The sequence below is a fragment of the Epinephelus lanceolatus genome, chromosome 13 (assembly GCF_041903045.1).
Source record: "Epinephelus lanceolatus isolate andai-2023 chromosome 13, ASM4190304v1, whole genome shotgun sequence".
In the NCBI taxonomy this organism is placed as follows: Eukaryota; Metazoa; Chordata; class Actinopteri; order Perciformes; family Serranidae; genus Epinephelus; species Epinephelus lanceolatus.
Window position 1 is genome coordinate 21,906,302 of NC_135746.1, and position 59,855 is coordinate 21,966,156.

General features: G+C 40.9%; 2 protein-coding genes across 2 annotated transcripts in view; both read left to right on the forward strand.

Annotated features, from left to right (window-relative positions):
- The first annotated feature begins 7,542 nt into the window (after nt 1-7,542).
- Nucleotides 7,543-46,206, forward strand: tagapb (T cell activation RhoGTPase activating protein b). Its single transcript, XM_078173882.1, has 14 exons — nt 7,543-7,689; nt 19,650-19,735; nt 32,736-32,906; nt 36,360-36,524; nt 39,214-39,255; nt 39,686-39,770; nt 39,898-39,951; nt 40,353-40,416; nt 40,703-40,854; nt 41,215-41,376; nt 42,519-42,628; nt 42,979-43,165; nt 43,451-43,532; nt 44,226-46,206. Exons 1-14 carry the CDS (start codon nt 7,615-7,617, stop codon nt 45,383-45,385), a joined length of 2,595 nt encoding a protein of 864 aa, XP_078030008.1. The 5' UTR covers nt 7,543-7,614; the 3' UTR covers nt 45,386-46,206.
- A 10,122-nt stretch (nt 46,207-56,328) lies between these two features.
- Nucleotides 56,329-59,855, forward strand: part of rsph3 (radial spoke head 3) — a 7,506-nt gene continuing 3,979 nt past the window's right edge. Inside the window, exons 1-5 of the mRNA XM_033649098.2 lie at nt 56,329-56,585; nt 57,289-57,370; nt 57,452-57,593; nt 57,715-57,860; nt 59,129-59,332. Of these exons, the coding sequence (XP_033504989.1) occupies nt 56,476-56,585; nt 57,289-57,370; nt 57,452-57,593; nt 57,715-57,860; nt 59,129-59,332 (684 nt within the window). The 5' untranslated portion in view covers nt 56,329-56,475. The remainder of the gene's footprint in view (nt 56,586-57,288; nt 57,371-57,451; nt 57,594-57,714; nt 57,861-59,128; nt 59,333-59,855) is intronic.

Genomic DNA, 59,855 nt, shown 5'->3' on the forward strand with positions numbered 1-59,855 from the left:
GACGGGAGAGCTTAATCAGAACTGGACTGTGTCAGACTTAAACATCTATCTGAATGGTGACAACTGTTGTGTATTCTTGATGATTTACTTTGTTTCTTTCTATTTTTTAATAACAATAGGTTAAAGGATGACATGTAATGTGTCAGTCGTAGTGATGAACCGTGGTCATCTCACCTCTCAACACATTCTCACTCCGACCTCGTCACATATCTACGTTCTTGGTCATGGACTTTCCATGTCCAGATACGAGGTGCAAGGTACCCTGGGTGTGTTGGTTGTTGATGTTCTGGGACACTGTGTCAAGTTCTGCCTGTTACATGCATTGTCTTCTTTCAAAATACACTTCTGTTTTCACAGGAAATTTGACGTTTACATACCGTCTCTTTCAAAAAACGCACTACGTCAGTACAACACTTCAAATTGACGTTTTTTGTTTGGCTTTATAATCTTATGGAAAGCGAACACCACCCTCCCAGGTGAAGATTGTTGTTTGTCGGACCCATCCACCACAGCTCCCTCCCGCCCCACTCGAACTTTCCCCACCTTGACCTTCCTCCTTGTCCTGTCACGTGTCCCCCTGCGCCGAAAAAAGCTGTCCTTTAACGTCGGCATGGTACGCGGCCGGTTGCTGTTATAGTGTAACAGTGTCTGGCGGCGTCAGGGGGGAAACGCAATGGGACAAGGAAGAAAGTTAAGGTGGCGAAAGTCCAAGTGGGGCAGTGGGTGACTGATATTCGCGTCCCACAAGATTGTAATGCCAAACCCTGTTCAGCGTTGTACCAACGTTGTGCATTTATTTTGAAAGAGACTGTATGTAAATGTTAAATTTCCTGTGAAACCTAAGTGTACTTTGAAAGACAACAATGCATGTAACAGGCAGAACTTGACACAGTGTCCTAGGATGCCAACAACCAACACACCCAGGGTACTTTTCACGTCGTATGTGGACATGGAAATGTTAATATGTGACGAGGTGGGAGTGAGAATGTGTTGAAATATAAGGTTGACCATGTCAACGTTAAAGGACGTCTTTTTTCATTGGTGTCTGACGCCGGGTTTCGACGACTTTGGAGAGACAGGGTTGCACCTCTCTATGGAGCTTTTTAGCTTGCAAAAGGGATAGTTTGGATTTTCTAAAGCGTTGTTGTATGAGGTACTTATCAATAGTTCATCTATTACATACAGTAGGCTCACTTCCAGTTTGGAGAAGTGACAAGAGACGGCACAGAACCTAAACAGCATACTGCTGTAGAGAGGGCAGCAAGAAGAAGAAAGTATTTTAGCACCATAAAAACTGTTCCACCTCAAATAAACAGTTTAATTGTACACTGTTTTTTCACAGCTTTACTGTGAGACAGTCCATTCTGACAGGGAGGCCATTCACAGTTTCAGTTCCCCATCTATGCTCTCGTCAAAACCACAAAGACTCCATTGAGATAAACAACAATTCTGGCTTGCTAAACAAAGGAAGTGTTGGTCCATCACAGCTTCAGTCAGTTAGTCAGTAAGTTTGTGTTATTGTGTAACTTTGGTGAATCTGAACTAACTCTTTGAAACACCAAAGTCACACAATAACACAACTAACTAACTGATCGAGGCAGCGGTAGACCAGCAGCTCCTGTATTCAGCAACATTAAATCACTGTTTTTCTCAATGGAGTCTGGCTTTGAAGAGAGAGATATAGCAGCTTCAGTTTCCCGTTTGTGGTGCAAAAGCTCAGAAAAATCGTTAAAGTAAAAAAATCAGGACTTTTTGGTGACGTAATATTGGCGCTGTCACAGCTCAAGTTTCTATGGTTCCGTTTTTTATTTCATTCATTCATGTTGTTTCCTGTTTTACTTTGAAACTCACATCTCTCGTTTCAGATCACTTCACTTCCTGGCCCTGTGTGTTTTCCCTCGCTTCTGATGACCTCACCTGTGTCTGATTGTCTGTCCCGCCCTGATCAGCCTCACCCATGTCTCGTTATCCTTCCCCTCACCACAGTATTTAGTGTGCGTCTGGTTTTCTCTCAGTGCCTGTTTAGCTCCTTGTGTGTCTCGTGTTCCAGCCTTTTGTTTCCCAGTGTCCTTTTTTGTTTTTTGGATTTATCCTGTTGATTGACTCTGCCTCTGCAGTACTGAAGATGCTCCTCTGCTAACGTGCTGTTCCTGCTCCGCCTCCTTCATACAAACTGATTTAACACCGATCAGGTGTCCAGAAACACATGAAACTGAATGATAATGTCACTCTGTGGCCGCTCGATGTGAGCAGCTGTTTGCTAACACATTTGCTATGATAATTTTATGAGGCAATAATATGTCAATGTTGCCCATCAATTACCGCAGGTTTACATGAAGCTAATAAAACGTGATCACCTTCATCAGCAGCTTATTCTAAAACTGCAGAGTGTGAAATGCTTTCTGTCAGACACGAATCTATTTACAGACCTGTTCATCCATGCTTCAAATAACACGTGTGCAGCAGACCTCCAAATCAAACAGACTTGACAAAGAGTGACATTTCAATTCCAGGGGACCAAAGCACCAGATTGAAGTCCTGGTAATAGATACACTGCGTCAGACTGCTGCTGTGATGGGTCTTCAGAGATGAGCAGAGAGTAGTTTAGCCGGCTTTGTGTATGTGTTACAGATCAGCAACAAGGCTTAATTATATTTCTTCGTATGAACCGCGCCACAGGGTTTCATTAGGAGCTTTACCATGGTGACGCAAACAGCAACAAAAGAACATCAACAAGCTATCAAAGGCAGCGCTGTGCTTTGTTAGTGTGTTCAAACATTCATCTTTGGAAGGAAAAAAATGCGTTGGGGCACGAGACAGCAAAGAGGCCTATCAGTCAGAGTTTTCACTGCCGGTCAAAACACAAACACGCACTCACCTCTCCAAAACAGAAAGCTGTTTCAAAAGTAGATCTATCAAAGAAAATATAAGTGAAATCATAAATTGCTGTGGGGACAATAATTGAGTAAAAGTAGCCAAGATCAAACCAGTCATGAAAACAGGCGACCTACTCAGCACTGGCTCCACGCTGAGCTTTTGACAACTGGATGGAAACCATTAATTTTTCTAAACAAGACTAAATGGAGTCCTCCAGGATCGGGGCCAACTCAAATCACTCACAACACAACAGAGGCAAAAGTGCTGTTTGTTTGTTTTAATGTTCCCCTGCTGACAAGTTACTACTGGAGATTACATGCTGTGTCCAAATAGTCGCAGGTCAGGTGAAATAAAGACCCTGTCTGTCTCGCTGTCTGTCTGTCTGTCTGACTGTCTGACACTGAAACACTGAAAGAAGCTGAAACTCTCTGAGCTGCAGAGTCTGTGATGTAATCACACGATCCATTGTGGACTTAACTAGCCCATACCCATTGGTAGCTTTGTCACCTTCTACCTATGCCAGTCCTCAATGCCTATGTGCAGTTTCACATAGATTGACCATGTCAGTGAGTAGAAAAACATGGAACAGACAGAATGACTGACTGACAGAATGACACACTGACAGTTTCCGTGATTATGTACAGCATACCATACCATGACTTAGTCATACCAAAAATTAGAAAAAAAAACAACCATTGGGCCACAGGGGGCGCCACAGCGATCGGTCGCATTTTAGCCATTTTTAAGCATTTTTCTGTTGTTATAGCGCCACCCAGTTGCCAATTAGAGTTAAATTTCTCCACTCACCTTGAGGCATCCTGTTCTACATATCTACCAAGTTTAGTAAAAATCGATGTAGTGTTTAGGCCTAGATGAGACATTAGCTCTCTAGCGCCCCCATTTTGTTTGGTGATGCTGATGATTATGTCATATAATTTCTACATTTCGTTCTTGTTATTAATTGTCTCAAAACCCCCTTTATCTTTCGATACCTATTGGGTGTCACAGTTCACAGTGACTCAGCATCAGTCACGCCCACTTCATCAAGGCAACTCAGTTCACCTGTTCCTGATTACTCACAGCCAGCACTTATCCCCCAGCCTCATAGACACTCTTTATCAGATTGTTTTTCTCCACTCACGCAAGACCCTCTAGTGCTTGATTCCCGACTGTTTTTGCATCATTGGTTCCTGTTTGCCTGTGGCTGCTTGGCATCACCATCCGACGATTACACCACAATGTGAGTATTCCCATCTGCTTACCTGTGGTTCTTCCGTGGTCCGCCTCATCCACAACTGTGTGTGCGTTCTGTGAGTACTTAACTACTGGCTTCTTGATCCTCTGACTGACCTCGACCTACCTTCTGCCTGCCCCCTACTAATTTGTCTGCTTGGACTGGGTACTTACCTGGTTCTAGATCTTCTGCCTCCACAACTACATCCTCTGTCTGCTCCTACATGGTACAATTGCCTGTTATTGAGTGTGTGTTTTGGGCAAACAACACCACAGACACACAACTATACTGTGTGCTATTTGCCTACCCTGCACCGCACCTGCTGAGTTGCAACAATAAACATTACTACCAACTGTTCCTGTTCTCCTGTGTGTTGTAGTTGGGTCCTAACACAACCCATTACATTGAGGTTCCCAATGCTCCTGGTTAGGAACATTGAATTAGACCATTAGCAGTGTAAATCCATTCAGTTTATGCACCTTATTAATAATTTCCCAAGCAATTACATTCTTTCAGCCTCCAGATACCATCTGCCACACAACGTCTGTTCAAATGAAACTGCAGCAGCTGATTATATAACTTCATATCTGTTTCACCACTTGTATTGTTTCTGTTTTACTGCAGCTGTGTACTTTTGCTGAATTATATTGTCTGATTCTCCCTAATTGGATCAATGTCACCTTTTATTCAAGCTGATAATCCATTTTATAAAACGGTTTTCATTTATATGAATCCATGCTGTATATTCTCTTGTTAACATTAACAGTGGCAGATGTTGTTATTGCATTTGTACTTTTTCCTTGTTGCTGGGGTGGGCAGGTTTCTTACATACACCTTCCTGTTGCAGCTCTTCCCTCTCTGTCCTATAAGCCCCTCCCACCAGATGACCATGGGCATATGCACGTGCTTCATACAGTAACCCAGTGTTTCCTGTACATTGATTGATTTAATCTTATTCCATTGGAGAGCTGGCACAGCTCCTTCACTCAGCCCCTCCTTGCCCTGCTCTCTCCCTCTCTCTGTTTATCAGGCCACAAATGAGACAACAATTAGCTTGCGAGCCACCCAATGGTCCCTCCGCCGCACTTTCTGCTAATGTAGACTGCTTCACCAGGAGGACAGCAGGCAGCAACTCCAAGATGAACCATCCAACAGTGGCTGTAACGCCTCAAATTCAGCCAGCACAGTGTCACAGTGGGCTGGTGGCCAGCAGCACATCAGGTCTAACCTGTGTAACTGCAGCAACAGAAAGTTTGCTGAACCGGTGGGAAGTATGAGCGATCCAGGATGAGAGCCCCAGGCACTTAACTTTGCGCTGATTCATTTTGAGTTGCTGGAGCTGTGACTGAAGGTCTGTGCCTGTAAAGCCCTGGCTCTAACTGATGCTAGCTACATTACTACATTGCCCTGTACACTTACGGCTGTACACCTAACCACTCCGGCAACACTCTCATTAAGTTTGCTAATGACACACCACTATGGTTGGCCTCATAACTGCAGGAGATGAGTCTGCATACAGGACGAGATGCAGAGGCTGTCAGTGTGGTGCTCTAGGAACAACCTTTCAATCAACACCCATAAAACAAAGGAGATGGTCATCGATTTCAGGAGGCGCAGAGTGGAACAGGTCGTACTCTGCATCAACAGGGACCCAGTGGAGAGGGCCTCCACCTTCAAGTTCTTTCGGACCTACATCTCACGAGACCTGTCCTGGTCAGCAAACACTCGGACTTCTTGAGACCGTTCCGTAAGGTTGACCTGAAGAAGTAACTGCCTTTCTGGCTTTCTATCGATCTACCATCGAGGGTGTCTTGGCATACTGTATTACAGCGTGGTATGCCAGCTGCAAGGCAGTAGAAAGGAAGGCACTGCATAGGCTGATCTCCACAGCAGAGAAAATCATCAGCTACTCTCTGCCCTCCCTGGAGGACATCTCCCACTCCCAGTGCCTCTGCAGAGTGAGGAAAATCATAAAGGACCCCTCCCACCCTGGTCACTCACTGTTCACCTCACTGTTCACTTTCCCTGGGCCATCAGAACTTTAAACTCCCATACCTCACAAACTGTCCTTTTTCTCATTTCTCCTGTTAGCAGAAGGCTAAACTATTAGCAACACTTTCTGTCCACCTCTGAAGCACTTTGCTGATATTGACACGTTATATTTTCATTTTCATTCATTATATTTTTATACTCTTGCCGACTCCTGGTGTGATGAGTCCGTCTTCCTTTTTGGGTTGCTTTGCAGTGTAGGTAGTTGACGCCAAAGCTGGAATACCAAATTTCTTTGCAGGATTCTCTCTGCCATTTAATCAGGCTTTCACCGAAGAGACGTGCACATGTATCTGCATTTGTAGAACATCCAATAGAAACACCGTCTCTTTGAAAGGACCTGTGACTGGCCACTGTCTCCCATCGCCAACTGCATTATTTAAAGAACCAAGAGGAGGTGCAGAAGTCTCGTTGTCTCTCACTTGAACTGCCACCCTAAACATAAAATCCAAACATATTTTGAAATACGCTTTAAATCAGGTTATTCCTCCTCTGTGTCCTGCATGTGTTTTTGTTGTGGGAAGTGGATCAGGAGGTGTGTCTCTGACCCGGCTCTGATTGGTTCAAACACTCAGAGCCGCTTTGTTATTGCACTGTGCCACTTTACTTTTAGACAAACTGTGGCTCTCTGGTTCTGTCTGATGATGCTACATTTAGACAATAAGATTATTTCTGCTTTAAAGACACGTTAAACTAAAATTACATTCTGCTGTTCACTAGTATGGCATCAAGCTAGCTTAATGTTAATACCAATGGATTCCTCTCTTTAAAGTTCATCACAAGTGTTCACATAAGAAATGCATGTCAAACACTTCTACCTTGAAATATGTGCTGTGTTTTATTGTTGAACTCTCTCCTGCTTGTTGCTGTCAGTCAAGCACTTAAATTTCATCTCTATATTAGCCTTGGCTAAACAAGAGTGTCACTGTAAAAACTCTGGAAGTACATCTCTCTATGTGTGCAGCTATTCATGTCTGTGCAGAGGGGGGATGGGAGGAATCTGTGAGCCCCTGTTTTTCAGAGACACTGGCAGTCACGGCATCTCACCCTTGTTAGCCTGGAAATGGGGACGAGGCAGAAGGCCCTGATGGGACACACGGTGATCTCATTATGGAAGGAAGCTGCCCCACTGGAGCGGAACGGGACAGACTGGTACGGAGAGATGGAGGGAGGGATGGGTACAGTTCTTTTGGGGGGTGGCTCGGATCAGAGTGGCACTGTGGGTACAGGTCAGGCACAAAAACCCCCTCTCCTATTTTGTGTGCTAGCCAGGCCTCCATTGTTGTACCCCTCATTAGCACCACTTAGAAGAAGCTGCTCTGCAGGACAGGAGGCGTCACTCTGCAGCTGCTCCCCGGCTTGTTCGCAGCAGAACTCTCAAACTATTATTCCTCTACTACCATCTTACAGTGCAGGACAGCAGGGGGGTCGAGGTCTTGCTTGGAGACACCAGCATGGACTCTCCAGGTTATGGAGTTGCAGCAATGAGGAGAGGAAGCTATGATGATGCTGCAGGCTCTCTGCGTCCTGTGAGTATTGATCGGATATTGACTGAGGTGGAGGACTCAAGTCACATGAGCCGACTCGAGTCAGACTCATGTCGCAAATTTGCAGGCTTGAGACTTGCTTGACTAACGCTGATGAAAGACTCGACTTTTGAGGAATGACTTTGACATTCATGGCTGTAGACTTGAGACAGATGAATTGAAAGAACTTTCCTCAATACATGTTTGTATACGCATATGTATTCATATTCATGCCCACTGAATGAGAGCTCTGTCCTTCCGCACAGCTTTATTTGGACTAATGGCATCATGATCTGATACATACGTGACCACCATATGCTCAGGCTCTCTTCTGACATATTTGTACAAGGTTTTGGGACTGCCACTGTGCGTAACAACTGTCCCAATCTGCTTTCCAAACATAAGTTTACTGTGTGTGAGTGTGTGTGTGTGTGTGTGTGTGCATAATAATCTCTTTCACAGCAGTAGGTATGTTACTTGAGTGTAGTGTCTTTCACCCTGACTGTTCAGATAGGGCTTGATGGGCTATTTAAATCCTTTACTCTTGTAAAAGTAACTGCTACCACACTGTAAAAAATACTCTGGCGTAAAAGTCCAGCAAATGTACTTGAAGTATTAAAAATAAAAGTACTGCACTGAGGTAAATATCCCCTTTTACTGTAATAGTATGGCATAGATGATATGATTAGATTTTTGTTATTACTCATGCATTAACTAACGCTATGTTCAATTCTGTGAACATGTACTTTAATTTCACATAAAAATGTTACAGGTTTTACAAACATAAACAGCTTCACCGCAGCAAACACAGGTCAAGTCATATTTATGCATTTGTGGATCCATTTTTACACGTGAAACTGGTTTGGCATATTTGTGGAGCGCTTTCTGTAAGTTCATGGGTCATGTGACATTTATGACTTCCTTCCTGTTTATTCGTGTAATTTTGAAGAATTGCAGAATCTGTAAAAAAATATCACCACTGGGCACAGCTTATGTTATTTTACCATTATGATTGTGTCTCACTACGAAGTCATCGTAATCCGACGCTTGAGGCAGTGACTTTCAGCATCAGACACTGATGGAAAAAAACAGTCCTTTAACATCGGCATGTTACACGGCCGGTCGCCGTTATAGTTTAATGGTACTTTGCAGTGTCAGGGGGAAACGTGGCAGAACAAGAACAAAATTTAAGGCGGTGACAGTCCAGGCAGATGGAAGTGGTGGATGGGTGCAACAAACACGGACTTTAATCCAGGAGAGCAGTGTTCGTGTCCTGTAAGATTATAACGACAAACCCTGTTCTTTTTTCCCCAAGCCAACCATGTGTATTAGTTGTTGGAGGAAAAATAATGTCAATTTGCGGTGTTTTGTACGTCGTGTGTTTATTTTGAACGAAGAGAATGTATGTAACAGGCACAACTTGACACAGTGTCTCAGAACGTCAACAACCAACACACCCAGGGTACCTTTCACGTCGTATGTGGATGTGGAAAGTCCATGACCAAATGTCAATATGTGATGAGGTCGGAGTGAGAATGTGTTGGTTAGTATGACTTGACTTGTGACTTGTTTGATCTGGGCAATGACTTGACTCAACTTACTTGACTTGCAGCAGGGACTCAACATGACCTGCTTGATGTTTGCCACAGTGACGTGGGACGTGCTTGAGACTTGAAGGTTAAGATTTGAGTCATGTTTGTGACTAGCCCTTTCCTCCCACCTCTGATGCTTACATAAACATATTGTTGTTCATCAGTTGCTGTGTGTATGAGGAGACGCTTGAAGGCTGTGTTACATAAGATGGCTGAAAAAGAGCTCTGTAATGATGGAGGACAAGGGCATCAAACAGTTCGCCAGCCCAAACAGTATGAAAATTCTCATGTTCTTTTTTTGAGATTACATAAAAGGAAACAGGGCAGGGGCAGATTATCAGATGGCTTGAATAGAGGTCAAGTTTTTGATGACCTTTATGGGGTGCAGACAAAAACCATAATCATTACCATACGTATGTAGCCTCTGCCTACATAGACTAGAGGATCAGTCCTTTATCCATGCTTTAGAAATACCAGTAGCAGAATTTGGGGACAAAAAGTGTGTCAGTGGAAATTCTGCTTTCCAATTTTTTGTTTCCTGGTTCTTAATTGGAGTCTGTCGTCCATGTTCCATGTGTTCTTTTTGTTTTTAACTCTTTATTTAAAGTATTTCTAGATGTTAAAAATGTGTGGGGGCACACCAGTTGAGTATTCATGAGTCCATGTGTGTCTTTTAATTGGCACAGTCATCCACGGTGAAGCTGCGTCCATGTCTTCTGAAATAAAGACAGTCCATTTCTCCCATTTTCTGAGGAATATTGCTACTCTAGACCTTAGAGAAAGAGTCCTCTTTTCCATTACAAAGATATCCTTGATTATGTCCATCCATTCTTTAAAGCTTGGAGGCTCAGATTTGTACCAGTTCTTTGTGACTGCTTTCTCACTGGTAATAAACAGTATTTTACACTGATACAAATCTATTTTATTTATCACATCTTCCCTTATTGCGCAAAATACAGGACAAAACATCAATAGGTATTTCATATCCCAATTTTTTTTTGTAATTAAACATATTTTTCTCCAAAATATTTGAATTTTTGGACACGTCCAGAAAATGTGGGAGTGATTGGCATTGATGTGTCTGCACTGTCTCCAACACTGCTGTTGTGACTGGAATAGTTTACTCTTAATGTGAGGTGTGGCGAAGAAGTGGATCAAGCTTTTCGAACCAAATTCTTTCCATCCCTTGGAGCTTATGGATAAGTGCTGTGTTTTCCACTTAAAATCAGTCTTTGATATTTCTCTAATTCTTTTCCCTGACTGTTCCCTATCTGCTTCTGTAGGCCCGATATAATCTCGAAATTACTTTTTCACTGCCCAGTTTATAGGCATCAATCATAATATTTATAGCTGCATTGGCCTCCTCAGATGTTTCTGGTTTAATCTTTTTTTCGTAGTAAACTCTTGTGTGTAAAATATCTGTAGAAATCTTTATTTTCTCATTCAGATTCCTTCTGTAGTTCTCCAAAAACTCTTGAAATGGGCATATTGCTGTAATGCCCTTGACCCACTACTGTCTGAATCCGACGTCAGTCGTGCTCCATGTGTTCAATGTTCTGTGCATTCCATGTGACCTCTGTTCAATGTCCATGTGTTCCATGTTCTGTGCATTCCATGTGACCTCTGTTCGATGTCCATGTGTTCCATGTGACCTCTGTTCAATGTCTGTGTTCCATGTGATCTGTGTTCAATGTCTATGTGTTCCATGTGATCTGTGTTCAATGTCTATGTGTTCCATGTGATCTGTGTTCAATGTCCATGTGTTCCATGTGATCTGTGTTCAATGTCAATGTGTTCAATGTGATCTGTGTTCAATGTCTATGTGTTCCATGTGATCTGTGTTCAATGTCCACGTGTTCCATGTGATCTGTGTTCAATGTCAATGTGTTCAATGTGATCTGTGTTCAATGTCCACGTGTTCCATGTGATCTGTGTTCAATGTCTATGTGTTCCATGTGATCTGTGTTCAATGTCCATGTGTTCCACGTGATCTGTGTTCAATGTCCATGTGTTCCACATGATCTGTGTTCAATGTCTATGTGTTCCATGTGATCTGTGTTCAATGTCCACGTGTTCCATGTGATCTGTGTTCAATGTCTATGTGTTCCACGTGATCTGTGTTCAATGTCCACGTGTTCCATGTGATCTGTGTTCAATGTCTATGTGTTCCATGTGATCTGTGTTCAATGTCCATGTATTCTATGTGATTTGTGTTCAATGTCCATGTGTTCCACATGATCTGTGCTCAATGTCCATGTGTTCCACGTGATCTGTGTTCAATGTCCATGTGTTCCACATGATCTGTGTTCAATGTCCATGTGTTCCACGTGATCTGTGTTCAATGTCCATGTGTTCCACGTGATCTGTGTTCAATGTCCATGTGTTCCATATGATCTGTGTTCAATGTCCATCAATCAATCATCAATCAATCAGTCAATTTTATTTATAAAGCCCAATATCACAAATCACAATTTGCCTCACAGGGCTTTACAGCATACGACATCCCTCTGTCCTTATGACCCTCACAGCAGATAAGGAAAACCTCCCCCCAAAAAAAAAAACCCTTTAACAGGGGAAAAAAACGGTAGAAACCTCAGGAAGAGCAACTGAGGAGGGATCCCTCTTCCAGGACGGACAGACGTGCAATAGATGTTGTACAGAACAGATCAACATAATAAATTAACAGTAATCCGTATGACACAATGAGACAGAGAGAGACAGAGAGAGAGAGATGCAGGACAGACGGTAATGATAATAGCTTACAACAACATTAATGAAAGTAATAATATTATAATTATGATTCCGGCTATTGTGGTACAATATGTTGAAAGTATGTGTTAATATCTGATAGTATACATATGTGACAATAATCATATGTGTATAATAACAGTAGAAGTATGACTAATGACTAATGATGGTAGCAGGAGCAGCAGGAGGCATTTGGCAGGACCACGGCAGCAGCACAACCACACACGTCACGCTATCCAGGCACCGCTGCGATATGAGTTAACCTGTGAGACAGTGGAGCACAAAGGCTCCATATGTCCATGTGTTCCATGTGATCTATGTTCAATGTACATGTGTTCCATGTGCTCTGTGTTCAATGTACATGTGTTCCATGTGCTCTGTGTTCAATGTTCCATGTATTTCATGATCTCTCTGTTTTGTGTTCCACGTGTTCTATGTTTCAATGTTCAGTGTATTCTGTGTGTTCTATGGTCAGCCCCCAAAATATCCTTTAACTTTGAAGAGCTGTTAACATTTTTCAAGTTTGAAGTTCTTGTTGTTCAGTACCTGCAGTACAACAGCATCAGCATATACACAGAAGCTCCTGGACTGGAGGGTCAGCTCAGTCCTTTGTGTCCTGCAGGCTTTGTGTGCCAGCGTAGAACTGGCTGCAGAGACAGAGGCCAGCAAGAGGTGCTTTTCAAGTGTCCCTGCTTTTGTTTGTTTTGTTTTGCTGTTTTTTTTCTCTTTGTCTTCAGTTCTGCTTAACCCACTTTCTCAGTTTGTCCAACAATTAGAGCACAAGAGCAGCCCTAACAAGATGAAATGTGTTTGTTTTCTTTCACCCAAATGAGCCAGGGTTCATGTGTGTGTGTAAGAGACGCTTCCTACTGGGAAACTGAAAAGACGTATTAAAGGTTCGGGTCGATGAAAGAAAAGGTGGGCGTTTAGCCATGCTAGCAGCCTGGCCCACACTGACATATCTCAACAACTACTGGTTAGATTGTCTTGAATTTGTGTTCAGACATTCATGTACCTCAGAGAATGAATCCTGCTGAATCTGTAAATCCCCCATTTCTTCCTGTAGCGCCACCATGAGGTTCACATTTGGGTTTTGAGGATAATGTCCCCTCCTGATTAAAAAGCCCAGTCTCACTCCAAAGTCGTTGAAATCCGGCACTTGGGCAGTGACTTGTGGCGTCAGAAACCAACAAAAAGGCGTCCTTTCACATTGGCATGATATGCGGCTGGCTGCCGTTATAGTTTCACGGCGGTGTCAGGGGGAAACGGAACAAGGACGAAAAGGGGTCGTGCGGGAGGGGTGGTGGATGGGTCCAACACTTTCAGCCAAGGTGTTTGCGTACTGTAAGATTAGCCAAACCCTGTTCTTTTTTCCTTGTTATGTAAAGCAAACCATGTGTGTTAGTTGTTGAAGGCATTGTACTGACGTAGTGCGTTTATTTTGAAAGAAACTGTATGTAAACATTAAATTTTCTATGAAAATGGAAGTGTATTTTGAAAGAAGACAATGCATGTAACAGGCAGAACTTGACACGGTGTCCCAGAATGTCAAAAACCAATGCACCCAGGGTACCGTTCACGTCATATGTGACAAGGTCGGAGTGAGAATGTGCTGGATAAACTGATAGTGATCCTCTGACTTTCCATTTAACGTCATCATCAGGTCAAAATGTTTATTTATGACCAAAACTACAGACATTCCCATCAGCCTCAGCTGTGCTTTTATTGCTAATTAGCAAATGTTAGCATGTTAACATGATCCACTAAGATAGTGAACATTCTAAACATCAGCATGCTGTTAGTGTTAGCATGCTGATGCTAACATCACAGTGGGCACTGTCAACCAGCCATACATGCTACTCCCTGAGTTAACCCTGTAAATTTCCACTAACCCCGCCTCTTAACCACACCTACCTGTAGTGTACCAGCAGTTATTCCGGGGCTGCTTCCTAATTGCCAACATCGCCTGTCTCAGACTCTCCTGCTTCGCCTGTTCCCCGGTAAACCACTCAGCTTTCTGTCCCTGACCGAGAGTTCTGCTCCCAAGTTCCTGGTTTCTGTTCGTCTGTTTTCTGAGGCTGAGTGAAGAGACTGTCAGTCAGCTCTATGTTGTGAGTTTACCTGTTCTGCTGCCCGTGATTTCCTGTGCTGTGGATTACCTTGCTGCGTGGCTGCACATTCTGCCTTTGTGTGTGCGCTGTGGCACCCCTTGTGTGTCACCCCTCCTGTTCTCACCTGTTGTCGGATCCTCTGCTCGCCCAACAACATCTCCCCACCTGCTCCTCACAGTACCACACAATTGAACTGTCTGGTGTGTGTGCATCAATTAGACGCCAGAGACTCTCCTGCTCTCTGTCTGATTGATCCTGTGCCTCAGGAGGCCTCAAGCCAAGAGGGTGACCTTTCTAGTTGTTACACTTACCTGTTCATCTTGTGTTCTGCAAGAGGTTTATTATGCTGTCACCCTTGTCTGTGGTGCTGCATAAATAAATGTAATATACTGTAGTTCATCATAATCAGGAGACAGTTATTACAAATTATGATTTTACTTTTTGTCACTGGTCAAAATTTTGTTTTTGACCACATTATCAGAAGTTTATGTATTTACCTGATAAGAACAGGCTTTCATATATTTAAAACACAATGTGTTTGGAAAATGTATCAAACCTATTGATAAATATACAGTACTGTGCAAAGGTTTTAGGCAGGTGTAAGGCAATGCTGTAATGTTTAATTGTTTATTATTATTGAAGTGAGGGATTTTGTGGGTTGACAGTCAGGTGTATGATTAACCAGTTATACCAAACAGGTGCTAATGATCATCAATTTCATAGGTAGGTTGAAACACAGTCATTAAGTGAAACAGAAACAGCTTTGTAGGAGGCTTATAACTGGGTGAGGAACAGCCAGTGTGGAGGAAAACAGTTTGATGTCACAGGTCATACACCATGACAAGACACACAGCACAGCAACAAGACACAAGGTACTTATACTGCATCAGCAAGGTATCTCCAAGGCAAAGACTTCAAAGCAGACTGGGGTTTCAAGATGTGCTGTTCAAGCTCTTTTGAAGAATCACAAAGAAACAGGCAATGTTGAGGACTGCAGACGCCAAGTAACCATAGAATAGCAGATGAAAGACACATTATGCTTACTTCCCTTTTGAAATCAGAAGATGTGCAGCAGTGCCATCAGCTCAGAGCTTACAGAAACCAGTGGGACCCAGTTAAACCCATCTACTGTCTGGAGAAGTCCGACAGAAACAAAGCCAAGCTACTCAACCATGCATAAAAACGTAGGAACTGGGGTGCAGAAAAGTGGCAGCAGGTGCTCTGGACTGATGAGTCAAAATCTGAAATATTTGCCTGTAGCAGAAGGCAGTTTGTTCACCGAAGGGCTGGAGAGCGGTGCAATAATGAGTGTCTGCAGGCGACAGTGAAGCATGGTGGAGGTTCCTTTGCAAGTTTTGGGGCTAGTGTAAATAGGTTCATTTTGTCTACTCAAATTAGATTCAGCGTAGAAAGGTTTCTTTTTTTCAGACAATGAGTTTTTAAGGAGATATAGTTACCTTTGACATGTTTCGACTGTCACTGCAGTCTTCTTCAGAAGCGTCATCTGACGTGCGTCATGACGTGTCTTTATTAGCTGGTAGTATCCCGGAGGTGTGACCAGCCTGGCAATCCGATTTGCCAGGCTGGTCACGCCCCCCCCCGCTGCCCGGTGTTCTTTGTAGGAGAGAGTCCCAGGTATGTGACAGCATGAAAGCCCCCTCATCCCGGTTGATGGTGTTCCTGGCCCGCCTCCTGATCTCTATAGCCTCCTTGATCCAACGTTTGAACTTGCTGCTTTCCGATCCAATGATTTTTGCATTGTCCCAGTCCATGATGTGATTATTTCTTTTGCAGTGATCTGATATGGCTGATTTTAGGTTCACCTGCTCTGCTTTCTCTTTTTGTGATCTTGTGAGACATCCTGTCGGTTTCTTTTTTTCAGACAATGAGTTTTTAAGGAGATGTAGTTACCTTGACATGTTTCGACTGTCACTGCAGTCTTCTTCAGAAGCGTCATCTGACGTGCGTCATGACGTGTCTTTATTAGCTGGTAGTATCCCGGAGGTGTGAGCAGCCTGGCAAATCAGATTGCCAGGCTGCTCACACCCCCATGGCTGCTCCGTGTGTGTCTGAGCAGAGTGCACGCGTGTTGTGCACCCGCCTAGAGACGCATATTACTAACTTGTTTAACAGCGAAATACTGCACCGTTGACTTTAGACCAGTTTTTGTTGGTCACTGGCGCATTTGCTTTTTACGCCATCTAACAACAGAACAAGTGGAGTAAATACGTCTATAAGCGTGTTGAGATCTTGTATTCAAACCATTACAGTCAAAGTAATTCTGTATTTGTGAGTGGACTATTCTCTCCATCAGTTTACTGAGTACTGGAAGAATAGCGATGGGTCTGCTGTTCTTCCCAGTAAGTGCTAGTCTACCATCTTTAGATAATGAAATTATTTTTGCCTTCTTTCCAAATGGTGGGATATATACCCTGCATCAAACAGCTATTTAATATGTGACATATGGGACCATAGATATAGTCAGCAGCCAGACCAAGCACCTTACTATCTAGCATGTCAGAACCCACTGAGCTGTGTTCAGGAAGGGCCTTCAGTGACCTTGTTTATAAAGAAATCATTAAAATAATTGGCTATTTATGAAGCAATCTGTTTGAAAAATAAAGTGAACTGAGGCTTTTCTGTGCAGCTCTCTGATGTATAAAACCCTATTATTACCTGAAGATATGGCTGCAGTGCGCATTCATCACTGACAGCGTTTCCACTTTCCACTGCACTCAAAAGTATGTGCCTCCTTCATGTAGCAATCTTTCAAGAGGAAATGTACATGACATATGAAGGACATTCTGATTTTAAAGATACTGCTCAATCAACTTTTCTTATTCAATGGAGTTTTTTATCAATAAGACTTGGATTGTACTGCACAAGTTGTGTTTTACGATTGTTATACATGGTTGCCTATGACTTCAATTCATTAACAATATTTGGAGTTTTTGGATTCTTTGTTCACTGTGGAGGCATGCGAGGAAAAACAAAGTTTCCTTCATGAATTCAATGTACCCCAGGGCGAGTAACTGTTATACAAATGATCACATAATGCTTCATAAAGACAGCACTGTCAGCTTTGTCAGAGCTGTGCTGACTTCTCCCCAGTGTGTTCTTGTGTCCTTCAACAAACCATTGTGTTGTTAGTTTCCTTGGTGACTGAAATCTAGCTTGCTTTGCTGCTGCTCTCATCGGTTTGACAAACAGCTCGAGGAAGGCTCTTAAATTGTGCATAAAAGAGGAGATACATGCACACAGCACTGTAGAGCTGTGGGGGGAAGGAGGTCAATGAACTCTGATCTACAGAAGACACCTGTTCTTTTCCTGTTTCCTATAATCAACATTGGTTTCTCTTAGCAAATACAGCAGTCGCTCTCTAATGATAATCAAGTGTTTATTGCTGTAACCATGACAACAAAGATCTTGTAGCCTGAAGATGTAGCACTTTTAACCAACAAAACTAACCAAGTCGTTCTTGTGCCTAAATCTAGCCCATCTTTAAACAGTGTATTTTTTCTTAACAGAGATTTGAATTTAGTCCTGTTAATGGTGGCGCCAGATTAGAAAACACCAATGAGAGTACAACGTATGTTTTCATGATCTATGTCAGTCTGGTCTAGAACTGGTCTACAATACCACCAAGGATTTATATGCCAACGAGCTCCACTCTCACAAAGGGAATACCGTGGAGACAGGCCTACAACCACTCATGAGTTGAGTTTCAATACCGCTTCTCTGGAATTACATGAAACCTGTTTCCAACACTACACTCAAAGTATTTACATGGAAACAAGTACCCTACCACAAAAGAACTATAGAGAAAATGCTTCATAACACTGTACTTGCTTCTTAAAAGTGGATGGAGCATCTGCTGTCCGCCATCCATTCCCGACTACCTGAGTCTTCTAGAGACTCCTGCTGGCAGTTTAACCCTCAGTCGAGGCTCAGGCACCGATCAGCAGAATGTCCAATCATCCTCTGCTACCAAATGTGAGGGAAATTCGGACTCCGTGTAAGCAATCAAGACTCTTTAATGCGTGCAGCATGGAGAGAAGACCCAAGTGTTCTCTGCCAACCTTCAGAATTGTACAGACTTTTATACTAAACTGAAGCTCTGACCCAGTTTGCGCCCACCAGATTCCTCAATAATTCCCATAGCTAATTGTTGCCTCTCAAGGTAATGGGGGTAAAAAACAGTCATCAGGTACCTGTGGGTGTTTTCCAGGTGCAGACTGGCCATCGGGAAGTTCTGGAATTTCTCGGTGGGCTGGTCTTGAGAAGCTATACTTCAATTTTACACTGACCTATGACATCACGTAGCTGAGTCAGGTTTAGAGCTGCAAATAGTTTAATAATTGATTAACAGTTTCAGTCCTTTCTCCAAATCAAAGATTTGATACTTGAGGGTTCCAGCTTCTTGACTATGATATTTCTGCTGGTTTTTGTTGTCTGACATTACAGCGAACTGAGCGTCTTTTGGTTTTTAGACTCTTGATTGGATAAAAGAAGATATTTGATTGCAACAACACGGACTCTAGGACTCTGTGATGTTTCACCTATACTGTAGAGACATCTGCATGAACAACAGGATTAAAAAGAACAACCTCAATCGCCTCACGGCTGCTAATTTACAGCTAGTTCGAGAGTGTAAATGACACTATGGTATTTAGTGTATGTCGTGAAAGTGTTTGAATATCATTAATAAATAAATAAAAGACCTTTCTAAAAGATACGTTTTTGCACGTCCCTTAGATGCCTTCAAAAAACATCCCGAGCAACCAATGAGACGAATGTTACAGAGCTGTTAGTGGGACAAAATACTTTCTCCAGCTCATGATTCAAGATTCATGAATTGAAAAAGCCTCAAAATGTCAGCGTGACTCAACGTATCAAGAGCCTCTGGTGTTTTCTTTTTTAAAGTGTCATTACAGTGTCATCTCCAAAGAGATTCCAGTCATCGCAGGTCTGCTCAGCAGGAACCTTCTATCATTTCAAAGGATTCAGATTAGTTTCGTGCTGTCGATCACTCTGAACTTGTTTGTATCTTGCTTTCACTCGACATTTCACTTTTGCATCCCTGCCTTAGGAGGTTAGCTTCACTTTGAGTGGAGATTTAGAAAGATTAAAATGAGCCATTCGTTTTGACTTGGGACTCAAACCAGCAGTGTGTGTTTGTTTGTAATTACCTGAATAAAGTTCTGTGCAAAAAATAAATAAATAAATAAAAAGATATGTAACTAAATGTAGATATAAACTAAGCACAAAAACTAAGGACATTTGTGTCTGGCAGATTATTTCTTTGTTGTAACAATGCTTCTTGGCAACCCACATACTCAGCTCTGCTGCTCATCCCACAAATGTATGTTCCTTACAAATGTGGCACCATTTAAAAGGGAAATAAACAGGCTTTCCAATGGTATAAGATGTATTGCCAAGAAGCATTTTTTTTTTGTCTTTTTGTGCTTAGTTTATATCATTTCACTAATACAAGTCCTCTGTCTTCTTACAGCACCTCAGACACTTGGCTCAGAGACGACGCTCTGCCCCGTCACTGGTCTTTGGGAAGGCGTTGGGGATGCCGTGGTCTCCTATCAGGTGTGTACATCATTGTTTTAAACTTTTTTCCATCCACTGAATATTTGCCGAACATACATACATACATACATACATACATACATGCTGTGCACTCCTAACAGCAGCAAGTACAATCACAGTCTTACCAGGTAATGTTGTGTAACTGGCAACTTCCTCTGACTTTTGGTGGGATTAGTTTATTGATTGAAATTATGGAGACAATTTTATAGTTGTATTCAAACTGAACCAATCATGATCCCATCAACAGTCAGGATCAAATTTTCAGTTCAACCCAGACACCAGAAAATGGAACTGGAGCCCATAAAGCTGATGGAAACACTGCAATGACTTGCTTAAAACAACTGGTCTTGTTCATTGGTCTTGAAGAGTGGGCTGTTAAAGATACAGTGCGTTAAAAATCACAGAATATTCTGGAGTGATATATGAGGTTGGTAAAACAAAGATGGCTGTAGACAATTGAACCCTTTATAATTGCTGGTTATGGAACCTCAACACTTTCTGAATACCCCCAGTGCTCCAATTATCACTGGCACCACTGTTGCCTTTCTAGCTCCTCTTTCAGCCCTTGGTATTTTCCGAGCTTCTCCTGTTCCTTCCACCTGATGTTGCTGTCTCTCGGGATCACTACATCTATCCCCACTGCCTTCTGCTGCTGTTTGTCGGTTGGTTAGCCATTACCACTTTGTCAGGCTGGATCTGGAAGTCCCACAGGATCTCAGCTTGGTCATTCTCCACCACTTTAGGAGATGTCTTCCATTCTGACCTTGTCACTTCCAGTCCGTACTCAGTGCAGATATGGTTCTATTGATCTTCTGCTAAGTGCCTGTCCTTGTGCTGCCATGATGCTTCCGTGCTGTCTTTCAGTCCAGCCTTAACCAGCCACTATGCACTATGTGTGTCTATGTATGTGTTTCTGTGTGTGTATCTGCTACATAGAATTCTATATAAAATGATAACAATTCACTTGTATTTTTTTTATTTTTTTGTGAATACTGGATAGTTTAATCTCTTCAGGCTTATTCAAAATACTAATCTAAGCAGGAAGCACCTGAAGTGCTCATAAAAATCACCTTAAAGGGGTTAATAGGTTTACTTTAAAAGAATACTTCACCCACAAAATGATCATTTGTTTATCAATTACTTCCCCTGTGTAACGTTAAACTTGTGAGGAAAACTTTTTTCTTGCATGCCTCTATGGTGAATGAAGACTCCAAAAACAGAGAAAATTCTTGATGAATAAAAGTAAAAGGTGCACTGCACAACTATACGAAAACATCTGTTTACAAATTCTCACACAACTTGAGCAACTTGTACTATTTAAACCACTTCAGAATTAACCGTCTCACATATGGACGAGTTCTGCTCAGTGGAATACACAAGCAGAATTCACTTCTTGTACACGGCAGACACGTTTTAAATAGTAAGGTTTTAGCAAAACTGGCCTGCATTTGGGAAGCACTGAGCAAACAACTGGATAAAGGAGACTATAGGAGATTATACTGCACGAGTTGTGTGAGATTTTTATTAACAGATGTTTAAACATAGTTTTTGCTGTTGTTAAACGCAGACCACCTTTTACTCCAGGAATTCAATGTAACATGCAGTGAATACTTGATATTCAAATCGTTATCTTTATTCCTTTAAAGGATCCATATTGTGAAAAGTCAGATTTCCATGTCTTTTTAAGAAAATAAAGCACGTAGTTGGTGCACACAGTTTGTATTTAGAAACTGTGCCTTTAAATGACACGTCAGGATCATTTGTGTGAATTTGTGATGTCACAAGCAAACACACAGACATTGTAAATGGGTCCTTTTGTATTTCTTAGTGGAACATTTTGCAGTGTGTGAATGACATCAGCTGACAGGAAGTAAACAGGGACACAAGCTGTTGCCTAACAATGTAACTCAAGTGAAATGGCCTCGGAAGGTAGAAAAATTAGCTTTCAGGCAGAAGGTGATTACAGGTATACTCAGGCAGACAAGAAAAATAATGTGGTTTTTCAACCTGGTCTCACTCCTAGGTCGTTGAAATCCAGTGCTTAGTCAGACCCAGAGGGGCACTCCAGGAGAGGTCAGGGAAACGCTGTTCTAATAGAAACACAAGTATGAACTTGAATATGAGTATAACATGGGCCCTTTATATACCTTTAACCTTCACAAAACTAAATGTTAACACTAATGAATTGAGCACTTGATAATATTTTGTTAAAATATTTAAAAGTATAAAAAAGGTTTTCACATACTAGTAACAAAAGAAAAGTTTCATGTGACTCATATCCAGTTTCACCGTCTCCTTCCGGCAGCTGCCGGCCTGCAGATGGCAGCACACAGGAATACACAGTCAAATCACCTCTGCTGTCGTCACAGAGGAACACTTTGACAGACCATATAAAGAAACTTATTTTCCCCTCCCCGTCACGCTCCCACCACGTGTTGAACTGAAACACGGTCATGATGTCACCTAAGTCGCCCTGCAGGCCACACGGCCCACCCGGTTCAGGCCACAAACACAGATGTCCCTGTGGGGATTTACAGAGAGGAGTTTTGAAACAGCAACATGCACATTGCTCAAACTCCTTAAACCTCACTCACAACCACTCTGAGGACTGATATAGATCTGTCTTCTATTTCAAATCATTATCTCCAGAAAACCTGATCAGTAGGTTATTGTGTTCAGTCCTCAACCATGAGAACGTTTTCAGATCCCCACGGACTGTAATTAGCCGTTAGATTGTCATTTGTGGAATTTTCAGAAGCCCAAAGGCGTGAAAGTTTCTAGTATTACACAAGACAAAAGCTGTCAAAATAACAACAAACTGAAATATATATATATATATATATATATATATATATATATATATATATATATGTATGTGTGTGTGTGTGTGTGTGTGTGTGTATGCATTTATCTTGGTACCCCATGGAAAGTCCTGACCTGTGCTGCAATTTTTACAGCATCATATTATGAGGTTCTTTGTACAACAGGGTGTTGAGGCAACTGTACTTAATTGATAAAAAAAAAATAGTAATAAAAATAAAAATTACGAAAACTGGGAGAGGGGTTAAGATTAGAAATTACAATCTTTTAAAAAATCAGATTAAAAAAATGAAATTTTTGCTATTAAAGAGGTAAATATAAGTTATTTCATACATTTTGGGGGAATTTTTTTTCCACAAATTTATGACTTTATAATGTCAAAGAATATCTGAGTTTTAATCCTGACATTTACAATTTCTTTATCTACAATGTCCCTAATTTATTGTCCTATTTTTGTTATATTGTACAGAAAGTAAAATATAAACTTCATACAAACTCCTGGGCAGTGAAAAGGTATAGTGTTTTTATTTTAACACATCAGTCAGAGAGTAACTAAGGGTCAAACTCATGCCAGAGGTCAAAATACCAGGGACAGAGCCAGACATCATAAACAATGGGGCAGTCTGGGTAGTCCGGTAGACTTTTTTCCAACTTGCAGCAACAATATCCTCTATTTTTTCAAGCTAGTTGAGATAACAGAATGCCTAAAAATCTGTACATTGTTTGGGGAAAAAACATGATTGTTTATATCTAATTTTTCTCCAGTTGTCTTCACCACTCTGAAACCATAACACAACAAATGCTGAGGATGACTAATTGTCACTCCTGCCACTTAAAAAGAGGCAAAAATTGTCAAATGTTACTATTTTTAATTTCCATAGCATACAATAGGTAGGGTAGGGATCTGATATTACAGCAGCTACGTCTCTTTATCTGTTGTCTCGATCACTGAACCTCAGTCCAGTTTTATGAAGGTACACAAAACACAAATGACTCAGTCTTTAGTTTCACTCAGTGGGGTTTATTTAGACCAATAGTATTTTCTGCACCACAAAGGCAACACCGCCTCTGGGAGAATGCTTGTGTGCTCTTGAGTTATGAAGCCATGATGGTTTTCTGTCCCAAGCTTACGATGCTCTTGTCTTAAGGCTGTTGATCACGTACTGTATGTCTAAAAACCGTTCACATGTTTTGTTCTACATTTGTGAAATAAAGTTTACTCTGAAAACCCTGAAATGAAATCTGCATTTAATATAGGACAGCGGCTACCACTGAGAACACTGAGGTCACGTCCCCTGTGTATCTGGGGTTTTTGCAGCCTGGGGAAATTAAGTTAGAATTAAACCACTTGGTTTTAATGGCTGATTTCATTACAAATGAGTAAATTGTAGGGTGACAAATACATAAAAAGTAAAATGTTAAACATTTCCCCATCAGAATTTAATGCCAAAGCTGTGTTAAGAAACAGAACTTAGATCTACATCTTTAATGTAACAACTGCATTAAAGTCCAAATGATTAAACATATTATGTGTGCTATCTGTTGTTGATGTTGTCAGGTAGAAAGAAGTGCGTAGAGGACTTGGACTAGTAACATCAGTATTTCTAAAATCCAGGCTCCAAGCCCTGATTTCAGATTTTAAATGACTAAGCACAATGATCGTAAGACCAATACTTGCTTTTCGGCTCTTGCCAACAGTCAAACTTTTTTTGGTTTAACCCTTTCAGCTCTGTAATGTCATAACACACCTACAGCGAGTCTGTTATGAGTCTGGTCAAGTCAGATTCTTTGTGTAGGCTCTTTATCACCTCCTCTTCTATGTCTGACGTTAATCTCTTTAACCTTTCATAGCTGTTATTGCAGTAGCCGCATAAAGACCACCAGAGCATCCAGTGGGCGAGTCTATCAAAGCAAATAAGAGAAATGTCAGGCACATCCCACTCTTAACACTTCCACCCATTCAGCACTCAGAAACACACACACACACACACACCACACACACTGTGCATTTCCTTGAGGCAGGGGACTTTGTGGGTGGAAGTTTCACTCTAGTGGGACTGCCACTGACGTAGACAGTACCTCAACATAGAAAAATACACAGTGAGGATAATTGGCCATATGTATTTGGTTTGATATTTTATTTAATTTATATTTTCTGAAATTTGTCTTGCATCCCGAGATGTACACTGTTTCAGAGAAATACAAAACACAACATTCAACCAAACAACAACACAAATACTATAAATATATATATTACATCAGACATTATGAATAAGTGGAGGCAGTGCAATCAGTTTAATCACTCCCTTTTACAGTCAATACTTAGTCTACACAGGACAGCAAGTCCTCTAACCCATACAACCACACAGTGTGTCGGATATTACAGTTTGAAACACAAGGATTACATTGTGAAATGGTCATTTGGTTGGGTTGAGGCAACAAAAGTAGCGTACTTAAGTTGAGAAAAGGACATGGTTTGGGTTACAAGTCAGTACATATGTCAACATCTGATGTCACGAATGTGACCTAAAATAACTCAACGCTGACCTTTGTTTCATATGAGACTGGAGCATCAATTTCCTGGGTCAAAGTCCTGTGTTTGTTTGACCCGTCCATCCACCCCTACCTCCTGATTACATGGACTTGATCTACATTAATTGTTTACATTTTGTTTGAATTCTTGCAGACAGTTAGATGAGAAGATTGATACCACTCTCCTACATTCAATAGTCAGTCCTGACAATTGAAGAGTAGCCATCTCCTGAGATGGCTACTCTTAGCTTAGTTTAGTTTAGCAGCTAGCCTGTAACAAAAAGTGTAATTTTAAAAAAGATTTATTTATTTTTAATGTGTGGCTTTATGTGGAATTATATGCCAGACACATGGACACCTAACCCTAACCATTGTCATTTTTACACTTTAGTTTTTGTTATCTTTGGACAGATTAAAGCTAGCTGTTAAGATAAGCTAACGATAACCATATACTGGATGTAACTCATATTTAATTGATAGATATGAGAGTGGTATTGAACTATTTAGCTAAGCTAACAGTACCAATCTCCTGGCTATTGAATGTAACAGTTACAGATAGGAGAGGAGTATCAACAGCCATATCTAACTAACAGACACATTCCAATTAATTAGCTACTGTTAGCTAAGCCTAGCAGTTAGCCTTGCTTTGTTTGTAACAAAAAAGTGTCATTCAAAAAAAATTTTTTATTTTTTTTATTTTTTAGTTCTGGTTCTTTATGTGGAATTATGTGGCAGACACATGGATACCTAACCCTGATCCTTGTCAGTTTTACACTTTAGTTTTTGTTCCCTTTGGACAGATTAAGGCTAGCTGAGAGCTAAGCTAACGGTAACCATCTCCTGGCTGTGACCTCATATTTAGATGGCAGATATGAGAGTGGTGTTGAAGTATTTATACCAAAATGTTAAACTATTTCTTAAATTGATAATAGTGGCTGAATTATATGGTGGTTTGTATTATTATTGCTTTAATAAGCTTTTAGAACCACTACTAATTTTAGATTTTGGTTGTTTTCTGTTGTTTGTGTTTATGCACAATGATAACCACCTGTTATGGCTTGTAGTTCTCCAGCTGTTTTATTTGCCGGTATTTTATGTGTCATCTTCAGTGGGCCAGAAGGTGACAGGGAAAGTACCTCTACTGCAACAATTTGAATTTCTGCCCTGAACTCAGAGTCAGTGGGAAGAGCATTGACCAAAATTGGTTTCATAATCATTTAGAGCAAACAACTCTTACTTCTTTGGTACACCTTGTCTTGTGGGTTAATTTGATGCACATTCTTTAAACATGACTGTATCGCAGTGATATAACCAGCTATTTTATACTGAGAGATTATTTTTATAGTTAGCAAATAATTTAGTTAGGCAGTGAACGGATGTGGAATATGTGAGAAGAGAAGTATTATAAATCTGTTTTTCAGTTGTGTGAAAGTTAGCCTTTATAAATACAGATATACGGAATGAAAGTTTGCATCCAAGAAGACTGAGTCTCGTTTCAGATAAACAAATATCACTGAGATAATAGTTGTGTATTCCTCTAAGATGCCTGTAATGAAATCATATCAGGTTATCCACATGCTATTGATCTGTTAGGGTGGGTGATGCATTCACACACAGATCTGACATTTTTCTCTATATTAAAACACCATGCTGTGCTCTCTGTGGTATTTAGGGAAAGATCACAGTGTTGGAGGCTATTGATTAGAGTCAGTGATATATTCATTTTACAAAACAAGTGTTGTGTCTCTTTGAGTTAATCTTCAGCCATCGAATAACAACAGTAGCAACTTCTGCCTTTTGGGCTGTTTGGTGGTTTCCAGTATTGCATCTGCAGGAGGTTGAAACAAACAGGAGGTGTCAGTTGCAGAGATGCAGACTTTTTTTTTCCTTTTTTACTTTTAAAACCTTTTTTACTCTTAAAACACATAAACATCCCATTGCTGTAGGTGTGCTTTGGTATGTATTTGCCTGTGAGCTGTGTTCCCTAAATTATTGAAACTGAATTTTTTAGAGGCCATATAAGATATAACTCAGTATTTCACAGGAAAATATGACAACAGAAAAGTCTTATTTGTGTGAGGCATAATATTTTGTTATTCAATTCTGCCTTGTTATAATGGGTCAGGACTATAGACTGTAAAAATAATAGACGTAGCTTCCGTGATGTTACACTGTATTTGGGCAAGAGGTTGGCACAGTGGAGGAGCAAGGGGTGGATCTGAATGACAAGCTGAGGACACTATGGGCAGACAGCCTGTTACTTAAAAAGGCCTGCCCTTTATTGACCCTTTGCTAAGTCATAATGTAGCACTGGTCCAGTTCAGACCAGGGTCTGGCAACAACACAGTTGTGCTCCATTGACTCTAGGAATCAGTGCTTCTCACTGGAATCACTATTTCATTTTTCCACTGATATGATAATATTTCTTCAGGGAGTGCAGTTAGTTATGGTGTGAGCTACATGCTAACTCCAACAGCTCAGTGATGTTGGACCACTGAAAGGGCTTAGCGAAAGGTCAATTATGTGTAACTTTATGCCTTAATAAAATGTAAACGGGTGAGTTATATAACCCCCCCCCCCCCCCCTACATTTATCATGAAGGGAAACCAAGCGGCAACCTCCAGGGATAACGAGTGAAGCCAATGCGTAAGTGCCAAAAACTGCATTTCGTTGAACGGCCACTTGAGGCAGGCTCCAAAAGCGAGCCTGGTACAAAAAAAGGTTTTGGTCTCTATAGCTAATTTCTCCTTTCATGACAACTGTACAGGGGGTGAATTTTTTTTAATAACTTATCCGTTTAAATTTTATTAAGGCTTAAAGTTGTGCATAATTAAGGGTGTGGTCACTTTGAGTGACAGGTGACGCCATCACGGGTGGCTAACTAGCCGCTGGCTGTCTGCTAGGCGTCATCTCAGCTAATTTGCAAGTCATTGAACCTGACCTCTCAGCCGTGTTTGTGCCTTTTGGATATTTTGTTTCGTGAGGGAGCTGGCACCAAGTGGGAGCATGAGCGGGAGCAGCCAAAACCACAGGGCTAGCCAAAGTAGCGTAGCTTGTTAGCCTAGCTTGTTAGCCTTAGCTAACTTAGCAGCTTCAAGCGAGGTGGGCGTGTTTAAGCAACCAGGCTTCGTTTGGCCCACCTCTTTGCCCATTTTTGATTGGTCAGGAGTTGGGCGTAGTCAGGCACTGCCAAGATGGCGACCGCCAGATCCTCCTACTTTGAGCTTCAAACCCACTCCTCAGAAACCAATGGGTGACGTTGCGGTGACTACATCCATATTTTTATACAGTCTATGGGGGAAACATTAGCTATAGAGACCGAAACCATTTTTATACCAGGCTGTATTTCTACTGTAACGTTGAACGTTTTAACGTGGGTGTCTATGGGGATTGACTGGCTTTTGCAGCCAGACTCTTGTGGCTATGAGGGGGACTGCGGTTTTTGTTACTTTTGTGTTGGCTTCATTTTTCAGCCCTGGAGGTTGCTGCCTGGTCAGGACCCCTCGGATTTATGTTGCCCCTAACCCTAGGTTTGAAACCACTGATCTAGACCAGTTAGTCTTTATCTGGGGTCTGAAACCCTTCAAAGTGGCCTTGAAACAAAATGGTTTCAGGGTGTGATACATAGGGAAGGACAGGGGAAAAACAACAATGTTCTACGACACAAATATGAGGTACTATTTCTAATCTTTGTGAAATATGAATCATCTGTTTGGGTGTTGAACATTCATTCAGTGAGACAGTCTGTGTTTTTGGGTTGAGAACTTGTAAATTATAGACTCCTGACAAGTGATGAGGGGCTGAGAGATGACACTGCTTTTAAATGGTTATAAGGCAAAATGGATCTAAGTCTTTAATCTAGACAGCTCCATTGACTCTAATGTGAAAATGTGGCAGTCATGATACTTTTGCTTTGAATTTAAATGGGTTAATCTTCTTCCATCTTTTGTAACATTGAAATTAAGAACAAAATGTCCAACATGATTACTTTATGGCTGGTGCAAGGCAGTTTCATGAATACCAATTCAGTTCTTAAACATCTGCTTTCATAAGGCTTTCAGGCAAAACTTACGCAATGTGTTGCATATGTATTGCACATTTCAAAGAAGATCTCAAGAAATAGTTGACATTCATATTAATGTGAAAAACAGCTGTTGTGGTTAACTGTGAAACTACAGACGTCATTTTTCGCAGCTGGGACAGGCATAATTTTCAGTCTCAAAAGATGAAGTTCAGCTTGAATTTCTCTCTGATGTCAAGAGTTAGTTGAGAAGATCACCAATCTCATGTCTGTAGGATAAATATCAAGCTGCAGCCAAGAGAGGGTTAACGTACTTTAGTGTAGTAGCAATGTTTTGTCCACAGGTAGCAAAAACAAGTACAGAAACAACAAAGGTTAGGGTTATTGCTTGTCTGGCACATAACCCCTTTAAAACTAGTTGTTTTCTGTTGTTTGTGTTTATGCACAATGATAACCACCTGTTATGGCTTGTAGTTCTCCAGCTGTTTTATTTGCTGGTATTTTATGTGTCATCTTCAGTGGGCCAGAAAGTGACAGGGAAAGTACCTCTGCTGCAACAATTTGAATTTCTGCCCTGAACTGCCCTGTCATTGGTTGTACTGAATGTGCATACTAAGGCAGTACAAGAGGAGGTGCACATTAATAATCCTCCAGGACTGTAACATGCTCATGTTTAACCCAAACAATGTGTCATGTAACTGCAGTTGGTTCAGATCGAGGTCGGAACACATTCTCACCACAAACGAACCGCAGCAGAGTTCGTTTGTAACCAGACTGAGACCACCTCTTCAAGAAGGTCTCGGTCTGGTTGTTTTGGTGTGCACCTGAGTGTGATTGCTGTGTTCACACCTGCCCAAACAAACCGCACTCAGGGGGCAAACCATCTTGAGTTTGAGTGAACTGAACCAAACAGGGCAGGTGTGAAAGCACCCTTAGTTTGCATAACAAATGAAAATAGAAAGAAATAGCTAGCCTGTGTCTGTACAAACATAACAAAAAGTACATCTAACGCTGCGTTCCATTTACCTCCGAAGTGCGGGCTTTGAATGACATCACTCTCAAGTTGATCCCATCCAGTACAACAAGCTGGAAAATCAAAATGTTGTTAGTGTAGTTGAGCGTCCTGGATTTACCCAATGAAATAATTCATAAAACAATGCAGGATTGAAGATGGTGTAACAGTTCCAACAGCAACTGCTGCATGAGCCACCCCAAAACTTTCTCTGCCCTACGGCAACTCGGGAGGGACACAAAATAGAACAGTCTTTTACATACCCCCCCCCCCAACAAAAAACACATACATGTTTGTGTACATACTCTGTACACATACAGAACCAACATGCTCAGTGAAGAAAGAATGAGAAAAAAAAACATGGCGTTAACATGGATTAACTCCTACTCAATCTCAGCTAAGAGCAAAGAACAGCGCAGAAGTACAATGTAACAGCAACATAAGACCACATTCCAATGGGAATTACACACAAACAGCAAAATCAAAGTATTTCAGAGCAGTGCAATATAAAACCCCACAGATGAACCTGTACATGCAAAGTACCCAACAGCCCAGACTGAAACCCAGAATGGTTATTAACTAACAGCACCCAGGAGTGGGGGAGGATCACTCTTACGGGAAACAAGTGTGTGAAAATAACATTCAAATTTAAAAATACTACGGTCCTTGGTTCCCTTGTATGACTTTCAGAGATAAAATATGCCTGAGCACGCCCAGCAAATCTACCCTGAGCCAAGCTGTATACCACAACAGAACAGTAGCATCATTAACATTCATAATACACAATAAGATATAGGTGTTGAGCCCCTGAGTATCACAACAAGGCTAAAACACAGAGAAGTCAAAACATGACATAATCATGAAAGTGCGAAGAGGGAGGAGGAGAGGTAGGAACAGTCAAGTAGCAGCAGAGTGTAACCCGGGCTTGTTCCAGTGCGTCCAGAGGGGATGTGATGTGTCAGTGCAGCTTCCCCACCCGAAGCCACCAATGTAGCTGAGTGTCCTGGGTTCACCTAACTGAATGATATTAATTATGAAGATTGGCTTTAATTCTAGAAATGCGTCCTGTTTTACTGTCAGTGCTAAGAAAAAACTTGTGGAAGCTACTTTTCTGTCTGTTTTTGATTCCGGTGACATATTGTACATGCATGCAACCTCCTCCATTTTACTTAGCCTTGATTCAGTATACCATGCATCTCTACATTTTATTACAGATGCAAAGTCGCTTACTCATCACTGCATAATTTATGATTAGTGGCTTGGACGTCACTAACCACTCACAGACAACAGCACTGGTAGAATTTTATCTATAAAGTTGCCTATTGGGCAAACTTCCGGCCTACCTCTGCTCCCATCTTTGTGTCAGCTCTGGTAGTTACCAGCTACGTTCCTCTAAGTGGCTGATTAATGTACCTGGGTTTTTAACAGATCTGGGGAACATTTCCTACTCTGCAGCTTGGACATGTAACAACCTTCAAAAAGATTTAAAATTAGAAACACTTACATCCACTGATGAATTTAAGGGCATCATAAAGAATGTGGTGATGGAGACATGTGCTTGCTTTTCTTGAGAGGCCACTATGTTTGAATAGTTGCTGTTTTATTGTTGCTTTTTGTACTGTTGTGACTGGCTGCAACCTTGGCCAGGTCTGTCTTATACAAGAATTGTACAATCTCAGTGGGACTCCCTGGTTAAATAAACGTTGAATAAGTAGAATAAGCATTGAATAGCCCATCACATAACTACACATCATGCTATTTTGCGCACACACATACTGTAGCAACATGTCAACACATAGACAAAGTTAAAAAGAAGTTACACAGTACCATACGACCATTTTAATGAGACACAAATAAGACAGAAGTGCTAAACAGTGTGTCACTACTGCTTTCACTACTGTTGATGCACAGAGCAGCCATATTGGATTCTAAGGTCGAGGTCAGTGAGGGAACTCCGACTTCAGGGGGCTTTCCAGTTAAAATTTTCAATTACGAACTCAGAAATGACAACTTCCAGGTGCAGGTGGAATGAACCATGAAGATCACTAGTTAATATGTTATGTTGGTTTGTTGAATTGGTGTCAAATAAAAGTGTAAAAATGACAAGTTTGAGGAACAAGAGTCAGGCTAGCTGTTTTCTGCTGCTTTCAGTCTTTATGCAAACCTTAGCAAAGAGTCTCTTGGCTTCAATTTCATATTTACAGTACAGACATGAGTGGTATCAATCTTCTTATTTGACTCTCGGCAAGAAAGCAAACAGTTTTTTCCCCAAAATGTTGAAAGAGTCCTTAAAATCATTGTGTTTAATACTTCTTTGGTCTACTTCTGTTAACACCAATTCTTGTATGATGGTGGTTTCCCATCAAATGCAGACTTCTAGGATGTTTTCTTTCTTGTTTGCTTTACATTAAAAGCCATTTACACCAAAATGTATGTTGGAATTATACCCACAGTTCAAGGTTGGTGGCAATAAATGTTTAACAGTGACCTCTGACACAGCTCTACAGCCTTAGAGGTTGGGAAATATTATAAAATCCATTAAAAAACATGTAATCCAGAAATATATTTACCAAAATTAGACAGACTTGTCATCCTTTTTATGTCCTTATCCTCAGGGAGGAAGCTTCCTGCTGGGTCTCTGTAGAGCAGAGTCCATTCGTCCTCGGCCTCACCAGTGAGAACGGAGAGCTGCTGCTGGACGAGTGTGTTCAAGTCACCGAGGGCTCCAAGACCAAGGAGAGACACCTGTTCCTCTTCAGCGATGTCATTGTCTTTGCCAAACTCAAGTAAGAAGTGTAGATATCAACATGTTACCCCACCAGGGATGTGAAGAAAGTCAAACAAGTGTCAACACGTGGAACACATAAGCTATCTACAATGAATGGAACAAAAAGTTACCACTGGGAAAGTACTGAATGAACTGACAAACATAGGAAATACGGCTGATTAAACAACTTTCTGCCTAAAAATGACACATATTTGTACAGTTAGAATGAGAGAGTGAAAGAGGAAGCAAAAGCAAAACGTGTATTTTTGGCCCGCACACTTGGACTGTTAGGGAATCTCCCAGAGCAGAAACTGTTTGTGTTTAGTCACTCTGGTTTTGGACTAACAGAAGAAGAAAGCATGGTGGTTCCCTGCTCTGAGCGGAGTCACATGAGGGGAAACTCAATGTTTATCTCAAAAAGTAATTTCAACACATCAATTTCAACACAAATACTGTTGCATTTAAGACAAACAAGACATGTCAGTGGTGCTTTCACTTTAAATGCTGCTTCACTGTCTCACAAGTGATGCTATCTTAAATCCAAAATTGTTTTCTCTGTTCTTAGTATCAGTGGGTAACATGAAAACCTCCCTTTCCTTTGTTCCCATTAGATGAAAATAGATTTTACCCCACATAATCAAACGGAATAAACTGATAAAAACAAGCTTTGAATTGTTGGTGAGTCAGTTTAGAGCTGTTTGTGAAAGCCAGTGGAAGTTTTATAGCTCTTGAGTGGGAGGACAATCACACTCATTTGTGTACCACAACCTGCCCACTGTTCCAGTAGGGGAGCACAACTGGGACTACAGTACGATAGAGTAAACAGTCTTTTGAGTCTATACGAGCATTCACCACTCATAAATGAATGTACTATTAGTGTTCATTTTGGTTTTTGTTTTAGCTTCTTGTAAAAAAAATAAACATTAAAAGGGTAGGCTGCTTCACCAGTTTTACCCTAAATAAGGAGGGTTTTAAGTAAGTAGTAGTTTCAAGTAAAAATTGGTTCAGGACTAAGCATCATTAATCACAAAATCAATATGACAACAGCCTCAACAGAATCATACGACCATTTGGGAAATACACTTTGTGTTGTCTGTCTGACTGATGCCACTCTCACGTCTGTACAACAAATACAGCCGGCAGCCAGTTAGCCTAGCTTAGCTTAGTTTAAAGACAAGAATCATGAATTGTCTAAACTTAACAAAATCTGCATCTAAAGCACACTTATCAGAACATTGTACCACGTTAGTTTAATCTGTACATAAAATAGAAATGTCAAGTCTTTGAAGGCCAGTCTTTATGCTAAGCTATCTGCCTCCTGGCTCTAGCTCCATATGAAATGCTCTATATAACTCTTTGAACTGGCAAGAAAACAAATTATTTTATTTCTTAAAGTGTGAAGTTAACAGACAGTCTATTTGGTATAAATAAATACATTGGTGTATTCTTGAACTAACCCAGCTAACATTAGCTGGTTCCCCCGTTTCCAGGATGTATGCTAAGCTAATTGCCTTTTAACTGTAGCTCTATATGAAATGGTCTACCTAACTCTTTGAATCAGCAAAAAAAGAATGATCTTAAGTGCAAACTAACAGACAAGCTTCATTGTTTAAATAAATCTTAAACGAACCCAGCTGCAATCACTGTTTCCCTGTTTCCAGGCTGTGTGCTAAGCTAATTGCCTCCTACCTCTATGGCATGGTCTACCTAACTCTATAAATTGGCAAGAAAACAATTATTTTATTTCTTAAAGTGTGAAATTAACAGACAACCTACTTTGTATAAATAAATCCATGGGTGTATTCTTGAACTAACCCAGCTAACGTTAGCTGTTTCCCACCTGTTTCCAGGCTGTGTGCTAAGCTAAGCTAAATCTAGTCAGCTACATCCTGACTTTGGCTCAGTTCTTAACACACTATCTTCTCATCTTTTTCTGGAAAATACCACAAATAGAGTAGTGCAGGAACGTGTCCTCAAACTCTGAAATTAGTTGGCGATTTAGCACTGCTGGTACCTGAAGTCTGTTGATTTTTGGATCTGTTTTCGGTTAGATGTTTGAAATAAGGTCTGTGGTTAAGCTTAAGATATTTTCACATTTTGTTCCGCTACATGAAATACGTCATGTTGTGGTGGCAACGTTGGAGTCTTTGTGACTGTGGTGTAGCTTCTTTAGAGCCATTAGCTTTTTACTGTTGGCAAATTCCTGCAACACTCTATAAGTGTATGAGCCATTCCTTCAAGGCACTAGTTATTAGGGTTGAGCCGAATGCTTGGATGAAATGAGTACCCGGTACAGATAACGTACTTGTTACGAGTACGAGTATCATACGAGTACAGTGTGTCATCATCTATACTCATGATAAAGGAAAATCCTCATTTTGGTAGCTATGTGTAATCTATTACTCTTGTGATCAAAAATGACCCGAAGCTCAATTCTTAGGGTGTTCTGTAAATACTTTTCTCATAGGCAATAAATATTTGCAACTTCTGATGAATCCATATAAATTTTAGGCTTAAAATAACAACTTCCGATTAGGTCCAACAAACCTTTGATTTAAACTCCACCCACTTCTGGGATAAACTTCGCCCATTCCAAGTATAGTACATATAATTTGGTGGGTTTAACAGATACAGATACAGACAAAGATACAGATAATGGTGTACTTGCTAATCCCTAGTTATTGTTATTCATTTTTGTGGCATTGTCATAGAATGCCCCTGTATAAGTAAAGTTTAAACCAGTATTTAATAGGTTACATTTGATATTATGCTGGTGGTGATTGCATAGAAATTGAATTAACAAACTTGGGGCCAGGTAGAACTATAGAACAAGGCATACCTCTCTGTAATCTGCTGTGTGAGCGATGCTCTGGAAGGTGACTGTGAACGTACAGTGTTTTCCCTCTCTGCCTACCTAACACCTCCTGGATCCTCAAGGTCACGCCCTTTGTCTTCACCCCCCTCTGACCTTTCTATTTTCCCCTCCAATCTATTGCGCTCCTTGATCCAGTCAGCGCACCTCTGCTGCAAACACGCAGAGGTCAGCGGGTCATGATCAGATGTTGTGAACACCTAGATTGTGGCCTGTGGAGGCGTAGCGTGAAAGGAATAATTCCCCTTGAATCATTTCTAGTCCTCTTTCATAGGTAAGTGTGAATTATTGAGTCTGTACGGAGGGTCTCTATTCATTTGATTGTTTGAAGGTGTAACTTTCAAAACAAGCTCAAACGTGAAGAATTACACCTTTTTTTTCTTTATTCAGCTCCAACTCATTCACAACCTGGGAAGATGTGTTGCTGTGATACTCTCTTTTTATCTCTGTGTTCCGAGAGGGGGAAAAAGTCAATTACTGAGACAGAAATTTATGGAACTGAAACCTGCATTTCAGTCTTGAAAAAATGCCGTGAGAAATGCAAACAGAAAGTGTTGTGTTTAGATGGTTATCGCCTTCTTTCTGCTTCTGTTTGAACAGGTCGACGGCCAGCTATCGTCTGAAGCACAGAGTGAGCCTCAAAGACATCTGGCTTTATGGTTTTGAAGATGAAGCGGAGGAAGAGGAGGGAATGGTGGGGGATATCAACCTCAGGGTGACCCTCATCTTGGCCTGGGGTCTCTCCTTTTGTTGGGTGTGTTTTCGGTGAGCAGACACACAGCAGGAGACTCACATACAAATGGCAGCATGTCAAGTGTTATGATTTGCATGCTTTCGTGCCTGAATACATATGTACAAGCATGATCGTGTTGATGTTTGGCTGTGAGGATCTTCAGCTTCTTGTTATCCTTCCTCTTAATTGGACTCTTAACTGGAATCCCTCACTCATCAACATAAATTAACCTCTGATGAAGAGGAGATGTGTCTTTAAAAGCACAGCATGACATTATTGAAAATGTGTGTAGCAGTGGGGCTCGGCAGATAGGGCTGAAAAATACCGTAATTTTAATTTTTTACAAGATTGAAACTATTCATGTTTTAATCTTTTTTTCCCTCCAAAACGCAGCAGCACTAAACATGACTAAAATGTCAATTTTTAGCTCTTGGTGTGACTTACACCACCTGTGGCTCGTAACTCATCATCTCATCTTTATTCAGTCTGTCCTTGTCGCAGTGTTTTAAATTAACTATGAGCTATTCACCTGTAGTCAGTATAAATTCACCTCACAGTTTACAAGACTGTCTGAACCGTTTTTGACCAGGAGGAACCTTCAGTACTTGTTTTTTTTCCTTCTCTCTTGCAATGTTTAGTGCAGTCTCGAAACCCATTGGCTATCATCTGATGGCGATGGAATTTCTCAATTATGGGATCAATAAACATGTATCTTATTTTATCTTATCTTAGACTCTGGAGGCAACAGCCAATATTTCGGGAGGATTGGTTTAGCCAAGGGATATCCGAGCCAGGACTTTGGGCCTGTCCCAATACCCATACTTCCTCTAGAAATACCCACTCACACTTGGTTGTGCGCGTTCACGTTTAGGCTAGTGGGGTCCCAAAACAAAACTGAGGTGGTGGAAGTGGTTTCCAACACTTAAAAAACCACCCTAGATTCCAGGGGAGCCGCGACCCACACTTTCAGCGAAGAAGAAGATGGAAAACAATTTGTTACTGTACGATCGGAATGTAAGCTATACAAACAACAGATGGTTGGACTAGCGTGAACTCGTCAGCAACTTGGTTGAACACAGCGTTAAAATATTTAAACAAATCGACTTACCCGAACAAAATCGATCAGAACTAGCAGACGTTGTAGGCGCCTCCTGTTTTCAGCATTTCTTCTCCGCTGATTCATCAGACGGAGAAGAATAAACATAGCACACGCCACAACACAAGTGCTGGAGCCGGCATTTTCATTGCGTCGCTACTACGTGTGACGTATGCCTGCACGTCGGCCACGCTGATTTGCATGAGGTGGTGTCTCATTTCTTAGGGAAAGATCTCTACCCTAATATTTGTCAAGGGTTATCTTGCAAACAAGGGCACTCAATACCAAGTGGAAGATTCACCAGTTCACTTAGCAAGTGGAGACAGGTCCGGACAACCTTTCACCCTTTTTCCAGGCTTTGTGCTAAGCTAAGCTAAGCTAACTGGCTGCTCACTGTAGCTTCAGATGAGGGATTGGTGTCAGTCATCAAACTCATGCCAAGAAAGCTAACTTCCATATTGCCCAAATGTTGAACTATCCCTTTAAAGGTCTTAAAGTCAAACTGGTTTTCAAACGTGATCAAAAAGCACATAAACGCACAAACACAGAGTTCCTGTTTCTTATTTGACAGTCTCTTTTTTGTCAGATAAATGAAATCTGAAGCTGTTTGTGGAGAATTCACAAGTGTAGTAAAAGATCATATGATCCTTCATGAAAAAAGGGAAGTAGCAAAGAGAAAGTCCTCCCTGCGCCGTCACAAGATAAGAGGTTGCAAAATAGGAAGTGCGGAGCTGGCCTGCAAACTAATCTTCATGTGAGGGGATTAACATCAGCTGACTTTATCTAGAAATACTGGCCTTTACAATAAAGGCGAAGTGCAGGAGAACTACCGCCTTATGCCTATTGTCTAGACAGTAATCGACTACAAGAAATTTTATTTGCTCTCACCAGTAAATGTCAAGTCATCTGTCTCATCAGAGGCACAAAATGGCACTGGTTGAGGATGTGACGCTCAATTGTGTTATTCATTGACTCCCACGTTTCTCACAAGCCAATTAATCAAACCATAAAACTTTTTGGTTTCTTGCTTGTTTCTTTCTTATTCCTAGAAAATGATGCCCTTGATGGGATTTGTTCTGAGTTTCTACGTTTTCCTGGAAGAGGAAGATTCCCCTGTAGGGATATGAGTTGTTTTGTTTGAAAACGAGACGTTATTTATTTTCTGAATATGATGGCATGTCTCTGGTTATGATTCAGTGTGTGAAACTTTCCTTCTCAATCACATGGAGGTGATCACGGACAAGAAACCATGTGCTCACTTGTTGACATGCCGCTCAGTATGCCTGCAAGCTGCCTGGCATTAATGAGGCCACCGTGAACAACAGGTTAAGGTGAGGTGAAGCTCTTCAGGTGCGCGTGTGGGCACACGTATCTGTTTCGTCGTCATGTTTCCACTCGTGAACACCGAGCCGCAGCAAACCAAGTCTAGGAGGAAGTGGAAGGTGTCTGGTTGGGGGCCGCCGTGACGCTGCTTCCTGTTCCCATGACTGAGTTACAGTTTCCACCAGAGTTGTTAAAAAGGCAGTGGGTGCGCACTTTGCCTCATTCCTCCCACTGTTTCTGCTGGTCTGCTTGGTTCTCTCTGTGGATTAGTAACTCATACCATGCTGTTATTTTGCCTGCAGCTCGCCTGAGGTGAAAGAACGCTGGTTAGATACTCTACACAGGTAAGAAACAGATTCAATCTCAGATTAGCCATTTAATTATCTATATAGTATCAACAAAACATGCGTTTAACTCTCATAACTGATAAGACTTGGCCAGCTCTTGAGAAAGTATTGCTGCAGATAGTACACAGCTGTCAGCTAAATCACTCTAAGTGTTGGTATCAATCAGTTTTTAATTAAATTCAGAAATATAATACTTCAATAATCAATGTTTTTGAGAACTTGGTGTTGATTTTGCCACTTACACAAAAAATGAAGAAGTATATAACAGCATTAAATGTATGCCCTGTTGGGTTGATATGCACAAAAGTCAAATAACAGACATTTCGTGTGGTGATGTAAAACCCAAAAGAATGTGAATACTCAGGCGGATGTGCAAAGAGTTAAAAGACAAATGGTAAATTTATGAGCTCCTTTTTTCTCGCCACAGAAAAATTAAAGACACAAAAGCGAGAGCTGGTTGTGCTTCCTCCCCTCCAGACGTCCTCATGAAGGTTTTGAGTGGCAGCATCCCAGTAAGTCTCTCATTGCCCGTTATACCATGTCCAATAGAAACCTATGTGTATATATATATATATATATATATATATATATAAAGCACTTTTACTAAATAATACCTCTTTTCCTCCCACTATCATTTAGACTAAAACTCTAACAGGAGGTGGCATGGAACAATTCATTGAGTTTCCACTTGAGGTAAGTAAAAAAAAAACAAAACCTTTCAACGGTTTAATGAGATTGAAAATATTCATGTTTGTGAAAGACATCTGTGCCTATCCACTCATGATGAAAGAAAGCTACATTATGTAAATGTGCATTGATTGTGGCTGCAGAACATACAGCTGAATCACCACTCAAAACAAATGAAAATTTCATACTGGAAGATGATAAATAATGATACAGCTGATTGATTTGTTGGCTTTCGTCGTAGGATTATTCCACTCTAACTCATTCACGTGTTCGCAGGCATGGCGAGGGCGTGTGGTGCTGGGCGGTCGAGAAAACACAACCCCCCTCTCTCTTCCGCCCTCTTGCTTGCTCATGTTCCTCATGCGTGGTTGTCACCACATAACGTTGTCATTATATTTTGTTGCCAGGGCGATGCAAAGATCTCCACCGTGGCAAAGCAGCTGCATAACCAGGAGGACAAGCAGCCCATTGGTGAGTTTGAAAAGTGTCCGTTTCTTTAAGGAGGGAGTGGCTCATTAATTGTGCCATGTGTACGGATGATGCCACAGAGAACAACCACAGAGACAGAAAGAGGAAATCTAACAACTGATAAGAGTGAGCAAGTGAAGAGGCACTCTGCCCTCAATCCTTGCACATCTGGTTTTGCAGCTCTGTTGCACTAATTTTAAAATTGTTGTGAATAGAAGTGTTGGATGAATTCTTCCATCTGTAGGTGTGATATAACATGCTAAGTCAAACATGTCTCTGCTGCCATCAGAAACCAAGTGGAACCTGGTGAGGAAGCTCAGAAAGGGCAAGAGTTTCATGAACAAAGCATGCCAATCCGATACCGACACCAAGGCCCAGCTGTTTGGACAGCCCCTCTGCAAGATATGCCCAGACCAATGCTCACTTCCAAAACCAGTCACAGTGAGTTGACTTTCTACCTTAAATGTCAGATCTCATCACTTCCTCTTAACACCCAAGTTTCTGTAAGACTGAAGACAAACAGCCAAACTGCTCATGCCCAGATCAGATTGACATTTACACCTTTGTTTCTCAACCTGTGTTGCCATCTTGGGCAGAAATCTCTCCTAACTAGGCTGAAAAAAACACATGAATAATAACCACTCACCTACTTAGCTAACCTTTGCCAGTTCTTAGAATTTGACGACAGGAAACCACATGATCTGCATGTTGGTTGGTCTCAGCTCAAAATGCACTCAGCAGTTTGTTTTTATTTTTACCACAATAACCTCACCTTTATCCTCGTCCCCGTCCTTTCACCAGGAGCTGCTGGTGTTGCTGAGGAAGAGTGGGCCGTCCACAGAGGGAGTGTTTCGGAGACCGTGCAACAACAAGAACATGAGAGACATCAGGGAGCAGCTCAACGGCGGCCTGGAGGTGGACTTGGAGAGCCAGCCGGTGGTTCTGCTCGTCGGGCTGCTCAAAGTATGCTCCCATTTTATATTATACCACATTATTATACCACTCACATTACTTCTAATACAACCATACCAACCTATAGTACCTACCACACCATAAGCATGCCACTGTGTGACCATCACCACCATGCCCGCAATCACAACTGCCATACCACTATTGCTGCAGCTGGCGCCACCACTACCAGCACAGTGGTGGAAGAACTTTTACTAGAGCAATACCACAGTGTAGACATACTCTGATACTAGTAGGGCAGGGCAATTCATCAATATTATATCAATGTGACATGAGATATTGCCTTTGACTTTGGTTATTGCAATATCATAAGTGTTATATTTTCCAAGTTTTAAAGGCTACATTACAGTAAAGTGATGTCGTTTTCTGAACCTACCAGATTGTTCCAGCTGTTCTATGATTTGCCTTTACCCACTTAGTCGTTAAATTCACATTACTGATGATTATTTATCAAAATCTCATGGTGTAAATATCTGTAAAAGCACCAATAGGCAAATTTACAATGTTGTTGAAATATTGACATCGAGGAATTTGTTTTTTTTTCCATACTCGCAGCCCTAAACACAGTTTAAAGTCCTGTATTCAAACCAAAATATACTTTAAGTACCAAAATCAAAAGTACGTTTTCCTCAAGTACTGTACTTGAGTACAAATTTGAGGTACTTATACGTTATTTCCGTATTTTAATCTCATGCTACTTTGTACTTCTTCTTCACTTAACCTCAGAGGGAAATACTGTACTTTTTACTGCACTGCATTATCATTATGTTACCAGTTACTTTAAAAATCAAGATTTTTGCACACAAAACATATGAAAACATACATAAAACAATTTTAATAATCGTTTAAGTCATGTAAAAACATTTAATGATTCCAGCTTTTCAAATATGAGGATTTACTGCCAATAGATTGAATTATTTTTTGATTGACTAGTATTTTTTACTTTTAATACTTTAAGCACATTTATGTATTTGTACTTATATACTCTTTCTTAAATTACATTTCCATTGTTAGTACTTTTACTTAAGTAAAGGATCTGAATACTTCCTCCGACACTGCATACTGCTAGGTAATTTAGTAACAGGGCATAATATAAGTACAGTGTCTTATCAGCGTCCCTCTGTCGTTTTCTGCAGAGTTTTCTGAAGGAACTTCCTGGCAGCCTGCTGGTGTCTGAACTTTATGACAACTGGATGACGGCTCTTGACAACGAAGACGCTCAGCAGAGAGCCCTGGAAATCAGAAAGTAAGCAATCAATACCTGCTAATGAGTCTAGACAGTGCCATTTCCCTGCAGCTGTGACCCTCAGCGTGTATTTTTATATGACATTTATATAGGAGAGGAGATGTGTTGGTATTTACAGGACTGCTTCATGATCACATGTAAACAGATGGGTATTTTGGGGAGAGTTTTGCAGTACATTCCCAATGCCCTACATCTGTAGGCTGAACACAGACCACTTCTCTTTTTTAGTCTGTCTTCAGTTTAAAAGAAGGAAGAAACTTTAAACATTAAAAAAAGAGCGCCAAGCTAACGGCTCCTTCCTGTTCTCTTTTTTTTTTTCCTTCCTTCCCTCTTTTGCTACCCGCTGACAGGGTGGTAGACGACCTCCCGGCACCCAACAAGCTCCTCCTGCAGCACCTACTCTGCATCCTCCATCACATCCTCGAGAGTGCTGACACCAACAAGATGGACGCCTACAACCTGGCAGTGTGCATCGCCCCCACGCTGCTGCAGCTGGACGACATGCCGCTGGATGAGCAGAAGGAGAAGATGAAGAAGGTAGATAGACGTGTTATGAGTGTACTTTCTCACTTTTGATGCTTTGAAGCTTTGTGGTTTCTCAGTGCAGAAAACCTCAAAAGGTTTCATAAGTATGATGCACAGACTTTTGTTAGCTGTTTGTTTAGTAAAGTACAAATAAAAAAACAGCAACACAATCTTGTCCGAATGAAGCGCTGTCTAGACAATATCTGTTCTGAGCCTCAGCTTTGATTTACTGAACGCCTTATCTTATTTTCAGTTGTTCATTTTACTCACTGTGTTTCTTCTTCTGATTTGTTTCAGGTCACAGAGCTAACTCAGTTCCTGATCGAGCACTGTGAGATCCTTGGAGAGAATATCCCAAATCTGCTGGATACTGATGCAGGTACATTTACACAGCACTCAAATCTCTGTTATTATCTCCCTTTAGGGACTGTATGCAAATTATTGAGGTGGGGAGAGGGGGCGGAAACTTATGTTTGACTTTTAAAAAACAAAAACAAGACCAGGGTTCCTCCCCAGGGTTATTACTGTATGATTTGGACCCTCCCCTTGACTTCTGCAACACCCTCCTCCCTAATGTCTCAACTCAACCCTGATTTCAAGCTCAATATGTTTAGGGAATTACAATTTTTATATGGCAGACTAGCAGTGGAATTGCCAATATGATGGGAAATATAACAAATGGTGCATTTTGTTTTGCGTCACCAATTAGTAGCATGGGTTAGTGCAAAAATGGCACTCCAGGAGACAATGTTTGTTCAATCCCTGTTTCTTGATGCTTGGATATTGGTCCTACTACCAACTACAAAATAAACCCTGAAGAGAGACATGACTGTTGCCCTCTGCATATGTACCTTTATGATCCATGACACCCACAAATGGCATGATTTTGAGTTAACTATTCCATCCGTATTCACGGTAAATCCTACAAGAAACAGGTGAAATAAAGTATGACTCGGGGCCATGGGAAAATGAAAGACCTAGTAGAAGTTATATTTGCACAAATTGAGCAACTGAGATCAACTATTGTACAATTCGGGGATCCTAATCATGTCTTCCTTTCCCCACTCTGCAGACTCGCTGTCCTCTCAGCATCATGACTCCGCGTATGACAGCACCGACCCAGATGGAGACGGAGAGGTAGGAGAGAGCACCAGCTCCACACATGGAGAGACGGGGTCCTCTTCCTCTCTCAGTCACAGCTGCACCCCCACCTCTTGGCAAGCTGACGCTATGTTCAACGCAAAGGCATCATTCAACCGTCGCTGCTCTGAGCCCATCATCCTCCTCTCCCCTGATCTGGAGAGCCTCTGCAGCCACTCCAGGAGCCACGACGACTGCTCGGTGGAGAGAAGAGACTTCGAGGAGCAGCCTCTGAAAAAGCAGATCTCAGACGACTCCTTCTTGCTCAGAGAACGAGGTGGAGCAAGGTCAGTGTTGTCTTTTCCAAGACTGAGCAGCAGCTCCAACATGGACCCACTGCCCTACATGGTGGCTAACTGCTCGTGCTCTTCCCTGGAGAGCGCTGCCTCTAATCAGTCAGAGGGCTCTGTTTTCACCAGCTCCCCTGTGGGGTCGCCAGGCTGCTCCAGGAGAGCAAGCACCACCAGTCAGCCTGAAATGGCTGCAAAGGCTCAGCAGGACGTTGTAAAACCGATTACAGAAGAGAAGAGGCGTTCCCAGTCTATGAGAGTCACCAGTAAAGTCCTAATGAGGACCAGGAGCTTAGGAGCCTTCAACAGGAGCAGCGTGAAGAGAGACTCTCAGAAAGAAAACTCCTTCCCTTGTGAAACTCTCCAGGAGGACTCTCAGAGTGAAGCAGATCCTTCGGCTGAGCTTCTGCACAGACCGCGCCCTCTGTCGGCCATCGAGGTGTTTAAGCAGGTGGACAGCAAGTTGCCCTGCAGGCCTCCATCATACCATCAGGCAGTGCAGGGTGCGGGCCTTCCTCCACAGTATGGATCAATGACTGTACTCGATGCCATCAAGCTGGACAGACGCTCCCGTCCGTCCTCTGTGAACTATGATCACCCACCCACCTGCTCCGTCAATCAGTACACAGACTGTTTCTCTCAGGCAGCGCAGGACATAGCCAACAATGTCGAGCAGCGACGGCCTTTCCGCCAGAGAGCGATGTCCGAGTCTGTGTCTGCGGGTCATCGTGAGGTTGTGTCACGGAGATGTAGCCAGCCTGTGTTTGAAGAATTTTCTTACGCCAAGGAGTCTTATGTTTGACTTTGGAACTGTTTCACAGACTTGATTGTGGGTGCACAAGCATTTACCTGAGCTAAATATCAGTGGGCAAAGCTGAGAACCAGTTTTCAAACTGCAAGTTAGCAACCTGCCAAGCCAAGACATTCATGATGGAGGCGAGGGCTGACTTTGTATCTCAGACTTTATATGGCTGGATTTTGTGTGTGCTTTTTTTTGTAGCAAGAGTGCTTGGCTTCATTATAGCAGCCACTTCCTCACTTACTCTTTCCCCTTTCATTGTTCTTTGCCTGGTTCTACAGAGACACTGTGTTTCTGATGCTTTGCCCACTGAGCAGCTGTGTTGGAAAAATGCTTGTAAATGTACATAAGGTCCAGTGTGTACATTTTTAACTGTTTCACTTTGAATGAATGTCAGCTATGTGCCGCCTCTACGGTTGCACTTTCTCAGTAGTACTATTTAGAGTACAACATTAAAAGATATATAGTTATTATGATAGATGTCTATCACAATGAAGCTATGAAAACACAGTGCACTGTGGATGAAATATGCTATGAGTTTTTATTTTCTATGTTTTTGTCAAGATATGTACAGTATAGTTTGTTAAGCACATTGTTTTGCTTTTTGTAAGTCCTCTTCACCTTGCATGGTCTTTCTCTTCCACTACATTAAAGCACTTTTCTGATGATAGACTGTTCTGTATGCTAAAATGTAAATACAATTGTATAGATATAGAAAGTTAACCTGTGTTCGAGTTGTGTTCCAGAGTCATGTAACTCCACCATGAATGGTTTTAGATAAAATGGAAGACAAATAACACAATAAACGAAAACAGCAAACTAAAGAAGTGTCTTCTGTCTCTGTTTCTGTGTGACCTATTAGAAAGCTCATGTTACAGATGGATGTTGTGATCATGGACCGCCCCCCAGTCAAATCATTAGCGGCAGAATTAATTAGAAAACGGAGGAGACTAGAACGACTCATTTGTCTAGGCTGCTCTTTGCGTGATGTGTTGCACAACAGAGGCTAACAGGCCTTATTGAGAGAACAGCATGTTCTGACGCATATGCTAAAACAGAAGGAAACCAGACGTGGTCACATGGGGCGGATTTGGTTTTTCTCTGAATTGCTGTTCCTGTCTCTGAGCTGATGCCACCTCTCTTCCTTCCTTTCTAAAGTGTTTTAACACATTGTTTCCTTCCTCAACAAGACGATTTAATTCCTCCGTTAGCTGCAGCGAGATTGAGCTGAGCCTGATTTAGCAACATTTTGATAAAGAATATTAGTCTCTGATAATGCTCATTTTATATTACTAGCTGCAAAGGGCAAAGCAGCATCTGCCAATATAATTCAGAAATCCATTACAGTGCACCTGCAGGAATGACATTTGACATGATAGTGACATTTGTGAGGCATATCTCATTAAAACCTAACTCCAAGAGGTATCTGTTCAGTTCTATACTTATCATTTTTACCAAAAGAAACAGGAAGCTGTTATATAAGCCCTGAACAGTCTGCAGAACAACACCACCACAAGCCTCGAAACGAGCTTTATTAGCACCTATACTGGACATATGTTGCTTTTCTCATGTCTCACCTTTTGCATCACAGCGCTAAAGTGAGATCTCACACAATTTTAGTCATTAGTAGGAAGTACAAGACAGTAACGTTTGAGCAGCAGCATTCATTGTGGTCTGTTTTAATGCAACTACCAGGCCAAAGATGGCTCAATATATGCTGCCTGTTGGTCTCATTCTCTGCAAAGAACCACCTTTGAATCATTAAAAACTCAAAGTTAAGGAGATGAAGATATCAGTTCATATTTGTCATCATTCTGCTGAAAGACCTTTGTCCGAACATGGTGGCTGTGTGGTAATTCCAAACCTCGACTTAAACACCTACAAAAACAATATAATTCCAATTTTTTAACAAATTATGAGGCTCAAAATGGTCATTTAATTACCGTTTAAAGGGTAACTTCTCTATTTTTCTACCTGGACCTTATTTTCAATGGGAACAGCAATTTTTGAAACTGATCCAGTATTGAGCGAGAGCTCTGCAGCTGGCAGCTGCGAAACAGGTTGCAATGTAACCACCACCGTCAGTTTACGATCACTAAATGAGTTTTTGTCACTGACTGTCGCAGTGGGCACTGTCGACCTGCCATACATGCCACTCAGTTAACCCAGTAAATTTCCACTAGCCACGCCACCTACCTGCCAGCCTATCACCAGTCCATACATCTCCCACTCCTGCTGGTCCACCACACCCACCTCGTCAAGCTAATGCACCTCACCTGTGGATCATTACCTCCTGCCAGTATAAAGACTCCTGCTTCACAGACTCTCCTTGCCAGACTGTTCTTTTTTATACTCATGCAAGACTTTTCAGAGTTTATTCCCGGACTGCTTTCTTGTTGCCGACATTGCCTGTCTCTGACTCTCCTGTTTCGTCTGCTCCCCTGTTAAACCAGTCAGCCTTCTGTCCCTGACTAAGAGTTCTGCTTCTACGTTCCTGGTTTCTGTTTGCCTGTTCCCCATGGCTGTGTGGAGAGACCATCACCCAGCTCTCCGTCGTGAGTTTACCTGTTCTGCTGTCTGTGATTTCCTGTGCTGTGGATTACCTTACCACATGGCTGCACGTTCTGCCATTCTGTGTGTCAAGACCCTTGCTGCCTACAGTCGGCTCTGCGCATGTCTGGTGGCTTTTCCCATATGTACTCCTAGTTCCCGACTCCCTGCTCTTCAGACATCACCATCTGCCAACGCCCTAACGGTGTCGTTGCAGATATTTGAACTGTTCGCCATTTGTGTGCATTCAGCAGACACCACTGACTCACCTGCTCTCTGCTTCGGTGTGCCACATCAAGCACTTTCGATCGTACCTGTGTCTTGGGAGGTTCTGAACCAACAAATGGACTCACACTGTTTTACCTGCCTGCTCACCCTGTGCTTGACCAGTAATTTCCTTAAATACTATTACAAACTATCCATCTGTCTTTGGTGCTGCGTCTGGATTCTAACCACACCCGTGACACTGACAGGCTCAGATTGCTATTCTAAGGAAGGGACTCCAACAGAGACAGACCATGTTGTGGAAAACTCAAAAAAGCCATTGTGGTTCGTCTTTCTACAATTCCAACAGTCACCAACTCTGGTTTGGTTAAAATAAACTCTTAATTCACCCAGTCAGCTCTGAAAATATGCTGGCGCTATACACGTTTTAATTACCGTTTATTTAAATGGAGTCTGGTGGCTTTGATGTCAGTGATTTTGGGGCTGTTTGTGGTTAAAGAAAAAGGACGTTACTCTTTAGCAAAAAGGTCTATGTCTGTAGAGATCCTTTCCATAATGTTAGCAGACATGTAGAATTATAACCTAAGCCTGTCAGTGGCAAAAATGCATTTAGTGGATGTAAAGTGATGGTGCATAATTGCCCCAGATGGTTACTTTGCAGCCTGTTTCACAGCTGCCGGCTACAACACTTTTACTCAGTACTGGACCAGTTTTGAAAATTGTTGCTCCCATTATTCACTTAGACACAAAAACATGGAAAATCCTGTTCAGGTTAAAAATACTAATGTTACCCTTTAAGTGAGCCAGACCTTTTTTTTTTTAAAATTATCATTATTATGATGAACATTCAGTTCCATGCATCAGTGACATTTTCAGAGAACCACTGTAGATTTAAACCCATGTATTCATAGTATAGTGGCCGACTGCATTAAGTACAGATCTGCCTTAACAAAATTCCCATCAGCTAATGAACAGCTGCTCTGTAGCTGTTCTTTTTTTAATTTATTCAACAGTCACAATGAACATATTGTACAGCTCTCATCAGTGTATATTGTTACTGGGCAGCTCACTGTGACCACTCATTGAATATCAAAGGAAAGCATGGCTCTTGTTGAGTTTCCATGACAGAGACGATACATGTTTGTTTTATTTGCATCTTTACAACATACAGCTCTATGAGTGCGTAAAGGTCTCTGATCTATGTTTGTAAGTCTCTCTTTTTTTTTTTTTTTAGCTTTTAATACAAAGAACATGCAGATGGTGGAAGTACCTGCAAATTAAATCAATACCTGCATAGTGTCTACAGGTATTGATTTAAACAACAAACAGACTTAAAGCAACAGTGTCAACAAAAACTGAGCATTAAAATCTAAAAGGTAGTTATCTAGGCCTACTGCGTTGGATTGCATTGAAATTGTCCTTGTTATTTTGTCCATCCCATTGAATACATTTTTAAAATCATGTACTGCATTCTGATTTTTGCCAACAACAACAGCCTCTGTTTCAAACCTGACTGCTCTTAACTGCTTCCATTACCACCTGTTTGCTCCCACACTGTACATGTACAATACTGTTTCGCTAATAGAACTATATTCCGCTTAGGTGCCCATTTACTTTAAATACCTCCTTGTTTCCTGATTGCTTGAGTTACCACTTACTGTTTTAAAAAGGCTGAGCGAGCGCGGCAACATGATGAGATTGTTCCTCAGCTATACTGTGCTCAATTAAAAATCCTAGTGGTGTAGTAATTGAGTTTGTGGATTTGTAAAAGTGAATCAAGGGTACAAGTCTGGAAACAAAAGGTGACGTAAGTTCATTACTGCTCTGAAATTAGGTGAACGTGTGACCGGCTGGTTGTGTAATCTTGTGGCTCACAATCAACACTAATGAGAAGTGGCTAACACAGTGGCAAAATGAGCAGTTTACCCTTTAATAATGCTTAATGATTTGTGACAGCTGAAGCATAAATAACAACATGCAGAGAGCAGAGCAGGTCCCAGCACTGTATGACACAGAAACCTCCACACTCGTCTGAACAAACATGCATTATTCCTTTTGAAAAAAGCATCAAAAGCGCATGGTGTAGCTCAAACATGGTCTTCTTCAGCAGCAGCAGCAGCAGCAGCAGCAGCAGCTATATTTGGATGTTTGTGTTGTGAATACAGGTTCAATTTCATGAAAGTGTTATATAATGATGCTTTGTTTGGATATTCAAAGAGCCGCCCGTTATAAAACACAGTAATGTCAACACTGACAATATTGTCACAGTATTAGTATTAGTATTATTTGTGCCAGTAGTGGTAATATTATACTATAGTAATAGCAGTAGTAGAACTAGTGGTAGTAGTAATTGTATGGCATATGGTAAGCCCTTCTAGCATTTATTCCATATCCTCAGACATCAGTTCCCTTAACCAGTTAACTTTTGAAGGCAAAAATGGCTCAAAAGATTACTGGTTTACCAGCTAATACCTGTTTTTAATTAACTAGTTAATTAGAGAAGCCCAAAATGTTCAACGATTTACTATCCTATGCCTTTTTAACTCACTGGTTAACTAGTGAGGGTCAAAATGTTTAATAGTTTACTAGTTGAAGCCTTTTTACATTACTAGTAAACTACTGGGGCTTAAAAAGTTTACCTGTTTAGTAGCTGATGCCTTTTATAACTTACTACTTAACAAGTGAGGCTCAAAATGTTTACTAGTGTACTAGCTAATGTCTTTTCAACCTTATTACTTAACTACTAAGGTTCAAAGTGTTACCAACTGGTCAAAGCCATGTTTATCTTGCTAGTTAACTGGTGAGGCCCAAATGTGTACCAGTTCAACTAACTACAACTTTACTTGTTAAGCTGTTAGGCTCAAAAAACTTCATCACCTTACAAGTTTACATGTTAGGCTCAAAAGTTTACTTGTTCAATAGCTAATGCCCATATTTAATTTACTAGTTGACTTGCGAGACTCAATTTTTCCAGTTACCTAGTTAAGGCTCTTTTACCTTACTAGCTAACTGGTGAGGCACAAGAAGTTTAATAGTTAACTAGTTGAAGCCTTTACATTATTAGTTAACTATTGGGGCTTAAAAAGTTTACTCATTTACTAGCTTATGCCTTTTTAACCTACAGTTAATTAGTGAGGCTCAAAGTGTTTACTAATTTACTAGCTTAAGACTTATGCCTTCTTTTAATTTACTGGTTAACTCGTGAGGCTCAAAATGTTTACCAGTTAACTAGCTGAAGACTTTTTTTGACCTTACTAGTTAACTAGTGAGGCTTCACATTTTTACAAATTAAAAGGCGAGGTGCAAAATGTTAAATGTGGGTGATGTTATCAGTGGTAACCAACATGAGCACAGTGAAAAGTGGGGGCATGTAGCTAGCTTGTGGCATACACACAGGGACTCATATGTTTGGCAAGGCCTTTTAGCATTTATTCCATATCTTTAATATCAGACATCTTAGTGCAGCTAGTGGACATTTTTACCTTCTCTAGTTAACTAGTTGAGAAAACTTATGTCTGAAATCAAGGATATGGAATAAATACCAAAAGGGAATGCCATAGTAGTGATAATAGTAATGGCAGTGTAGCGTTAGTAATAGTAGTGGTGGTGGTGGTAGTGGTATGGAAAGCGGTAGTAGTCGCAGTAAGAGTAGAAGTAGAAGTAGTAGCAGTGGTGGTGGTAATATTGGTAGTACTGGAAGCAAATTTCCTATTTGTGTTGCGAATAAAGTTTTTTAAAGCATTGTTTATCTCACTAGTTAATAGGTAAGGTCCTAAATGTTCACTAGTTGGTAATGGTAGTACTTTGGAATATTTGGCTGTTTGTATTGTGAACAAAGTTTTCATGGATATTTTAATGATCCTGTGTTTGGTTATTTAAACAGTCAGTGTGGACTTTTATGTCACAAATGAAACATGCAAAACTATGGTACAGTCATCTTCCCCATGAAATCTCTGATATGGAAAACAAAAGAGGCAGCTCAGTCGTCACTCTCACCACAGGGATTTCACCTTTGTTCTCACAAATACAGTATGGTGTTACATCGCGGTGCCCTATTTTTCTCTGCCACTTTCAGACTTTTTGTAGAGCCGAAAATGCTCTCTGTGGTTTACATAATCTTGAGATGAGTTTCAGCTTTCCTTTACGGGCACTAAATATCTCGTGCCGCTTACATTTCAGTGTCGCCTGTGAGCAAAACAAATCTGTTTTCAAAGACACAGGTTTGTTTTGCTTGCACAGTGTTTAAGTACACAAAAGGAGTAGAGGTGAGAACAGATGTCAAGCCTGAATTGCAACTCACAATAACATGTTGTGTTGTTACTCCTAACTATGTAGTCACCACTGTACTATCAGGAAGAAATAGAGAAATAGAATAGCAGTTTTAAAAAAAACTTGAGTTCTTCTTATTATTATGCCTTTCTTCTTACGCAACTTATAAATGAGTGCAGTACAAGATTTACTTTGTTTGCCACCTTTTGACTTCTCTGTACAGGAAGTGGTGAGGTTATACTCAGAACTTGAAATGTGTTGAAACAGAACAAGACAAAGCCATTAGGGTGGGTGACTATACAATACCATGCCACATTTCTGTTGGCTGTATGGTTTTGCTACAGTTGGAAAAGGGTTGTTTATATGATGTTTATTTATCTATTTGAGATTGACAGCTCATTCTTGAACTTGGAAACCAAGGTTGACATAACAGCATAGCTCACTTACCTTGTTCCAAGGTCAGGACGAAACTTTATTTAAGTGCTCAGAATAAATATATATAAATAATATAATAATCTAACTATGTTTCTTTATATACCTGGAGCAATGGTAGCAGTGGAATGTAATTAAGTACATCTACTCACAGACTGCTTACCGTTTTGAGGTATTTGTATGTTACTTGAGATTTTCCATTTCATGCTTCTTTATAGCCGACTTCTACTCAGAACCTCAGAGGGAATATTGAACTTTTTTCTGGACTTATCTGTCAGCTTAAGTTACTTTGCAGATTCAGATTATTTATACAAAATATAATCAAGTAATAAGTGACAATGTATTATAGTAGAATAAACTACTCAGCGGTATATTAAAAAAATTAAATTAGCTCCACTTTCAACAACAATTTAAGAGATAAACACATTAATGCATCAAAAATTATAATCCAATAATATAATATATAGCCTATTATTCTGAGATGGGCCATTCTGCATAATCAACAGTCGTACTTTAGGTACTTGAAGTATGTTTTGATGCTAATACTTTCGTACTTTTACTTGAGTAAAATTTAGAAGGGTGGACTTTTACTTGTAGTCCAGATGAGCAATTTTACGCTATAGTATTACAACTTTTACTGAGATCTGAGCACTTCTTCCATCTATGAGTGATAGGAGTAGTAGCGGAGGAGGAGTAGTAGCAGCTGTAGTGAACAGAAAGAGTTGTAGTTGAGCATAAAGTAGGCCAGAAGTAGTAGCAGCAGAAGTAGTACTGCAGCAGTAGCCTTGTGGCCGTTGGCAATGGTAGAAATAGTAGTTATAGTAGTAATCGTAGCCTAATAGAAGTGCCAGTAGTGGTAAAAATTGGATTGGCAGTGGTAGTAGCGGTAGTTACTTAGTAATATCAGTAGTAGTATTGGCTGCTGCCAGTGGTAGGTCGTAGTTGGCTGTAGGAGTAGTAGTAGAAGCAAAAGGGTGAAGTCAGGGAAAATGGGACAAATAAGGTTTTACATCTTGGACTCATTAAATATTAGCAGGTAGTCACCTAACATGTTATTGCATTGTAGATACAAATGTGCTTCACATGAAACAATCATTTTTATTGGTCTAAAATAACTAGGATGAGCACACCAAAGAATCAAAAATCTACTGGTCCCAGAACTTCCAACGAAAGCCATGTGACATGTTGATTCTCATTTTGGTACAAGAGTACTGCAGCTAAAAGAATTTCAATCAGGAGAGACAGAAGAATGAGGTAAAGATAATATTTAATACAGAATGTACATGTAGAGATTAACAGAAGATTTAACAGAAGTCTTTGGCATTTGGACACCAGAGGGAGATATTTTGTGATCGAGGGACATCTGAGCGCAGCAGGATAAATCCCCCCCATGGAGTCCAGACACTGGTGGAGGTGGTGGCTGATGACTCTGAGGCTGCCGATTGCTGAGGCTGATGAGGCTGATGAATCTGTAAAGACTAGGTGGTGATGGGGAGATGGAGGGCACACACCTCTGCAGCAAGAAAGAACCATGTCTAAAATGAGGAGCAGTAAGATGATATGCTGATGGAGAAGGTGTGCTGCTGTGCTATTGGATTATAGTGAATCAGCTGATGACTCAAATGGCAGACCCAGACAATGACACCTAGAGATAGTGGGTGAGAATGCGTGAAAGGAGTGAATGGCAGGGTGAGAAAGAAACTCACAGCCTGAGAATGAAAAGTATTGTCTTCCTGACTGAACTTTCACTGGAGCTTCATATGGGTAAAACAACAAAAAAGGTTGTGGGATGTTGCATTTTGACTTATAATCTGAATATTTTCACAATACACATTACTTTTTATGGGAAATGGTTTTGAGTGAGCACTCAATGCATACAGGTAAAATTGGACATTTTCTGAATTAAAACCAGCATGTTTTTGGTTACTAGGTGCAATGAAATCATGACTTATACTACTGTGTGCCACCCTTGCATATTACAGACATCTTTAGTACTTCGTCACTTAAAAAACCTCAAAGTTAATGCATTGAGTCTATGTCAGCCACAATAGTCCAGAATTAGCCATCACTGCTGCACACATGCAAGCACACAAACATGTCCATTGTAAAAAAAAAATATGGCACCAGAGAAACAGCAAAAAAAAAAAAAAAAAAAAAAAAAAACAGGGCAGAAAAGTTTTTAATTTTTTAGCTTTTTAATGAACAGCCACAGGCTACATTAACGATTTAATGAATTATTAACAGAGCTGATAAATGGATGTAACCTTTAAAACAAACAAACATTTGCAAACATTCATGTCCTATTACAGCATGTCCTACATGTCACTAAATCGGCTTCTTCTCTGGAGCTTTTGTGCTCCACTGTCTCAAAAGTTCCCTTAAATTGTGGCTATGCCTGGATCCTGTGTTGTGGGTTACACTATTATTACACATATGATTATTATTGTCTCATACATATACTAATATTTATGCTACCAAAATACTATTATTATTATTATTATTATTATTATATTAATACAATCAGTGTTATCGTAGCTATTGTCATTACTGTTTGTCCTGCATCTCTCTCTGTTTCTGTCTCTCTTTATCTATCATACTGTAAATCTATTATGTTGATCTGTTCTGTATGACATCTGATGCATGTCTGTCCGTCCTGGAGGGATTTCCCTCCATCAAAGGTTTTTTTTAAGGGAGTTTTTCCTTATCCGCTGTGAGGGTCCAAGGACAGAGGGATGTCGTATGCTGTAAAGCCCTCTGAGGCAAATTGTGATTTGTGATGTTGGGCTTTAGAAATAAAATTGAATTTAATTCAATTGAATTTAATTCAAATAAACAAACATGACTGTCCCATTTTAATTTAATGGTTGTCCCATTTTACCTGAACATGACATTGAAGTGGGCAGCATGGTGGTGCAGTTGTACAGCAAGGGGGTTACCGGTTTGACTCCAGGGTGGGGGCTCGAACCCTGTGTGGGGGAGCTTGCATGTGCTTTCGCGTGGGTTTTCTCCAGGTACTCCAGCTTCCTCCACAGTCCAAAGACATGCAGGTTAATTGGTGACTCTAAATTGGCCATAGGTGTGAATGTGAGTGTGAATGGTTGTCTGTCTCTATGTGTCAGCCCTTTCTAAAATGTTTTACTTGACAACATATAGAAATATGACAGAGAACCATAAAAAGCTCTAAAGTGAAACTCAAGGTAGTTTTCAGGCTCTTAAATGTTTTTTTTTCTTCACCAAATCTACCACAAAGTGTCCCTAAATACCTGACCTCACCCTAGTGGTGGTGAATATGTGGCAGTAGTAGTTGTAGCAGTTGTATTAATAATAGTAATGGCATTAGACGTAGTGTCAAACGTTTGTAGTAGTAGGAGGAGAAGTTGTAGTTGCTACTACAGTACTACTAAGGTATTTCTGTCGTCTTGTTCCAAAGGAAGTGACGTAACGGCAGTTCCGTCACACTTCCTGGAGACGGTTGCTACGACAGCTCGCTGCTTCCTCTCCTCTTGGTTGTGTTGGTTACTTATCCTGCCCGCAACCAAACATTAACGTTAGTTAGCTAACTAACTATTTCAACCACGGCACTTGATGTTTCCTCGTAGTTTCCGTTCGTAGTAAAAATGGCTTTTGTTTCACACAGTCAGAGAGAGCCAAACGGAAGTTACACTTTCTCAAGCCGACCCAGACCTGTGGAGAACCGCTCCAAGTACAGAGAGCCTCCGTCTGAACAGTACGTTTGCTCAAAGCTAACGCTAATGTTTATGCTAGGTGCTAACGTTACGTAAATAAAGGCAGACAGACCTAGCTGTCATTGTTATGTCGCAATAATTAGATGATAAAATACTAGCTCATATAGACAGTGGTAGAAAGTAATGACAAAGTACATGTACTCAAGTAGCTACTGTACTTAAGTACACTTTTGAGGTACTCATAATACTTACCTGACCAACATGTCAGTGGCAACTATTGTACTTTTTAATCCACTACTTTTTCCCCCCCTGCTATGCCCATTAGTTAGTTACCTACTGATAAAGACTTTTATATACAAAGCATATTATCATTTATAAATTATGATGCATTGCTATAGATCACACTATCCATCAGTATACAGTTAAAGTTACAACATTAAAATGCCATATTATTATTGTTGTTGTTGATATCATTATCATTATTATGGAATCTTACTTGTGACAGGGAATTTTAATAGTGTAGCAGCACTGTTATTTGCTTCAGTAAATATTCCCAGTATTTCCTCCACCACTGTCACCAGGCCCTGAGAAAATGCCTGAGAAGATATCGCTAAAGCCACCCTATTAAATTGTCAAAAACCAGCACAACATGGATCAGCATATCACCTTTGAAGTGCACATATGTCAAGGTCAGCGACTAATGAGCTGACCGCATGACTGCATTGTTTTTCATTGACCATGCAGGACACACAGTAACTATGGAAACATTATGTATGACCGTCGTGTTGTCAGAGGAAACACTTATGCCCAACACATTATACCAACTGTAAGTATGAAACATCCATTTATATATAAATGTATATTTGCCTTTCTTTCTGTAATTTAATCTTAAAAATGTGTTTGTCAGACGGCTCAGCCGGACCCTGTTGAAATACAAAGACAGCAGGAGCTCAGGAGGAGAGCCATTGCTCGAAAACGAGCCAGGGAGCAGTTCAGACCCAGGACTCCTGAGGCCCTGCAGGGCAGGAAACACATTGATGTACAGACAGGTAAGGCTTTCCTCCTGATATCCTCGGAACTTTTACATTCAGCACTATGTTCAGTTCATGATAAGTTTGCCAAATGTGCTGTTGGGTACCAAAGCTGTTCTGTTATACTTTTGACCCTCAGAGCTTTATCTTGAAGAACTGAGTGATGTTATAGTGGCTACAGATATCGAGTGTCAGACTGATGCTTTCCTGGACAAACCAGCAACCCCACTCTTCATACCTGCCAAATCTGGCAAAGATGTTGCAACCCAGATAGAGGAAGGAGAGGTACGTAATCTAAATGTGAGGTCTGGTCACACTTACCACACTAAAGTGTGGAAAGTCCCAGTAAAACTTATTAGGCCTTTTTAGGTATTATATAAAGAGGAAATGCCACCAGTTTTAAACACAAAGGCCAGTTTATAGTAACTTAATGCCTTCTGTTGCTCTGGAGGAGTGTTTTTTAATCTTGACCGAAATTTGGGGCTAAAGGTCAGGATGTGTTGTTGGCCTCTGCTATTACCTGTCTCTTGCAAGTCCTCTAATTTTAAGGAGGTGCAATGATAATTAGGTGGATATCCCTTTTAAAATGTTATCGTCATGTGGGATGTTAATGACAAAGAACTTGTACAATGTTTGCAGGTTTGATTAAATTAAAGGTCCCATATTGTGCTCATTATCAGGTTTCTACATGAAGATATTTACATGATTTTATGTTCCAAAAAACACATTTTCTCACGCTATTTGCCTGAATATACCTGTATTCCCTCTGTCTGAAACACTCTGTCTGTTTAAGCCCCCCTCCCAAAAAAGCCCAGTCTGCTGTGATTGGTCAGTGTTTCCAGGTCTTCCATATCTGGGCTCTCAGTGTTTCTGCACTATCTTTAGATCATTTAACTGGAATTGCATCGCTAGGTTAAAAGCTGGGGTTCATGCTTACTTCCTGTCAGATGATGTCATTCACATACACTGGAAATGTTCCAACAGGAAATTCATTTTGAATATTTATGTTTCAAGTTTGAAACAGTCTTTATAGTATAGTTGTGACATCATAATGTAACATAAGTCCTGGCGGCTCATTTACGCCAAAAACACACCAAGCAGCGAGAAGTGCGACCTGTGGCGAGCTGCCTTGCAATGTCTATGGAATGGTCGAGCTGCGGCCATTTTGTTATGTAGGAAAGTGCAGCCAAACAAAAAGTCGGGGATAGTTTAACTTTTAGTGGTGAAATATGGCCAGATAATACCTGCAGCCAATCAGCACAAAGAGTCCTGTGACTCCTCTGACCTGCCTAAAACACGTGCACATCCCTTCCGCATTTTGCCAATGTTTGATGTGTTTTTGGTGTTAAAGGCACAGTTTCTAAATATGGACTGAGTGCATTTTCCACTGGATTATTCGTTTTGATTCTTCTCTGTATTTATGTAGCACCTATACCTGCTTTATTTTTGAAAAGACACAGATACCTGACTTTTTTTTAACAATATGGGACCTTTAAACGTAATGTTTTTAACGTGCAAAATGTCAGACCACTCACTACTAGTATCCCCTGCAGCTGTTTGACTTCGACAGGGAGGTGCAACCATTGTTGGAGGTCCTGGTGGGTAAGACAATAGAGCAGTCTCTGGAGGAGGTGATGGAGGAAGAGGAGCTTGCCTGCCTGAGGGCCCAGCAGAGGGCCTTCGAAGAGCTCCGAAATAACGAGCTGGCAGAGGTGCGGCGGCTTCAGGAGCAGGAGAGACGCCACAGTGAGGAGAAAGTACGTGAATGATGGAAATTCCCTTTAAGTCACTGTATAGGAACAAGTCTCTTCCAAAGCTGGAAAAAACAGTGACACCAGTAAGACATCAGTCTGGAGCATGCGGCTCATTCCTTAGATTCTTACCACAAGCAATTATTCATATCATACTATTTGTAGAATTAGTTTCCAGTTGTGGCTGTGTAGGATTGTTTCTGTGTGATCCAAACATGTCTAATAACTCCATAGTGTTTTAAATTCCAAATGTCAAAATGTATTTAAAAAAGGTTGATGTAATTATTTACAAAATTTAGAACATGTTGTTATCTAACAAAATATTTTGTATTCGTTGGCATTTAGCTTTTCAAAAAACCTTTTTACTCTCTGACTTGTTGCACACAAACAGAGGCATGCACCTGTATCAACAGGCGGTCTAGCAGCATCTAATGGCACCATAACTGACATTTACTCATTACTGCACTAATTTACTCCGATGAATCACTTTATTCAAATTGAGGATTCTGTTTGAGGATGTTATTTATTT

Coding starts and splice junctions, on each gene's coding strand:
- tagapb (XM_078173882.1), top strand. CDS start 7,615: ATGGACTCTCCAGGTTATGGAGTTGCAGCAATGAGGAGAGGAAGCTAT. Junction 7,690..19,649: donor CTGCAGGCTCTCTGCGTCCT/GTGAGTATTGAT, acceptor GTCTTCTTACAG/CACCTCAGACACTTGGCTCA. Junction 43,533..44,225: donor TCTGCTGGATACTGATGCAG/GTACATTTACAC, acceptor CCCACTCTGCAG/ACTCGCTGTCCTCTCAGCAT.